Here is a 72,089-nt window from a genome sequence, read left to right on the forward strand (position 1 = left end):
GAAAACATAACTAATAAATATAAAACAAAAACAGAACATGAATCTTACTGGAGGATCACAGGGAACTGGAAACATTAGTCAATGATCCGACAAAGACTGCAAACAAGAGGAGACTTAAGAAGGGAACAAATCAAGAGGGGACAGGTGGAAGAACTCAAACAATAATCAGGTAACGAGGGGGAGGGATCAGACAAAGACAAGAGCACATGGCCCAAAATAACAAAACACCCATGTGCAACACAAGACAGGACAGGCATGTGACAGTAAAAGTATACACCTTGGGTGCTTCTCATTTCTTATTTGTGCATCCTCGTTTCCTTTCCTCGCTTCCTTTCCTAGCGCCTCAGCTCCTCCCCCTGTAGGTTGTGAGGGAAGGACGCAAGGAAAGAAGATGAGGATGGAGGAATCGAATGAAAGCTTTTTTTATACATTGGAATACTTGATCATTCGAGCGTCACTTCACAGCGTCAATCGCAGCGCTCAAAGGATCTGCCCTTATGTTGTTGAAGTTTGTTTATTTAAGAAATTCATAATGAATAATAATAAAGCAAGATACCCTGTTGAAATATGTGAGATGTGTGGTTTATATAAACTGCATAGGTAAACCATAATTTAAAAAGATTGTGAAGGGGGAGGAGAATATATACGTGCGTCACGTTTAGTCAATGGAACAGTTCCGCATAGGATACACCTGTGTATCCTCGCTCATGACTCCTCTGAAAGCCTCCTCACTCCTCGTTCCTCGACTCCTCGCGGTGCAATTAGAGAATTGAGATGTCCTTTAAGATGGCTGTGCTTGATTGGTTTCCGGGTCATAGGATGGAGGACAGAGGAGCGAGGAGACGAGGAGGGATATTGAGAAGCACCCCTTGTGTCCCTGACAGGGAAATACCCTGCTGCGCGATCTGTGACAGTAGGCGCGGCGTCAATTATGTCAAACATACTAGGCTACACATGTAATTGCGCAAAAATATAACTATATTCGAAAAAGCTCATTTATGATCCCAACCCAACTTTGAGAATAGATTAACAGCGATATTTTTTTTTATCGTCCGATAAGATTCTCACGTGTATATATATATATATATATATATATATATAATAAATGAACAGTTTGGGGAAGATTCATCTACGGGAAAGATTCATCTTCTCGAGATACTGAAGCCAAAAAATTATCCTTAATTTTGTATTCCTTGTCAACGCAGTGCAGCAGCTAGCAGACCTAGAGCAGGCCATCTAGCGTGCTCATTGGCTGCCCTGCGGGCAACTGCTGCAGCCTACCAGTGAGCCCGGCGTGACGTCACGCCCAATGAAGGGCGCCCGCGCCTTCATAGCGTCACAGCCCGCCAGAATGGGCGTGGCTTAGCGTATAACACTAGGGGCTGTAGGCTGACTTCCCTGATTTTCGTCTCTTCAGCGAGCTCTTCGCATCGCTGGATCTGAGAGAAGCCACCGCCGCCACCGAACAGCGGACAGCCAGCTTAGGAGAGCGCTGAGGAAGCCGGCCGTCTTCGCCACCTTCAGCCATCCGTGCGAGCTACGCTATCCGGCGACGTATCCTTTACCTTGCTAAAACCTATTCTAAAACCTATTCTAAAAGAGCAGCGAGTGTCTTTTTTAAGACGCCTCGCACTTCCGGCTGTGAAGCGCTTCCGCTGTTGACCCTGCGGGCTCGACTCGAAGCCTTCAACACCCCCCGCCTCTCCTCACCGACGCGCAGCTGCCGCTCACGAGCCTCACTGCCGTCGCATCTGAGAATGAGGCCGAGGGACACGTACGAGCACGCGGCTAGCTCTCTTTACGTTACAAGAGAGCTACCCCGCCCTCGTGTCCCCGTTCGCGCGTCATGCAGAGCCCTCTCGAGCTCTCTGCATGACCCGGACGGGCATCATCTGTGTTACATGTAGGTCCCGTGCCCACTACTCGTGCGCGCGCCCTCGTACAAACACTGTTCCAGTTCTGCTCGACCACCGAGCACGCGGCTAGCTCTCTTTACGTTACAAGAGAGCTACCCCGCCCTCGCGTCCCCGTTCGCGCGTCATGCAGAGCCCTCTCGAGCTCTCTGCATGACCCGGACGGGCTTGCGCGCCGCCGTCGAAATGTCTCGCCATGTCAGTCCCCTTAGATAAGGCTACTGCAGTGGTGTATTTGGTAGCCAACGAGCCGGTAATGCAACCCGCTCGCCTGCACACATCCGCCGTTCTCGCGGCGACCCAGAGAAATCTCAAGTGAGTATAATGTCAGATTAATAATGTAAGTTACGTGCCCGCTCACGAGCGCTCACGCTTACTAACAGACACATCGCCTCCGAAAAGACGTGCGTGTTTAAGTTTATTCCCTGTCAGTCCCCTTCAAACAGGCTACTGCAGTGGTTCAATTAGCAGCCAACGAGCCGGTTTGTTGACCCTCTCGCCTGCACACAAACGCCGTTTTCACGGCGACCCAGAAAAATCTCAAAAAGAGTATTTAATGTCTGGTCCGGCTCATGCCGTCGGTGTTGTAAGTGTAATGAAAGTGCCCACGCCCCAGTGTTCACCACTACACATAAGCACTCCGAACCTCGCAGAGCACACTCTCATGAAGCGCAGAAAAGCCGCTCGAGTGTTGAATGTAAGAAATGTGTCCACAAGTCTGTGCCCACTATCTGCCCGCTCTGTTACACGATCAAGAAAGCAGGTTATGAATGTAAGTCTCGTGCCCGCCAGAGTGCGTTCACGCTTGCTAACACAAACCTCCCCCCGGGCTCCGCCCGCGCGTTTAAGTGTTATCACAAAACGCAAGGCATTAATAAAACGCTCCCCATCCATTATGATCGGGGCGTCAAATACACTTGTAAGTCTAGTGCCCGCGCTCACGCTTACAGGAAGCTTTTCCGCCCGGAGCGCTGCTCGCGCGTCAAAGAGTGAAAAAAAGAATGTTCCCCATCCCTTATGATTGGGACATCTCACATAAATCAGCCGGTCTCGTCTTTCAGCGAGCAGCCATTGCCCAGAACCGTGAGCGCGCGCGCCGCGCTTTCGGCTCCAGGTCAGTTTCACAAAAGAAAGCAGGTTATGGATGTAAGTCTCGTGCCCGCCAGAGTGCGTTCACGCTTGCTAACACAAACCTCCCCCCGGGCTCCGCCCGCGCGTTTTTAAGTGTTCTCACAAAACGCAGGGCATTAATAAAACGCTCCACATCCATTATGATCGGGGCGACAAATACACTTGTAAGTCTCGTGCCCGCGCACACGCCCTCACGCTTACAGGAAGCTTTTCAGCCCGGAGCGCTGCTCGCGCGTCAAAAAGTAAAAAAAAAAAAAAAAAGAATGTTCCCCATCCCTTATGATTGGGACATCTCACATAAATCAGCCGGTCTCGGTTTTCAGCGAGCAGCCATTGCCCAGAACCGAGAGCGCGCGCGCCGCGCTTTCGGCTCCGGGTCAGTTTCACAAAAGAAAGCAGGTTATGAATGTAAGTCTCGTGCCCGCCTGAGTGCGTTCACGCTTGCTAACACTAACCTCCCACCGGGCTCCGCCCGCGCGTTTAAGTGTTATCACAAAACGCAGGGCATTCATAAAACGCTCCCCATCCATTATGATCGGGGCATCAAATACACTTGTAAGTCTCGTGCCCGCGCACACGCGCTCACGCTTACAGGAAGCTTTCTCGCCCGGAGCGCTGCTCGCGCGTCAAAAAAATGACAAAAGACTGTTCCCCATCCCTTATGATTGGGACATCTCACATAAATCAGCCGGTTTCGGCTTTTCAGCGAGCAGCCATTGCCCAGAACCGAGAGCGCGCGCACCCCGCTTTCGGCTCCGGTTCAGTTTCACAAGCCCGCAAATGGCGGCGGTCTGAACCCGGAGGCCATTCGCCCCCTAGCGGCTCACATAGCTGCGTGGGAAACTATCCCAGGGATTTCAGAATGGGTGTTGAGCACAATAAAGCAGGGCTATACACTTCAATTCATTCGCCGTCCCCCGCGCTTTCAAGCCCGGACCGCGACGATAGTTAATGCGGAAGTAGCACACCTACTTCACACAGAAATAGCAAAGCTGCTGTGCAAAGGGGCTATAGAAAAGGTACCGCCTTCTCTGAGCGAGTCAGGCTTTTACAGCCGATATTTTCTCGTACCCAAGAAGGACGGAGCCTTCAGACCTATCCTAGATCTGAGACATTTGAACTAAGTGCTTGCGAAAAGACCGTTCAAAATGCTTACGACCAGGAAAATCCTCGCGCACGTTCGCCCGAGGGACTGGTTTATTTCTCTAGATCTGAAGGATGCCTATTTTCAGATTCAGATAGTACCCCGTCACAGGCAATTTTTGAGATTCGCCTTCGACGGTCAGGTATATCATTACACCGTCCTGCCGTTCGGCCTGTCCCTGGCACCCTGTACATTTACAAAGTGCATGGACGCGGCGCTCGCCCCCCTGAGAAGTCAGGGGCTGCGAATAATGAACTATCTGGACGATTGGCTGATATTGGCACAGTCAGAGACAGAACTGCTATCTCACAGAACAGTGCTTCTCAGTCATCTGGAAAGCTTGGGTCTCACGGTCAACTGGACCAAGAGCTCATTACTGCCCAGCCAGTCAATTTCCTTTTTAGGAATAGCACTGGACTCGGTGACCATGACGGCTCGTTTATCGACACAGCGCGCGCGCCGTGTTCGCCACCTAGCCGCATCTTTCCAGAAGGGCAGCTTTCTCCCTTTGAAAACATTTCAAAGGATGTTGGGCTGTATGGCATCAGCTGCAGCGGTGCTCCAGCTGGGCCTAATGCGCGTGCGCCCGCTCCAACGCTGGTTGAATGCTTGCGTGTCCCGCCGGGTGTCTGGCGGCCAGAAAATCAGAGTGACTCAGGCCTGCATAGCAGCTCTGCAGCCCTGGTTAGTGGCCGACTGGTACCAGCAGGGAGTAATGATGGGAACCATCTCTTATCGTAAAGTCATCTCGACAGACGCGTCCAACTCGGGTTGGGGCGCACTGTTCGAGGGCAGACCGGCCTTTGGCCAGTGGTCAGACCAGGAGAAGGGTTTTCACATAAACTGTCTGGAAATTATAGCGGTCGAGAACGCGCTGAAGTGCTTCCTCCCGTTCATACAGGACCAGCATGTTCTTGTCCGCTCGGACAACATGTCTGTGGTATCCTATGTAAACCGTCAGGGCGGTGTCAGATCCAGAAATCTCTGCAATCTGACGGAACGCCTCCTTATTTGGTCTCAGATGCACCTGCGCTCGCTGAGGGCGGCGCATGTGCCTGGCCATTTGAACGACGGCCCAGACAAACTGTCCAGGGACAATGTTCCCCAGGGGAATGGTCTCTGCACCCCAAACGGTCCAGAAACTGTGGCACCTATTCGGCAGAGCGGAAGTCGACCTATTTGCGTCAAAAGACAACGCTCAATGCCCGACGGTCTGTTCGAAGGACGAGGACGCGCTGGCCCAGGTTTGGCCCAGCCTCCCGCTATATGCTTTCCCTCCGGTCTCTCTGTTGCCACAGGTGATCAAGAGAATCAGGGAAACGCGCCACTCGATGCTCCTCATAGCCCCGCGTTGGGAGAATCAGATTTGGTTCCCGGAACTAGCAGGGCTGTCACATACAGCTCCGTGGCCGAATCCGGTGAGGGCAGATCTCCTCTCTCAGGCTCGTGGCACGATCTGGCATCCCAATCCAGAGCGCTGGTCTCTGCATGCATGGTTGATCAACGGGTACTCGTTGCCCTGCCAGAAGGAGTGATGAACACGATCACGCAGTCTAGAGCCCCTTCCACGAGAAGGCTCTACGCGTATAAATGGTCGGTTTTCTCTGGATGGTGCACCGACAGAGGTCTGGACCCGCGGACATGCGGGGTGGCGCATCTGCTCACCTTCCTACTAGAGCTGTTGGATAAGGGAAGGTCCCCATCCACGCTCAATGTATACGTTCGCAGAATCGACGCACGGCCAGTCATTGGGAAGACACGAGTTGGCCATCCGCTTCCTTAGAGGAGCTAGAAGGATGAATCCGCCGCGCCCCCCGTCGGTTCCCATGTGGATCTTTCATTGGTCCGCGAGGCCCTGAAAGCTTTTCCATTTGAACCACTAGACACCGTGGGGTTGAAATATCTATCACTGAAAACCGTCTTTCTGACTGCACTGTCGTCAGTAAAACGTGTAGGGGACCTGCATGTGCCGTCTGTCAGCGCGTCGGGTCTTGAGTTCGGACCGAATGACTCTAAAGTCATCCTCAGACCTAGACATGGCTATGTCCCTAAAGTGATGGGCACTCCATTCAGAGCGCAAGTTATTTCGTTGTCAGCTCTCCCAGCATCTGACAGCGAAGGTGATGTGAATCTCCTCTGCCCTGTCAGAGCGCTGAGGTTTTACATTACGCGCTCTGCCTCCCTCAGGCGTTCGGAACAGCTTTTTGTTTCGTTTGGTGGGCGCACCAAGGGTCTCGCCTTCTCGAAACAGAGCCTGTCCAGATGGATAGTAGAAGCTATAGCGGCCGCTTACGCGTCAAAAGGTCTGCAATGCCCTCTGGGCATCAGGGCTCATTCCACGAGAGGCGTGGCCTCTTCGTGGGCATGGTCCAGTGGAATTTCTATCCATGACATATGTGTAGCGGCGGGCTGGAGCTCCCCGTCTAACTTTGTCAGGTTTTATAACCTAGAAGTTCCTGCCTTGCAGGCTAAACTGTTGTCAGTCTGAAGGAGAGGTGTATTCTGCCCAGATCTCCTGCTCAGATCACTCTCACATGACTCAGCTCTCCTGGTTGAGCTGCACTAAGTAGGGTATGTGCCATGTGCCTATACAGACCGGCGCGCTGCTCTGTATTCCCTATGTGTGCTTATGTACAAGTGATGGCCCGCGTGGCTGGCCACCTTATTTTTTCCACTTATGGGGTTCCCCTGAAAGCTCGGGGTCTCATGTGGATGCTTGGCGCGCACGGCTCTGACAAAGTGTTCCCGTAGCGTAAGCTAAACTTACGCAATACGAGAGAACCTCTCGTAAGAGAACGATACTCGGTTACTAGCGTAACCTCGGTTCTCTCTAGAGAGGGAACGAGTATTGCGTAACCGGCCGTGCTCGCGCCACGAGCGACTTCGCTTCAGTCGACGAAAACCAGGGAAGTCAGCCTACAGCCCCTAGTGTTATACGCTAAGCCATTCTGGCGGGCTGTGACGCTATGAAGACGCAGGCGCCCTTCATTGGGCGTGACGTCCCGCCAGGCTCACTGGTAGGCTGCAGCAGTTGCCCGCAGGGCAGCCAATGAGCACGCTAGATGGCCTGCTCTAGGTCTGCTAGCTGCTGCACTGCGTTGACAAGGAATACAAAATTAAGGATAATTTTTTGGCTTCAGTATCTCGAGAAGATGAATCTTTCCCGTAGCGTAAGCTAAACTTACGCAATACTCGTTCCCTCTCTAGAGAGAACCGAGGTTACGTTAGTAACAGAGTATCGATTTCTTTTTCTTTTTCTTTTAGCTCTGAGATACTATTTTACTGTTTGGCAAAAAATATCAATTATACATTGCCCAGCCATATTCATTGTCTTCACTTACATTTTATGGTCGTGCTAAAGGGAGAGCACATTATGAGAAGCTGCAGCTGTACCCATGAAGCCGTTTCCTTCACAGTGGGTCCACTATCATCAGCTCGGAGATACTGTGTTAAATGGACGAATGCCCAACTGCAAACATTGCTCAAAGCCTACCGTCCACTCCTGCTGGAAAAGCACTATGGTCTGGCCAAATGAAATGCAGCCATGCCTCCAAGTGCTGGTCCATTAACTTACAGTACCCATCTGCACCCCACAGAAACGGTTTGGTATGACCGAGAAATAAAACAGTCACAACATAGCATACATTTACATTCACATCCCCAATAGGGTTGTATCATGGACCGCATGCTTTGATTCTTCACACACAGTGGTAATATGCTTTCTCCTTATTTACGCACATGAACACATGATCCTGCATGTTTTAAGATGATACAGCCGAGCTCTGCATTGGATATGGATAAAGAGGAGAGGAAAACTGGCTGTTCTTAGGTGTGGCTGCGAAGATGAGTGGGGCCAAAAAGGTTTAATTTTCTTATCGTATTGTACATGTATGTTATTATTGGATAAATGCCTTTTAAAGTTGCACCACTGACTCCAGCCCCCCAGTCTCAGCCCCTCAATGAGAGTCAAGTCACTGTTAATAAACAGACCATGCAACCCCAGCATATCGCAAGCACGGGTGGAGAAAGCTGCATGCGCTGATCCCAGCTGTATGTTCGCCGCCACCCAAATTAATCCCAAGCAATTTTTTCTGCACCACTTGTGCTCCTGATAAAAAAAAGCCCCTGCATTCAAATAGCAGGGTCCCTGATGGCATTAAGTTCTTACAGTATTGGGCCATAGACAGACCTGCATTGGAGAAAACCCTCTCACCCCAGACCTCTCAGCCTACATAGCTCAAGAAAGGCCTTTCGGTTCATTTCAATTCCACGTAAATAGCGTTTCTTGGACGCCCTTGTATGTGGATGTGTTTTGTAAAATAATCTCATTAAGTTTAATTAAGTTTTATTTAAAACATTTGCAATTCATTAGATCAGGGTTTTCACTTACAGAAATGAGGTTTTGACATCTCCGTGTTAGCGAGGCATTGTGGGGAGTCTTTTGTGCCGTCAGCAGCGAGTAGAATGGTCAAGGTGAGGTGCCTCCTTATAATGAATATCACCGCTGCTTTAGATATAATGATTGGTGCTTGGATGGGAAGCTGTAGTGCCCTTTACTGTGAATAAGTCTAAAACCCATGGCCCTATTGTAGAGACTGTGCTGAAGAAAATAGTGTAATGATGCCTGTCTTCCCCCACTTTAAATCTATGAAAGTCACCAATGAATGTCAAAACCATGAAAAGAAATGTTTCATGTTGGGCTGCACAACTGATCGTTAAGCAATTGACACAGTAACACCACTTTACAATTGTGAATTTCACATTTCTATGGAAAAAACGCTTCTGAATTATAGATGTAATTAGAGTGAGCTGCGGGAAAAGTGCACGAACCTACAGTATTTGTACTAAATATGAGAATGCTTTATATTAAGCGCTTCAAACAAACTTGTAAGCACATATTTTAACACCGTGTGTCTTGCCAGGTGCTTTGACAAAAGCGTTTGCTGTTTGAGACATCTTTTCTCAATGCATTACTTGCATTTTATGATTTTATCTGTACATGTTAGAAATTCATTTGAGTTTTTCCATTTTGTATAACTGGTCATCGTGACAGAAAGTGAGTCTCCGTTAAAGTCGTGATAAAACGCAAGTAGTGACAGATCTTTTGTTACAATACATCCAAATGTAATGGATTAGGCCTGTTTAAAAAGAAAAAAACAGGGGACTCGGTTTTACCCATACTTTTCTGATTGGATTTTTAGAAGTGGGTGTTGCACTCCAAATTGGAGACAGATGAATGCGAACTTTAGTTATTTTAACATCTGCTTTAAAGCAGTGGGCAGCACATTGTTTGTGCAAGTTTAAAATAAAATGTCCTTTTCATATAAAATCTAGATTGTCAGGTCAGGTTTTTCCCTTGATCCCATGAGATCAAGTGTACTGCTTGTTTTCTTGAATGCAAATTTGCTTCTACCTGGACCGGACTTTGCTTTTCATATATTGGTGACATTCACTGCATAGGCTTTCATGATTCAGATTGAATAGTGCTGAGTTAATATTTGCTTAGTAAACAGTGATTCAGATTAGCTGAGACAAAACTCTACTTCCTATTCTGTTGTGGAGGCCATGAATCATAGGAGGTTACAGGATCTGATACTCAAGGAGCCTCATGTAGTTAATGAACCACATCACCAAACAGCACTCCTTGCCCTGTTCCTCAATAAAAACCTTTTGGGAAGCGCTTCTTGAAAGCCTTGCAATTGCTCATCCATTGTGTAAACATCCGCTCTGTGCAACGTGTCAGTCCTTGAAGCTTTGACTGTATCCTCAAAACCTCTGCATCATAGGTGGTAAGTGTCTGTCTAAAGCATGTAGTGTCCTGGAGAAACCTGTAAGGCTGCAACAAGCTATGGCCTTGAAATTAATTCAGACTTCGGCCAGGCCTCCAAATGTATGGGTTAGAGGCAACATTGATAGCCCACTTGAGGAAAATGAGGCGGCTCTTTTAAAGGATAATAGTGATAGTGCATCGATTGGGTCTGGAATGCTCTCTTGTGATTATTTAGATTGGAGCAACATATTCTACAGCCAGGCTCTGGTCATTTCACAGGCACCTAATCATATAGCCAGTGTCTGACCTCATGTCGTTTCTATCAACTGGCTACTGAGGCCAAACACTCGAAGAACGATTACACAGTACTGAATGTTTTGTCATAGCAATGCATTTTTTTGTCTCGGTCCATGCAATGGGCCTTATTTTGTTCTCCAAACAACAATTCCATTGGACGAAATATTTATATTATGTTTATGTACGATACTGTCGCTGCTTAATCAGAACCAGGGTCAAACGAAAATTCTACATTCTGTTTTCATTTGAATGAATTTAGATTTTTGTAACATGTTCCTCTGACTTATAGTTTATAGAAAATAGTTTAACTAGAAAATAGAGCAACATTTTTATATTAATCTTGTTTTTATGTTGCAATAATGGAAACTTTGTATTTCGCATTACAGCAATGATGATTGAGGGTAAAAATGATTGTCCTGAAAATAGATTTCACAATGCAAACAGTCTTAAAGGGGTCATGTTAAAAGATCAAGGCAAATTGAATTTCTCATATCATGTAAGAGATCTTTGTGCCATTAAAACATCCTGCAAGTTTCAGAGCTTAAAATGTCCTCATTCATTATAAACAAAGCATTTATTTAACCCTCTGGGGTCGGCGGTATCGCCGGCGATACCAGCTCACTTTTTTCCTTATCAGTGCAAAAGAGACTCAAATTAATCTGTTGATTTTGATCTTACATATAAGTGCTGTACATCATTACATCCTGTTAAGTGTCTATTTTTTTGTGGGTACTCACAATAAAAACAAAGTGTTGTGCTTTTCGTCAAATAAAGAAAAATAAACATGATGCGCGTTTTACCTTCTCTCATCAGTGAGGTCCATTCTGAAACACGTCCGAAAAATGAACTGTAACTCTGTCAGTACTTGTCACAGAGATACGAGAGATTTCTCTTTATGAAGCTGAAATTCTCTTCTTTTAAATGAAGTAATTTATATAAAAAAACAAATATTCTCAGTTTATGTAATCTGTATGAAAATAGAGAGATGTCAGTATTTTTCTTTCCAGCTCATTATACCTCATTACGCGTTAATGTGCCACGCCCACGGAGAGCGCGCGGTATTCAAACGCAAATGATCTAAGGCAAGCCATGCAAACATGCCAACGCCCACCAGCTGGATTATAAAATCATGTTTAGTAAGTTTCTTACTACCGCTGTGAACACAGCGTATCCCTACCCTGTGAGGAATAATACTATCTAATAACCCTGGAAAATGTACCAGAAGTGCTGGTAGTTTCATTTCGAGGAGCAACGGATCCAGCTGATGTAGTAAGTAATTTATTCTTAAGTGCTTTGTTCTAATAACGATATTTAATAGTGTCTATAAACCGCAAAAAGACTAAATATGAATTGCGTGTCTGTGTGTAGGCTAAATGATGAATGAACGGCACAGGCCCGCGCGCTTTGTTTACTACAGTTATACAGCCCGTGTATGTGCCGTTCATTCACTCTCGTATCTACATTAGTAAACGTGTTATTAAATTTACATGAACACATTCAAACTATATTGCTATAGCCTACTAAGATGAGTAAAAATAGACTGAAATATGTTGAAATAAAATGTCTGTATAAGCAACAAACTGCAAATTAACATGTATATGATAATATATCATACACAATATGTTACAGACTAAATATGAATGTTTAGAGAAGATTTTGTGATTAGTTTTGGATAGATTATAAAGTTTTGTCTGTAAAAAAAGACATTAAATATCACATTACTGTCACATTAAATAGGTAAGCTTTTGTTCACCAATTTCTGCTCATGTTAAATATACTATATGATGTTTTGTCAAAAATAAAGTAGGTATATTGAATTATCAACTAAGATGTTATTATAGTGTTTGTTCCAATATTCAAAATAATGAATCCTTACCTTTTTTAATACGTATGATAAAATGTATACTTTTTACAAAGAAAGAATACACTTGAAATATTGTTAAAATTGTAATTGTTGTTGTAATTGTAACCTATTTGTAATTGGTTACAATTTCTAATTGTAAAATATGTATATATAGATAATTTCTTTTGTCCTTGCGTTCTCTTGTTGTAACAAGGTAAGCAGAATATTTTTCATTACGCAATGAGCGTTTTTGTTTAAAACACTTTTTTGCTGATTATTCAGGCAACACTAGATAATACTGCCAAGGAGGTCAGCAGAATTAAGCAGCATTGGCAGCACTGGTTCTAAATCTGCATGAGAAAGCCTGCTGTGGATACTGGGCTTTGACGGAGGAGCCCACCTGAATGACATTTACAAATTACCCCGTGGAAAGTGCTCTGTCCCCTGACCCCTGCTCCTGTGTTCAGCACCCTGTGAGATTTGCAGCATTTTGTCATATAATTATGGTAACTCCCCTGAAAATACCCCCCCTCTCCCTCCCAACACCCCCTCTCTCTGACACACACACACACACACACACACACACACACACACACACACACACACACACACACACACACACACACACACACACACACACACACACACACACACACACACACACACACACACACACACACAGCTGCACTGAATTGTAATGCTTGATGCGGTGCTGTCCGCACAGCCAGTTCTCTTGACAAGCTGGAGGGATTCAAAACCACAGCAGGGGCAGAAAATAAGTGCAGAGAGAGAAAAAGTGGGAGAGCTACGAGAGATGGGCTGTGTGTGGGTGGGGGGGAATCAAACAGTGAGGTTGGCAGAGTAGGGACTTCTCTTCATCTACTCTTATAAAATGTACCAGGTACTCCAAGTTACCATAATATAACTACTGGTACAAAGAAAAAACGTGGTATTATATTGGTATTATGTCCAAACAAGGTAATACCATAGAATTTTTTTGCACGAGGTACTATGATGAAGCGTGTGAGACAGAATATTTATTGAGAAAATACGTTTGAACCTGATGTTATCCAATATATTGGATCATTAAAAGTGGCTGTTACATGTTAGACTGAAATCAGGTGGTCGGAAAGGATATTAAAATAAATGGCTGATATCAGTCAAAAAGGATATATGTGTATGTATATATATGTATGTGTATATCTATTTTATTATAGTATTATTACTATTTTATTATTGTTTTTGAGGTTTTGTTTATATATCTCAGCCTCTTCAGTCTCAGTATGTTTAATCATTTTAGCTCACATTTGAAACTTTGGACACTAAATCTGTTTTCCATATTTGCAGAATCAGTTTCTTAGCTATTATTGTGCCTATAGTGTTATATTTTGTCTTTCATGCATGCCAGTCATCCACAAATTGATATATCAAGAATAAGTTATCACATTTTATAATTTTTTTTTAGAGTATGCATAATGAGAGCCTGTATAATAAGACTATGTATTAAGAAAGCGGGGAAAAAATAACTGTGAAGCAAGCAGGTGTTCTTAGTCTCTCAATCCAGGGTTGAATTAAGTCACAGAATCAAGGCTGCAGATCACATTCGCTGGGCTTACTTGTCATCCTTATTTCTTTCTCACACTCTTTTTCTCTTTTACCTATCTCTTCCCTAACTCTGTCGTTAATATATGTGTGTTCTTTCACATGTGTATTAAGGCTGTGTGTACATTTTTGTTGCTGCATGTATGCGTCTTGAATGCGCACAAGAAATGAAAAGGATAATCTAATTGAAGGACTTTAAAGCGCCGTGGCCGTTTCATGTAGTCCTTTGAAATGGACGTAATTTGAACGCCATTACCCGCCCAAGCATATCTGCAGTGAAGGTCAGCTGTCTGCCACCAGGAGCATGCAGAAAATGTAAAATGAGTCTTTCTCTCTTCTCCTTCTCTTCCTCCCGTTTTCCGCACTCTGTTAGCAAATAAGCCAGAGCCACTCTCACAAATAAACATTTACAGCCATAAGTAACCATTGGTTATGAAAAATCCAGATCATTCAAATTATTTTTTGTTTAAGCCACAAAACTGTGAGAATATATTGACGTGTTGACCCCTGTCAGTTTACATGAGTTTTATTGTGGAATAGTTATATGATAATTGCAGGTTACTGGATATTTGTTACACAAAACAATTGTTACATTGTTGTTTAGAGGTACTTTTTTTTACATGGAAAAATGCAAAAGAACATATTTTGAAGAGTGTTCATGTATCTTTATTTTTTCCCCCCTTGCAGTATTTATAATAGGAAAAGCATTCATAAATAATTATTTAAATTAAAATAATAATAGTAATAATACCAGTAATTATAAAAACATTATTATTATTATTATTAGTTGTAGTAAATGTGTAATTTCATATAAAATAAATGGCTGTCCAATAATAATTATGATCATCAAATATTTTGAATATAGCACATTAGTCTTTTTGGCTCTTTTTGGATCTTGACCACGCATGGTCAATCTATAATTTAACTCCATGAAAAGAGCAGGTGAACATTCTTTATTTTTTTTTGTTTATTTGTTTTTTGCCATTGAAAGACGAGTAAATTGTGAATTAGAATTTTTGGGTGAACTATTCCTTGACAAAAATTGTGCACTTATTGTAAAATATGGGTAGCTAAGAAAAACATTGCGTTTTATCCATGAACTTTTATTAGCCTATCAACAGCTAGTTCATCATGTGCTGCGTTAGTTCCACCGACGACTGACCTGTTTGGCCGCTGTCAGCTGTTGACACACTGGTGACTCCTTTCTGTTGGTAGATTGGTTTAGTTTTTCTGTCTGCTTGTCGAAGGCCAAGGAAAGTGATGAGAATGCATAGGTGTGCAGCTCCCTGCCTTTAATATGCAGGACAAGTCATTGGTGTTTATGTGTGCAATGCATCACTGTACCACTGTGGCCCTTTAAGTCCATTGAGTGCCACTTTGAATGAGGCCCCTGCACTCACACAATAAACACGATCTGCCTGAGAGACAGAAGCTTTTAAAACTGCAATGCAATAATGCAACTAGCCCTACTGTATTAAATCCCAGTCAATTTTAAAGCGGTGTCCTGCATGTGGGTCACCTCCGAAGTTCTCTGTTGGTCTGCCTCATGCCTCACCACGGTTCTCCTAACTCACACGTTTGTGCTTTTCATGAGAAACATACAATACTTTCTTGTTCTTTTTAGAGCGTCAGCGTTTCTGAGTTTGATTTTCAAGGGCGAGAACATCTAATCGTGTCTAGCCTGCTCTGAACGGTATCTCTGATTCACAGCCCAAAACCACAGAAGAACAAGAACACTCGAGGAGCGAGCGCGAACCTCCTTTTATCTAGCAGTCGTTTAATTTTTTTCCACGATATTGTTTGAATGCTTCTCGTATTCCTCGCATGGATTTATTAGTAACTCTTTGATCTATTTCAGTCAGTCTAAAACAGTCGCCTTTTTTTCTCTCTAGATGAAATACTTGAAAGCCGCTCCGCAGACGAGCTCCATTATTTGTTTTTACATCAAAAGTTTCATTAGTTATTCCATTAATCATAGCCATGTAAAGTGGCTAGAGAGTGACGGAGTGACAGGCTTTAGCCCGCATGGCCCTGCTCTGGGGAGATCTGGGAAGGGTAGGTGTGTGGACAGGCTAGTTAAACCCCAGGAGGGGGAAAGGAGGAAAAATCTAATATGAAAATGAAAATGTAAATGCGGGGGAAGCAGCGAGCGGTTTCTCCAGCTGGCCTAATCTTGCGTCCGCGGGGCTCAGATAGCGATCGCTAACAGGAGGGCTCGCGCTGGGCTTCTTTGAAATGCAGAATGGCTCTGTGTGTAAATTGGAGCCACCGCGATGGTGCCACAAGATGACATGTGGAGCTGCGACCCTCTCGCCTGAGCAGGGCCAAATGCGGCAAAGGTAAATCTTGCACATCAGACAATTTCATTTTCAGCGCAGAGGGGATGAGCAAGTACAATGACTGGATCTTTTCAGATGATACTACCCCCCTTAGAGGCGTATCATCATTTTTTTTCCCCCCTACTTAGGTAAACTTCCTCTTGTTGGAAAGAAAGATGTTAGTTAGTCTTTTTTTCCGCTCTGGTTAACTCTACCACTTATCGTATCTGCGTCCCAGAGCTCTTTGCATTTCTGATCATGTTACAAGCTTGTGCGGCTCCCTAAGTTTCCTGCTCCTCAACAAGTCCATGAACACTCTCTGTAATCCATTTATCCAGTTTCTGTTGTGGCTTGTGTGATGTTTTTTTTTGCATATGCCACTTTGTAGCAGATCCCCTCTGAGCGACTCTATTTCATGGCTGCTCTTGCCATAACATGTGTAGCCTGTGAGCATGGCACATATTGTATTTCACACCAGCTTACATACATCCACACACATTGGCACGTCTTTTAGCAACAGTGGTGGAACTTGCTGATATTAAGCAGGCGCTGCGGTTCATCCGTATGGTTCTCCCACTCCTCCTTCTGCTCAGACAAACATAATCGACTGCTTCAGCATTTCAGAGTGCATTGATGAAGTCTCTAAACTTTTAGCTGCCAGTGGACATTTCTAGAACCAGGGCCATGAATTGTCAAAGGGTTGTGCGACCTCTCAGACGAGAGGACAATTCTGTTCTTGACAAAGAAAGGATTAAAATGCTGAGTAATTCCACAATATATTAACAGTTTAAAATATATTCAAGTGCCATGCCCCAAATTCCCACAGTCTTTTCTTGGGAAGAGACAGGAATATCACAATCAATGCGCTGAGGTCGAATAAAACTAAAATCACAGAACTAGCTGAATCAATTGAATCAAATAGTCATTTAAAACTTTCAACTGGGCAGTTTCTGTAATGTGATTTCAGTGATTTAAACACTGACTGAAAATGTTAAAATGTTATTTTGTTATATATAGATATGTTATATCTATATCTATATCTACCTGTGTATATATATATATATATATATATATATATATATATTATTACTATGGTAATTACAAGTAACATATGTAACAAGAACACTGTAAAATAAAGTGTTACCCATTATTATTATTAGTATAATAGTACATACACACATACATACATATATATATATATATATATATATATATATATATATATATATATATATATATATATATAAATAATGTGTGTGTGTGTGTACATGTATATATATACACATATATATACACACATATACATTATATATATATATATATATATATATATATATATATATATATATATAATGTATATGTGTATGTGTCTATATATGTATTTACACACACACATACACATTATTTATATATATATATATATGTATGTGTGTATGTACTATTATACTAATAATAATAATGGGTAACACTTTATTTTACAGTGTTCTTGTTACATATGTTACATGTAATTACCATAGTAATTACAGTAAATGATGCATAATTACATGCAATTAACCCTCAACCAAATCCTAATCCTACCCTAACCCTATAGTAAGTACATGTAGTGAATTAATATTACACTGTACTTAAATATTTAATTACACTGTAACAATGACACCTTAAAATAAAGTGTAACCTAATAATGTATTACTTTAATAATTTTTTGATTATGTAAAAATGTTATTTTTATTTATGTTTAATTTATAGACCGTGCATAATGAATGAAATATACATGCATTAAATGTTCTGTATATAGGCTTGTCCCTGGTTTGTCTTAGTCATACAAACAACAACAACAGCCAGTGTTTTATTTGTTTGATATAATTGTTTGATATACAATTTACTTGTTTGAGCAATTGTTTTTGCATGTAACCCTACAAAAAGAGTTTCACGTTCCCTTTGCTGTTTGCCTCACTCATAGCCAAGTCTATTAGCACTTGACACACAAAGTGTAAGGATCATTCCAACTATGTTATCGCATTTTGATGACAAGCCGGCGGTCTAGCCTGCGCTAATGATGCTTTTCTCATTGGCCACTCCGCCATTGCATTAATAAGAGCCAGTGTGGAGGGAGACGGCCGTGGCGTCCGGGCCAACCCCTCCTCTCTACCCAACCCGCTCGGTGCTGTGATGGAAAGTGACACTGTGATTGTGTGTGGGGCTCCGCCATGCTTAGATGAGGGTGTCACTTCTGCCTAGTCTGATTGCCACTTTCGCGGTGCTACACGGAGGAGTTAAATTGAGGCAGAAAAGGTCAGAAGCCAGTGGTCATCTGCTCTCTTCTTTCCCAAATTACTTGTCCTCTTGGAGGGGAATGAAAACAGACAGGGCCGGCTTGGCTGCCAAGTGGAGATGATCCAGGAGCGGGCAGAGAGGAATGCAAACGAGTGGAGAGGGGGGTTGAGAAGGGGTGTTTGGAGAGAGGTGCAAACTGAGAGAGATAGAATGACAGGCTCAGAGAAAGAGAGAGAGAGAGAAAGAGAGATAGGTGGCTGCATTGCAACAGAGCAGGAAAGGGCACCTGTGAAGGTCAGGCTGAACTGAGGTGTGGATGGTTGTGACTGAGACTGAAGAGAATCTGTCATAACCTCTTCTTGAAATGACTGTATGCAGCATGATAGTGATTAGCAACTCTTTTCAGCACCATGGACAGAGGTTTACAAACCCAAGAACATAGATTCTGCTCCTGATTACCTCTGTTTTTCTGTCTTGCATGTATTTTACGTGTAAAACACATTTTGCATATCCATTATTGGTTGAGTACTTTTTGTAAATCTGTCTATTTTAACAGTTGTAAATGATTGCTCCTATCACATATATTGCTACTGTACTCCTACCATACAGACTAGCACCTGTCCACTAAAGCAGTGTTTCTCAACCTTTTTGACTCAACCCTTTGATTTAACGGCCCCTTATGTAGTCCAAGATTTTTCTGTTATTCTGCTGTAATTATGTCAAAATTGCTTGTTTTCAAAGATTTTTTTAAATTAAAACAAAATCTAGCAGTGTCAATTGATTACAAATAATTAACCATGATTAATATCATTATTTCAGAAGTTTTAAGAACTTCAATAAAACAATAGTTTATATGCTATGCCTTTAAATAATTCCAATGTGAAATATTATTACAAATTAAAATATCTGTTTTCTACTTTAATACGTTTTAATGTAATTTATTCCTGTGATGAAAAACTTGAATTCAGTGTCACATGATCCTTCAGAAATCATTATAATACAATATGTTGATTTGGTGCTCAAGAAATATTTCTTCTTATTATTTTTACTATAATTTTTTCCAGGATTCTCTGATGAAGATATAAATGAAATGGTAAATATGTTTATAATGTTGCAAAAGATTTGTCACTTTTGATCAATGGAATGCATCATTGCTGGATAAAGAATTTAAACTCACCCAAACTTTTAAACGATACTATTTAAAAAAAATACATTTTATTTTTAGTAGAAGACTGAAAAAAAGAAATACAACTTAATATTGTACATATTTCATGTTTTTAGTTAAGTGAAATCAATTTTAAGTCATTTTGCAGCCCCCTAGTGGGCCCCGGCCAATGCTTTAAAGCCATCCGTTCTTTGAGGTTAGCGGTCAGGACGGTGCACAATTAAACTGGAGGCGACCCTCCTGTGATCCAACACATGGCAATTAACCTACTAATACACTGCACTGTCTCCACATCAAGCCCTGGGACAAGGAAAAGCCAGTGGATTTGACAAAAAGACAATTTCACATAATGTGCTAAAGCAATGTCTGATAGTTTAAGTTAGTGGATTTGTGTTTGTTTCCCAGAAAAAGACCTAAATAACCTTTTTTTGGAATGTTTTATTAAAATGCACACAATTGGATCCCACAAACCTCAAGCAATTCAGTTCTGGTCGCTGAGTTGTGATCAAGATAGCAGATAGACCAGCATGCCTCCGTGGTCTCTGCAGACCAGCCTGAATCTCCTGGAATCTCTTGGAGAAATAAAACACAGCGCAGAGTGAATTTGCTCCAAATCTCTCAGGACAATATGCAACGTGTCTTTAGATCTTTAAATCAAAACATTAAATTGCATTCGAGGACGATGCAAACATGACATGCCCGTAAAATAGCCTCTATGCACCTTAAAAACAGACTAACTACAGTCTCTAGCAGTGAATAGTAAAGGTTTAATTACTGTCACCGTATATAATATTAGGCAGAACTGACCTTTCAGTCTGACCTTGTATTCTTCACATAGAACTTAAAGTGGCACAGATCTGTTTGTGAATGTATGTTCATGTTGTGTGTGTAGATGTGACAGACAAACCCTGCCGCATTCGTGTGTGTGTGTGTGTGTGTGTGTGTGTGTGTGTGTGTGTGTGTGTGTGTGTGCGTGTGTGAGAGTATGCCGTCTTTGTACACGACTATGTTTGTGTGGTCTCTAAAGCGACGAGATGGAGAATAAATATTTACCATCTGTGTTACTCCCCCCTCCTTCGCAGATTCCAGCGTGTTTTATCGGCTCTGGAGTTCAGCCATGGGCTTTTTTAATTTTCTGCTTTTGTGTTTTTAGCCGAGATTGACAGGCCGCTCGCTCCCTGGAGCATTGTTCTATTAATCTGTTTAATATGCTACAGAAACACTTGAGCGCTGGAACAGGCAGCCTGGTAATGGAATCGCAGCAGGTAAAGCAGACTTGCCCATCCGATGGCGGTGCAGGGCACCGTCCGTATTACAGCACGGCTCTGTGCAGGCGTGGCACTGTTCCGGGCATCGAAGGGGGTGTGCCACCCACCCCCTGCAGTGACCCTCTGCAGAGACAGACAGACAGACAGATGGAGGAACTGAGGGGGCCCTTCCCGAAAAACCGCCACCTTCTGCGTGCTCTTGCGTACTGAAAAGACCCCTTTTAATGTTGCCTCTCAGCTCTGGGACGAGGAGTCTTTTTCTCTTTGTTCAGCAGTATACCTAATGACCCACTTTTAGCTATGAGGAATACTGTGTGTGTGGAATGGCATCAACTTCTTTCCGGGGCTGTTGAGCTGTTGGGCGTATTGCATATTAACCAAACTGCAAATTGGATTTGGGGATGTTGATGAGTCCACAAGTGCTGGATTGCCCAACAAAAATTCCCAACCTTATAGTACTTATAGGCCATTATGTAATGTGGCCTCGGGATATGAACTTGCCTGAAATGAAGCTTTTGCCAACAAATTGGCAGTTTTATTGGAATAACCAATTTAAAAAGTTCTACACAATTTGCACCCTTTTGTTTGTTTGTTAAATATTCTGGCTTAGTTTTATGTTTTTTTTCAGCAACCAATTATAATAAACCAATATATTCTGTAATAATGATAATATCATTATTAATACAACCAATATATTCTGAAATAATAATTATTATTATGATCATTATAATTATGATATCAGAAAAGCATGTGTTTTGGAAAGGTGCTATATAAATAAACCTTATAAAAAATGTATTATATGAAATATTATATGCTCATTTGCTTATTTAGTTTTGTCATTCCTGAACTGAATTGAATTTAAGGCTTTTAATAGTTGCAGTACTTATTTCTTCAGTAATGTTGATTGTGAAGTGTGAACATCAAATCAAAGCGTTTAGTTGTAATATATTTTACCGTCTGAAAAGTTCCGCTGATTTTCTCCTAAAATTAGAGCTGAAAATGTGGAAAAATGTCTGCCAATTCTGTCTGGGCCTTTCTTAGCACCAAAACAAGCTAGGCTAGTCAAGTCTATTGGGGGCCAAGTATTGTAATGAGCTTTGTATTTTCATGTCAAAATGTATCGCAACAACGAAACCCTGACATCGAAAACTATTACAGGACTTGATACGTCCCTCAAATCATTAACAGGAGGCCCCTGATATCAGAAAACCTCCTTTCAGTGCCAAGCTCAGATTAAAACCATTCATACCTCGCACGGCACCTGCGAGCCCGGGCGCTATGATTGATACAGAGCTGATGAAATTAATTTAATACTGCCGTCTTTAACCCAGCCTCCAAATTTTAATCAGGTAATCAGAACTCGGACTCATCTTTAATCCCGTCTTCCATCTCCTTAAATGCAGCGGACTTTGTTTTTGAGCCCCGTCTCCGGAGAGCAGACGGAAGCGCCGCTGTGTATTTTGACAGTTTTTGTCAGTGCGCTCCGTTAATATGTCAAGCCGTATCTCCCCCCTAACTGAATGTGTATCTGCGGAATAAGGAGTGAGCCAAAACGAAATGAACCTCTAATGAAATGAGATCCCGGGGAAGCCGGAGCAGTGTGAAGTGCGAGTCTCAGATCAAAGAGAGCCACTGGTAATTAGAATACATGCTGAAGAGGAAGCTGGTGAGGAAAATCAGCATTTTGCTGGAAAATTACCTGTTGAGCTGTTAAATAAATTAGAACTGTCTGGGGAGTGTCGGCCCCGGCTGTACTAAGCCAGACATTGGGAGCCACTCTCATCTCCCTGAGGCGATGCTCTATTCGTAAATATCTATTGCTCTCGCTGGATCTAATCTGAAGTTTTGTCATTTCGCCTCGAGCTGACGTTTTGTACTTTTCTTCTTGGAAGCTTTTTAAGTTGCAGTGCTTATTTCTTCAGTAATGTTGAATAAGAGTGTCAATTACACATCTGGTCATCGAATCCGATTGACCGAACGACGTTCAAAGGGTTTACAGTTCAACAGATTTCTTCTAAAACATTGATTCATTCAGGAATGAAACAAGTCTCACTGTTATTATGAACAAGTCATTGAATCATTAATTGAGCCTTTATTTGTTCAAACATGATTCATTCAGTCACTGCCTGCATCCGAAAGCTGAAAAATCCTTCTGCCTCAGGCAGGATACAGAGGAAGGAAGGCAACAAGACACGTCCAGTTTTGACAAACATTTTCTAATGCTGATGTAATTTTTAGCGGGAATTTAGTATTGTAGTAATTAAATTTTCTCTCGGTTATCACCAAAGCTCTCTTTATTTAGTTGTAGATCATTAGACCGTTCTGCTTCCTCAGAAGCCTGTCCAAAATCAGATTCGTGAGGTACCTTCATGTGCAAATGTTATCTTCAAAGTCATTGCCTAATAGGACAAGTCAGCTGCCTAAGCTTTCGAACGTAGCCACTGTTATTACGACTGAGTGATTGAACCATTCATTCAACCGATTCCTTTAAACACAATGATTCATTCAGAAACTAGAAAAGAAAAAAAGCAATTTTGGTGCTCATCAAACACCACCATCAGTTGTCTTCAGGCTGTCCTCGCCAAATCTCTTCGCAATCTATTCACTTTTCTAAAGCATGCAGGTTGTAAAATGTTTACACCAACAAACTTTTGTATTAAAATCAATGGTCAAATTAAAAGAAACAATGAGTTTTGGGTGCTCATCCAGTGATTTTTTTATTTATAAAAAGGTATGTTTGATTGAACATTTTACAACCTGAACGTGTTTTTGAAAAATGAATTTACATAGATTTCTAAGTATTAAGGTCTTGCTTATTGGACTCCTGTTTAAAAAACAATAGCACACTCTCAATTGCGTGTTTTTGCCATCCAATTGGTTGGGCGAATTATTCAATAACTCCCTCACGAAGATAGTAAATGACTGCGAGTGTGACATTGCTCAATATTTATGAAGAAAATAATGTATTAAAAATGAAATCATCATATATTTGCACTCCCAATTCTAGTCTACATAATCCTATGTTTTCCCAAGTCTTAAGATGTTGCAGTATTGGCAGAAAACGGCTGCTGGTGTGAATTGACTTGTGCTTGCCTCCTGGGCTCTTTGCTGTCTGCTGTAGTGGGCTGGGCGACACGGTAAATGTCACTGATCGTCAAGCGCTTGTGCAATGGTTGCCCTTGCCAGAGAAAGTGCCGAGGTGGCAGATCCCGCCTTTGATTTAGACACTAAAGGCAGCAGAACAGCAAAAGCACTGAAGCATGAAGGTAAATTCTCATAATTCACTGCTGAAAGGTTAGCCAGTGGCTGCCTCCTTCTTGGTGTGGGTAACTAACAAATGTCACCTGATTGAAATAAGTACACCTGCCTATAGGGCTTTGGTGCCTTTACTTTGAAACTGATATTTATTTACAGCATTTTTTATCATGGGGTGGATTAAATTTAGACTTAAGCCAGAGGGATGCTTACTGAGAGAGTTGAGCCGGAGTCCTTTATCTTTTTAGTGCACAAGCTAAAGGGTTTTGTCATTGGACACACTTAGGCCATGTTAATACAATGCTTTGAATATAATGTTTTTTTTTTTATTCATCACAGTTAGTGGTGTTATGATGCCATTTTTTAATTTTTATTCTGCTGCTTAGAGCTTGGGTAGTCAGTGGTATGTGATGGTCTCTTTAGTCTTGTTAATTCTGTTCACTTGATATTCACACAGTTTTAAAGTTGGCATGAAACGGAAGTTGAGACCAACTATTCTTCCCTATTGTGATGAGCGGAATCGTTTGCTAATTGGTGTGATATCATGTCAGTGACAGATTGCTTGAGGGGAAGAATTATTGTCCCGATCCCTGTGCCAGTGCACACGTCATCAAAGAAGAGATGTTGTTGCAGGGGGAGGGGAAGTTATTTAATTTTTTTTTATATTAAAACGATAAGGGCATATGAATAATAATAATAAAAAAAGATCTGCATGGATAAATCAGTTATAAAAACACTACAATATTTCATACAACCATAACAATTGTCAATGTTTAATAAAATACTCAGTTTATGGCTTTTTGCTTCAGATATAATATTTTTAAGTTATCTCTACATGGCATGAGCTGATAGGTCCAAGTCATGTAATTTGTCAACCAGTCAACTCACATACTCCATGTACCTCTTAACGTTTTTAATAGTTGTACCGTATTTTACTGTCATTTCAGTTCAAATATCATCAAAATTAAAAGGGTGGTAATGTAACCATTCAGGCAGATTTGTAGACCTGTTATGAACATGATAGGCATGTACTCTTTTACATAGACAGAGTAATCAGCCAATAGCACGATAGAGGATGTTATTTTGTGAAAATATCTTTGTTGTATTATGTTAAAGATTTTACTTTAGACAAATGACAAATGAGTGGTTTACACAGCATTTAATGTAATATTATGTAATGTTTGTTTTGATTTATTTTATACTGTTGATTATTTTTTCATCTTAGGACCTGTAACTGGATGACTTTTGTTTAATTATTACCTTTTGTGCCTTGACTATATCATTTTCAAAAGTCCTGCAGTGTGACATGATTTTTTTATTTTTTATTTAAAATATTTTATGTAGTCAATTAATATGTCATCAGAAAAGCTGCAAGCATGAATTAACAAAGCATTACTGAAATTTTGTTTAAATATTTTAGATTGCATGTCGTATTGCAGGATGTCAACATCCCAAAAGTATTTAATGCCAACTAGCCATACGTCATTACTTCTCCAGCCTGTAATTCAATAAATAAAACACCACTGAAAAACTCAATTCATTTTACAAAGCTGTTTTATCTTTATAAAGTTCATCTGATCATTTATTTCAATGTGTACATTTGAATGAGCTGAGGTGTTATGAGCTAAGTACTGGTTTTGTTTGATGCTGATGGTGAGGTAGGAGGTTATTTTTAGTTATTGAGGGAAATATGTCTGCAGTTATCTCTCATTAGTACTCATTTGTTTGAAATTGTCTTATTTCCCTGTGCTGCATGACTTCTCTGATGTTATTGTTCAGTTTTCTCTGAAGCAGGAAGTGTGTGTGCATGCTTTGAGTCTGTAGTGCTCTAACTGGAGCTTTGGAGAAGCCAGCTGTCAGCGGTGGGTGTTGGACTGCTGTTCTGACATGGCTTTTGGTATATTTACAGCAGCACTGGGGCCAAGGCTTCATCAATCTCAGGGCGAAATGAAGGGGGCTCTTTTCCCCACTAACTGCTCTCCATCTCAGCTGCTGACCTGCAAATGCGCCTCCGAAAATGCAACCCCCACAGACTCCAGGGAGAGCTGGCCTGGACTGTCTGAAAGGGGAGCGTTTGAAGTATCATACTGACCAGCCTCTTCCAAAGTGGCGTGATGCTTGATGTGCTGTTTTCTGTCTCACTTTAAATTAAGCACAAATTGGCACTTGTTGAACAACTGTGCGGTGCCTGTCTAGTAATGAATTTTCCATTGCAACATATTAGTCACAACAATAATGTGGGCAATGCATAGCGTATAGTATGAAGTACTATTCATATTTTCTTCTTTTAAAGCTAACAATGATGTTGTATTAGTTCAGGCTAGCGTTGAAGAGTTACGTGTTCACTGGTGTAGAAGAAATACATAACCTATAACTCAAAATGCCCAAAGAATACAAACGGTCAATTTAAAAATCAGTAAAATTTTTAGTTAAATTTATTATTATTATTATTATTATTATCACTATTATTATTATTATTATTATTATTATTATTATTATTGTCTATGAAATTTATTGGTATATGATAATCTAAGTATGATTTAACAATTTATTATAAATATATATATATATAGCCTATAAAAATATATATGCCAAATATACAATTATATGATACACTGTATATTTGTGTATCATATACACAATTCAATTTCAATTGGGCTTTCACATTTCAATTGGGCAATCACATATCAATTTGGCTTTTATTTTGCCTCTCACTTGTTTTTTCTCAACTTTTCTTAAAAACTGGTTTTGCTCTGATTTCAACCCTGCAACCCCCCCTAAATGCCTGTTGCTCAGCTCCCATAGAGAATGAATTAAAAACGCCCAGTTACACGGCACCATTGGACATGTATGTACCATTAAACATTTATAAAATGCAACCTCTAAATGTTAGATTGTCAACAAGATGGATTAATTATTTGGGTGATGCACATAATATTTCTCTTACATTGTCGTCACACACTCGATCATGCGCACGCTCACAAACACATACGCATTAAAGATGGGAGGCAGTGTTGTGCACACGCAGGGCCAGTGAGGTGAGAGGTTCAATCCTTGATTGGTGGCATGCTCCACAGCCAGCCGCTGTTGCCCCAGGCGAGGTAAATCCTGCCAGGCTGACAGAAAATTACAGCAGGGACCTGGAACAGCCATGACTCCCCACAGGCCTCAGTGTGCTAGCCAGGGTGAACCAGTGCACATGTGCACACACACATACCCGCTGCATAAATGTGAGATACCCACGGCTTCATGCCTCATGGTATACAAACAAACAACGGAAGGCAAGAGCAGTCTCCCACACCATAAACCTACACGAACATCTGTGATAACTGAGAGACTCTCTCACTCTCCTCTCAGGAGGCCCCCACTATATTAAGAAAGATACTTGCACATTATTTTTTTATTTGTATTTTTATTATTTTATTTGTACTTGAACGTAATTTTCCTAGAATTATGGTGACCGGATTTTTGATTTAAACAGGAAGTCAGTTGTTGTGAGACATCCTCTTTATCTCCCTTTTTAAAGTTTAGTTTACGGTATAGCTCAGCAAAGCTGCCCTTGACAGCTTGTATCAGTTCTAATAGATAATATGCAGATCTTATTATGCAACTTCCAGATTTATAAATATTTGGTTTTCACACACAAAGGCCCATTAATTTTTATTTATATCTAATATATTTTTTTAACTTATAAATTCGTACATTTATTGAATTACTTTTAATAAAAATTATTTTATTGCACTATTATGGTGTTTTTCTTGGGACTAATGAGGAGCTTGTCAGATGTGGTCACTAATGAACTATCATTGCATAAAAAGGACTGTGTAAAAAATTCTATTTCTTATTTTATACATAGAAAATAGCAGCATATGAGGTTGGAAGTCTCGAAAAAATTTATTTTAACTTTTATTTATCCCAGAATATTATTTTATTTCTTATTTAAAAAGGACTTGCAGTTAATGGGATGAAAATTATCTCAACATATTTTCACCCTCATGTCATTCCAAACCTGAATGACTTTTCTTCTGAGCATGTCTTATTATTTTTGTCCATATTATAAAAGTGTATGGGGTTCATTGTCGTTTTGGACCCAAATGGGTTTCATTTTAAGGACAAAAAATATCTTCACAAAATATCATCTTTTGTGTAGGCCAGTAGAAAGTCAGTCATACAGGTTTGGCATGACATGAGGGGGAGTAAATAATGACAGAAAATAAATTTTTGTGTGAACTGTCCCTTATGTGAGCATCGTACAAGTAACGTCAGAGGAAGAAAATATAGAAAAAGACTCCGGTCCTGTTAGCCTGTTCATTCCCCCTTTTCCTCTTTCCTCTTTCCATCCATTCCTCCCTCACTTCATTTTCCCTGTCCTCCGTCCTACACGCTGGGGACATTAATCCAGGAATCTGCATATGTGCTGCGCGCCTCGGGAGCCGGGACTGTCCAGACACGCCGGCGTGTGATTTCACATTGTTTTGAGCAAATTGCAGCTTCTGATGATGGGAATCTAATTCCCACCGTTCTCGTGGAGGGAGGGGTAGGAAGAGGAGGGACCGTTACCGAGGCAGCAGCCGTCCTGTGGCATGGCAGCGCTGGTGCCTGCGTGGTGCCACTCATGCAGACACACTTCCACAAGCGCCCGCACACGTCCAGGGAGGGGGCATCCTAATACACCAAATTGCTGATACACATGTAAGCAAATATCCTCTCAAATTACTTTCCCTCTCTTCAGGCCCAAGCTCGAGATGAGGCTTGTTATTTAAGAAAGCAAGGGCGGTGATTTTGTTTTTCCTCTAAGAAGGGCTCTAATTTGCATTGCATGCTGAATTACATGAACAGGAGGCCCTCCCCTGGCAGGGTTTGCACCGTCTCCATATGCCTTTATTTTTGTCACGTTTAAATTGAGTTGATTTAAGGACAGATGTGCTGTGCAATCAGTGGCACCCTCAGTTTATTTCTCATGAAATTGGACTTTGTGCTAAGAATGTTTGCATTTGCGCTAAATTGCCGCATTTATTGGGGTCTTGAGTGTGCCATCGACTTCCATTTGCAGCGGGGCATGCATGCATATGGGACCGGCACAAAAGATGGCTGATTTGCTTTAAATGGCAACTATCTTTAGAAAATGATGTCTGTTTGAGTGTATAGTTTCTGCACAGTATGTAGGCAATCCATCTAGACAATTAGCAGAGTGATTCAGACTGCGGCAGCATGGAAAAAGCCACCAGCTGTGTGCATCATACCAATCACACGCCGTACACATTGGAGAAACAAGTTCGTCCCTCATTATACACGTCCCTGCATGATATACATTACTTTTCTATCGGTGTCCCTAATCTACTTTTAGTGCAAGTAGATTATTAGCAACATATGACCAATAAAACCATGCAGTAGTTCTCCAATTGCCTTTATGCTAATGTTATGAGTCATAATTAGCCCCTTTGGAATATTTATTGGTTATATAAAGAAAGAAAGTGGCCGTTAAACTACTGCAGAATAGTTGTCATTATTATTATGGCTTTTAATATGTTTTTTGTAAATATACATGCAAACAAAAGAATTAAGTACATTTTATTTATTAGATAGCTTGTGTGATATATATAGTTATAGTGAGGTGGTGTTTAAAGCAAAAACGTCATAAATTACTCACCTTTATGTTATTCCAAACCTGCAAAAGAAGTTATTTTGAGAAATGTCCCTTGTTTTTTTGTCCATACAATGGAAGTCAATCGGCTCCAATGTGTTTTTTATTTTTATTTTTATTTTTTTTAATTTTTTTTTACATGAGGTTGAGTAAAAAATGACAATGTAAATTTCTAAGTGGACTCTCTCTTTAACATCGGTAAGACTAGGGTAATTTACACTTTTGAATGTTTTCTCCCAGAAATACAGGCCGAAACAAAGAGATATAATGCATTATTTTAAGATACTGTAGTAAAGCCTTGACCATAGGCTGATAAAAGGAAGAAATAAAATGGAGGTAGCCAGAAAGAAAGAAAGAGAGAGAGGGTGGGCGAAGTTGTCAGGCGGAGTGTGTGAGCTAGCCAGATGATAATGTGGCATGACACTTCTGAAATGAGACACTGGTTGCCATGGCAAAGAGGCAGGAGGGACAGTCTCTCAAGAGGCCCAAATAAAACAAGCTGTAAATGATGTTTGATTAGAATTTAGATCATGTAATCGTTCGGGACAGGCCTTTTGTCAGCTGCTTTAAAGCCCAGGCTTTTGCAATTCTTCACAGAGTAGCTTCTGCCATGGCAAAAACACTCTCTCCCTAGCTCTTTCCATCTGTATCTTCTCCTCTCTTCCCATCTCTTATGCGTCCCTGCTTCTCATTATCTCACCTGTTTAACACATCGTAATGATCCTCTTCAGTAAGACTTTTGTAACGGAGTCAGGTGCTAGCACATATTTAATTTCAAAGTGAAATGTATGTCGAAATAATCTAGCAAGCACGTTTACAGCCTGACAGGATGAGGATTGTAAAATTGTCTCATTCTCAAGCTCTCTAGTGCATTTCAAAGACAAAGGGTCTAATTCATTCATTCATGTGTACAAGTGTTCTTATTTCTGAATGCAGAAAATGTTCACACAAAATGTGTGCCTCATTCACAACAGATGTACACCCTTGTTCTAATGTTGATGAATCCAGATTATTCTAAATGATGGTGGGCGTGTCCACAGTTAGTAATTAGCATAATACACACCCAGGCCATCTCCATATAAGGGCTTTCCTCATAACCTCTTCTGTACAGCCGTTCATCTCTCTCTGCAAACACTCACAAATGATCAGCTACATTTTTATGCAGAACATGTCCCAGATCGAGCTATAGTCCTCTGAAATAAGACTTATTGTAGGCTCAGTTAGTTAAGTTTCTAATAATATGTGTGACAATTTCAGTTTAACCAATTACCAACGTGGTTGTTGTGATTTTAGATGGTTCAAAAGTTTATCCTGAAATTACACACAATTAGTGAACGAGACCTAAATAGAGATTATTTGTTGCCATATTTTCATGTCACACACATTAAAGAAGCAATCAAAAACACCAAGTCTGAAATTGTGTTTCTTTTTACTTGAAGTGGTATTAATTTCTTCTTTGAGTTATTGAAAATACTGTACTGTACAAGCATATTCTTGTACTTTATGTTAGAAAGCATTACGTTCAAAGACTAATGAATCATAATGAAAGTAAACCACCATTCAATTCATCGCTGATGCGGTGTATGCAATAGCTGAACCCTTATATCAAGGTCACTCAGAATAGCATAGCATGATGTGCAGTAGAATGAAATTCACAAATGAATTGTGCATAAAAACACGTCTTAATACCATGGAAGCCCTGTAACCTTGTGTACATGAGACGTATCAGTAATAAAAAGGCCTCGCCATTTAGTCTGATTGCTGTATTATGCACTGAACATATTAACATCTAAATAGCCCATGGCTTCTTTTAAACCCATTAAATAAATATTAATCAATTAACAATGTATGAATGTTATTGCACTATATAACAAAATATCTAAATAAGTGTAATTTATTTAATAGCAAGAGCACACTTTTCAAGCAAAATCTTCCACCAAAGACATTTTGTTAGACTTTATAGGGTAAAAAGCAGGAGATATACACTGTTCCAAATTAAAGACCCCGTGTGTGTTCTAACAAATATGTTGTTACCAATCATGTCAACGTGCGGGTGGACTTTAGCATATTTAACTACGCTGCGAATCAGGGAGGTCTCCAGAGAAGCAGGTTATCCTGGTTTATTTTTCTGTTTATATGAAAAATGGGTACATTTAGCAATATAGCGGGTGAATTATGTATTGTTATGTTATGTATATGATCTATATTACAATTTTATGATGAACTGTATGCCTTTCTCCACTTGTTCAGAGCATTTATGCTGATTTTTAGAAGGCAGCTGTCTGACTATGAGATGGTGAACGGGAACATGGTTTGTGTAACATTACCAACACATTATTAGCTGTTTGATAAATGTAGTCAGCAAAAGACTAATCATATTAATTACTGTTTTCTGTCCAACGTTGTAGAGAGCGATACATAAAACTCATTACCATTCTGATTCATCGACTTGTAGACGAGCCTGTATAATTTACTCTTCCAGTTTTTCTGAATTAGTTTCTGGTTCAAACATATATGGGTGTATTAAACCGGTATTTTCACCTGCCATTGAGTACCATTTACTACAGTTAAGTTAACCATGTGGATCTCTGAGCTGGTGGGATTGAGTGGAGGTGGGGCTAATTTGCATATTCAAAGGTATAACATTATCGACTACAGGGGGACTTTAAGATAAACATAACTAAGACACTTTCTTGTTGTCTAATGTTAGTGAAACTTGTTCATAGTTAAAAGTGATTAATTACACTTGAATACTCTTGTGAATTTTATGGGCAGTGACTTACATCCACTAAAAACTATTGTGACCAATTGGGTAAAGGTCATTATAAAATGTCTAGAAAAAGGAGTTCTCAGAGTTCTAGTTGTGAGCAAAGGTCTAACATCATTTATTTTCAGAGGTCACTTGTTTTGATGTTTTGTAACTATGCAGTTGGATTCCTATTAAAGGCACAGCAAGTCTCGCCGCTAGAGATCGTTTATTCAAAACGTTAACAACATGTTTCTGTTTGAGCATAAAAAAGATCTGCAAGGTTACAAAGCTCAAAGTCCACTCCAAAGGGAGATATTTTATTTAACAGAATCCCCTTTTCAAGAACTAAAACGAACGGCAGGTTTGGACTACAATGCGATTTTTCCGGATCTTATGAAGTTATAATGTTACAAATTTACATAAGCTCCACCCACGGAATACGCAAAAAAGGTGTGAGGCCTGAATGAGCTGCATTAGAGAAGACAGGGTTGCCGCTGTCAAAGCAACACTGTTTTTTCCACAACATTTCCAAAACTCATTTGTTTCACATCCCTAAGGCTGATGGTTAACATTTATTTTAAACACTGTTCCTGAACATTATGTTAATGTATGCTGCACATTGTATGGAGAACAGCTTGTTTTTTGTAGCTTTTGTAAGCTCTCGCTTTTGTAAGACGGTTCACCGCTCCTTTGGAAAATTAGCCAAGATTTTGTGATCGATTACTGTTTGTATTACCTTAGTTTTCCGACAAATATCATGATTAAATATCAAGGGTAAGAATTTTGGGTAAAATAGCAGATTTCTCTGGATTTAAACATTGTTTGAAACTTTTGGTATAATGCAAGTACACATCTGAACAAATTATATAACTTTGTTCTAGTGTTTTTTGTTTTAATTAAACAAAATTACATCGTGTGCCTTTAAGTATGACTTAAAGGGAAAGTTTATCCAAAATAATAATCATTTGTAATAAATAAAAATATAATAATAATAAAAAAATGTTTTACTCACCCTCATGTCTTTCCAAACTTACTCGAAGAATGGGACCCCATTAGAATTGGACTTTTCTATTTTAATAGACTACATTTTAACATCTTTGTTAAAAACTATTGTGCTGCTTAATATTTTTGTGGAAACCGTGATACTTTTGTTTGCAGGATGCTTTGAATAGAAAGTTCCAAATAACGGAATAATATTCAAAATATTAAAATTTATATTTATTTGAAATATAAATCTTTCATAACATTATGTATTTACTGTCAAAAATAACCTTACTGACACCTGCAAAAAGTGTATATTATTTAATGTTGTACAGAAGAAAAATTCATTCAGGTTTGAAACTACATGAGAGTGAGTAAACGATGACTCAGTTTTCATGTTTGGTAACCTGTTTCTTTAAATGTCTAAATACTTTGGTGGCCACTGTACAGTATGTAGCACAAATTAGCTGTGTAAAAAAAAAAGAAAAGAAAAAAGGATTCTATCTGTGATCTTAATCTAATCCTCAAAATTATGCAACAAACAAAAATAGGACCCAGTCCATGAAATTTCTGCTCTTGTCTTCGAAGGATTCAACTACTACAACCCCAACCCCACCCCCCTACCAGCCCGCGGAGTAATGAACTGCTTACCAAGCCTGAACTAATCAAGTCTGACTGCTCTCTGTCATTGTCAATTACACAGCAGCCTAGCCTGCGAGAGGGCTAACGGAGACTTATGCTATAGCTACAAATTGAAAAGTAATGTGTGGAAAGGATGCGATCAGATACAAACTCCTAGTGCAAGGCTGCCTTTTGTTTTGCACTGTATTTAACGGCTGTCCTTACATTTACCACCAACTGTACAGGCAGGATGAAGGACTCTTCATCTTGGAGGAATATGTTTCCTTTGCTTCATAAACTTGTCTGTTGATTTGAGCAGGTGGGATATTGATGCGCTAGTAAATGTAATGCTAGCTGTGACTTGTTTACATTAGCAGTATGTACTGAAGCATTGAACGGTTTGTAGTGGACTCTGATGTGTAAATATATAAACTCATGAAGACCCATGTTGGTCCCAGCTGTGTGTCTACCTTTCCCACTGTGTTTGGCTAATCAATGCCAGACATCATCAGTAATCACAGCAGCACAGCTTCGTGACACTGCTTGCCAGGCTCTTGTCTTGACACACACAGAAACGCACACTTTTCTGTGTTGGGGTGTGACCTTTGTGACTTGTGCAAGCAGAAATTATATCATGTGGCTTTCAAAACATTTAGCAGAGAGCTAATCGGAATCAATTTAAGATTAGTAAAATGGGATAGCAACCTACAGTAAGTTTATGAGTAATTGGAGTGTACCAACACTGATACTATGTTATTAGATTAAGGCCCTGTTTACACGAGAACGCTCGCGGGTGAAAACGTAAAAATATTTTATCAGATGTGCCTTTCGTTTACACGGCGACGGTGTTTTTGGGGCTTAAAAACGTAAAAAAGTGAAACCACCCTCCAGAGTGGAAATCTTAAAAACGCTCCACCGTCGCGTTCCTGTCTAAAGGGTAAAAACGCAAATCTGCTCGTGGTGGCTCTCGCGCGTACGCGTTTACGTCACAGGAATGCGCCAGTACAGGAAAATAACAACCAATATGTTGGACCTTTAAGTTGGGAGAGAAGTAGAAGGAAGGTTGTAACAAAGCCCGTCTACGGAAAGCCTGGCCACTCCCTATTAAGCCCTATTGTACCGATATCCGAATATTGTACCGAAAACAGTGGATGTCAAGAAAAGAGTGGCACTGGCAAGCGCTCAGTTCAAAAGGCTATCAAACATATGGCAAGCCAGCGATATCAGCAGGAAGACCAAAACCTCCCTTTTCAAGAGCTTAGTACTTTCGGTTCTGCTTTATGGATGCGAGGCCTGGAAACTAACCAAAGGAGAGGAGAAGAAGCTAGACATATTCCAGACAAAATGCTTACGGAAGCTTTTTAAGATTCGATGGCAGCAACACGTCTCCAACAAGTCCGTTCTAGAGATGGCAGAAACAAAGAAAATCAGTGAGGAGGTGAGGAGACGGAGATGGAACTGGATCGGCCATGTGCTGAGGAAGGACAGAACGGACGACTGTGCTGTGGCCCTCGGGTGGACACCTGAAGGAAGAAGGAAAAGAGGCCGCCCAAAAACAACTTGGCGGCGAATGGTGGAACTGGAACGAAACGGTGCAGGCTGGAACACGTGGAACACGACACGACGTGCAGCTGCAAACCGAACCCAATGGAGGAGTGATGTCCAAGCCTTGTGTGCCTCCTGGCACGGAGAGAATTAAGCTAAGCTAAGTACCGAATTTTGGTTGTAGTTCCACCAGAGTTCCACTGGGGGGCGATCGTCCGAGTGCAAAATGAATGGGAGTCTATGGGGCTAGACGGCTAAATTTGTTTCTTTCACCCGATTGCCGTTGAGAAATCTCAGATTTGAATGTAGGTTTTGCAAGTTTAACATGGGTTATAGGTCGAAAGTTGAATGAACGAGTACTTATGTCCTTTTGATTTCTTACAGGTTGAGTTGTTGTTGCCCATAACACGCTAGAATTCTGCTAATGGACGCTGATTGGTCAGTGAAGGACTGATTATGACCAGAGATACCACTTGATGGCATCGTGGCATCCGAAGCGGGACCAGAATGTTAAGGCGGACTTAACTCTTCTAGCACCTGTATTTACCTGTGTCAGCTGTGTTGTCAATGCCTCAAGAGAAAAGAAAGTGGATATCGCGAAAGCACCAAAGTGCCTGAAGGATTGCCGTAAAGCTGTTCTCTGGTCGTACGATGTGCATGACGTCATTGACATTCTAAAAGACTTTTTAAAGCAAATGAGTGACTCTAAAAATTCTAACACACAGTAATCTGTAATTTCTTTGCATCTCCTTTCGAAAACAACATTCAAATTACTAGACAAAAAATTATATTCTGAGAAAAGTGGATTTTTAGGGGTATATCTCCATAGACCTCCATTCATTCTGCACTCGTCCTGTGAGCGCCCTCATATGGAACCAGAGTGGAACTGCAACCAGTTCAGAACCCGGAAGTTTACTGAGAGTGAAACTTCTCCCCATATTAGACATTCTCTGGTTGTACGCATGCGCGCGGACTTGGTGTTGTTGTGTGGCAGTGCTTCACATTGCCACCTAGCCGCCTGGAGTGCATACTACATCAAATTTCCCACACTTTTGCGTCACCATATGCACGCAGATTTCCCCCCCATAACTCTTGTCTAAACGCAGAATAAAAAGTGATAACGCAACGCCACTTTTGCGTTTTCTCTTCAGATCGTTTCCGTGTAAACATACCCTAAATGGATGATAAAAGTAAAATTCTATCAACATTTACTCAGCCTCATGTTGTTTCAAACCTGTATGACTATTTTTCTTCTGTAAGTTGTCCGGATGGTGCCTGAACGAATAGTTTTTCAATAAGTTCATGTAGTTCATCTACAGTAGTTCATGTAACTGATCTAAATGATTTGTTAATGATTTATTTGATTCAGTTGCAGCAATTGACTGCGCACTGGAGAGAAATATTATCAGAGAATAGAGTTTTCAAATTCAGCCTCTTCCTCATACAAATCTATTGTATGATTTAAAAAAAAATGTGGATCTATAGTTGGATACTCTGTGTAAACATTATTGTGAGACCAATTGAGTAAAAGTCATTAAATATAGCTAGAAAAGTGTTTAGAAAAGTTTTAAGAATTGTGAGAAAAAGTCTGAAATTATAATTTTTTTCTTTTCAGATTTGATGTTTTGTAACAACGCTGTTTTATCCCTACAGTTCACAAAACTGATCTAATTGATGCATTCACTATATGATTCTCATCTCGATTCGGTTATGGCAGCTCATTGGAGAGGAAGATTATCTGAAATATCATCTTAAATTTGGCCTGTTCCATTCTCTAAAAATTATTTTTATGGGACAAATTGGGTATAAATCATTATAAAATAGTTATACATTCCCAAAATTCTAGTTTCAAGAAAAGGTTTAACATTTATTAAAGATTTCGCAAGCTTGGTTTGTAATAATGTGGTTTAATTCCTACAATTGACTTATGGCTAAGCCAAGCCCCCTCCACTCACTCGGACAAACAGTCAACATTCGGTGACAAGCGCTATGGCAGCTGTCACACTAGGAGACATTTCACAGAAGGCAATTGATGATTTTTGGAGACAGAAAGATTACATAGATTATATTTTGGTAGAAATTTGTCTAAAATGTTGTGCTTCAATATGTAATTAATGGTTCATGATCAAAAATAAATATGTACAGGTCTAAGTTGCATACGTTTCCAGGACAAGCATTTTTACCATCTTTACCAAGAGTACCTCTCCGTTAGTTTGGTGCTACAGTATTTACATGAATCATTCAGCACAACATTGCTAACATTTGTTATTTAAAGATACCTTAATTAAGCAAAGTGACATGATGCACAATGCAGCTTGAAGCTAACGTTAACCTTTTCTAATGTTAGGCTAACGTTACGTTAGAGATGTTAAAGATAATGTTCAAATACGTTGTTGACTTACCTTAGAATAGATGTAGACATCCTTGTTTAATTTATCCATGTTTAGTTGGTGTTGTGGTCTACCGCATAACTTAATCCAGACACTTATCTCGGTTGAGATGTGGCTTGGGAAAGGGTAAAAAATACAGTGATAAAACTTTTTATCAAAAAAACTAGTGTTGGAGTTGCATGTACCCCATGCACACCGTTTGACCATTTTAACAAGAAAAAACATATAAAAACGAATGAAAACTGACTAACTGCAATGCATTTCAATGGACGAGGAAGCAGAGAATTTCCGAGTGTATTGGGGTATCTATGCGCACTGTGATTGGCTCATCGCGTTTGGGGGCGTGGCTTAGCCATAGGTAAATTCACAAAACTGATCTGATTGAATCATTCGCAATCTGGTTTTTGACTCACTGAATCTTTTGCAGCAATTAACAGCTCGCATACTGTTGTTTGGCGAATTTTCACCGGTGAAATCCAGTAATTTCAATAGGAATCCACTCAATTTGGCATGAGGGCAAGACATTTCCCTTTGCGGATTTCACAACGGGTTCAAGTTGGTCACACGCCATTGACCAACAGAAAGCTTCTTGGTTTGAAAGTGAGAACTGTGCTTCATACATCGCTACACTATTGACAATAAAAAATGTACCCTTTTTTTGCCTGTGAAATTTGGGTATTGTGACGAAACCTTAATGCCTCATAAAGACTTTTCCTCACACAAAATTATGTTTTCAGAAAATTTTGATCACTTTTATTATAATTTAATGGTGCTTAATTTCTTATTCAACAGAACTGCATGGAATAAGGAGATCAGTACAGTTTGGAATGAGATGACATGACAGAAATGTCATTTTTAGGTGCACAATCCCTTTAAAATGAGCACTGAAACATCACAATGCTGCATTAGATTATACTACACTGAGATATCCAGAGGAGTGAGGCTATTGTGGCCTCCTCCTTTATCTTGTTCTAGCCAATGGCGCTGTCACTCACTCCCATGTGTTCTGGGATTACTGAACAGGGAGGTCAATGATCAGACACCTCGGCTAATAAAACGTGCTGCTGGATTGTTTGCACTGGAGCTCATAACTCCATATTCATTTACAGGGTGTGTGTATGTATGTGTCCTTGGCATAAGTTAGAGTGATTTCATGCGTATCTGGTGGGTGCCCGTCCATGAAATCCGGCGGATACCTGTGCTATCCATTAGAACTGTCCTGAGAATAAAGCACACTCATTTTTAGTCTGCTTCCAGCCACGTTATTTAAAGTAATTAACCTTAATTTGCCGAAAAGACAGAAATCTTTATTAGACCGTTGCCACTTAACCAGACCCAAGCCCACCGAAGTCCATCTCCCTCAGCTCCAAATGGGGTGTGCATTTAATCAAAATTCATCCATCAGATTTTAGTGTTGAATCATCTTTTAATTGGAAGTTACAATTCTGGTTAATAGTCTAATAGTTCTCAGGCTCTAATAGCGGCACCGCTGGGAGCCGCTCTATTTTCACTGACTCTACACTTTCAGGTGGAGCCTGGGAGATCTTTTTTTTCCCTGACACTGTCTGCCTGCACACCATCCTCTTGCCCATCTACCAGCCCACAGAGGTATAAAAAACATCACTAAAGGTTGACAAAGTGGGTCATTTTTGAACTGCATACTTTCATATGTGATGGTAACCCATACACAGACCATAGCTGGGCAAGTTGTTTGAATGTCTGCTTGCATATAGAGGAGTGAGATCCATCTTTGGTAACAACATTGGGTTTTGTAGTTAACAGAGATCATGTATTTTTGTTCTTACCAAAAACATCATGTGGATACCATAGATAATCTACAAAATTTTACTTTAGTGGTGTGCAGCATCAGTTTTCAGTATAGGGACAAAACATTTGGGGATAACTATCCTTTTAAGGGAGGATTTGTTATTTATTTGTCCTTGTAACTGTAGGTCAAATGTTGTTCTGATTCTCAACACCTACTCCATTTCCTTTCACAGTTATTGCAGTGTGGTTTGTGCTACAACACAAAATGTTCAAGCCGTAAGGGAAGTTTGACAGTAGAAAGGACAAGCGAGTCCGTATTTTCCATACGTGTAAATTGACCTAGGACCTTTAGAGAGGACCTGTGTGTTGTTGAATTGCAACATAGAGCAAGTCAGACTTAAAGAATGCAGCAGCTCCACAAAGGACCGTGAAGTCAAGACCAAGTTCAGTGTCTAGGGGTCAGAACAGGGTATTTCTGCATTGAAAGCTCAAGTCATGGGGTCTCTGTGGAGGCTCTTCACGATGGAGGGGTGAAGAGAGGGCTCTGTCACAGACCAGAGAAAAAGACTGCGAGAACAACTTGTCAGAAGAGTAACAACATCCTCCTTTTGTCTCTGTCTTGCCTCTTCGTCTGCTCCTTGTGTCTTCCTGATTCAATATTGATTGGTTGGGATTCGGCTGGCCACGATATGGAATTTCAGAGGTCAAGCATTCAAGGCTGGCACTAGCATTCTGTCTATTCGTAATTTCGCTCCTCGGCTGTTATTTACATTGTTGCACAGTGTTTGAAGGCCAGAGAGTGAGGAGGCAGGCGCGCAATTCAACCTCTGCATTGTTCTCAGCTGTGGCTGGAGAAAAGGCCCTGCCAGTGCTGTTTGCTGCTGCGCTCTCTGCTAAAACGAGAATTGATTCATGCATGGGGTGTATAAACTAAGGGGGGAGGGAGTTTATGTTCCAACTTTTAGACTTGCATGTTTTAGGCCAGTGGTTATTGACTTATTTTGGTTCAGTACATGGATTTTCCATTGGACTATTTATTTAATGTAGTCTAGGCTGCATTCTTCTGGCAGGATCATTTTATTAAGCAAAATATCTCACCATTCTCTTATGCGTCCAGGTTGCACTCAGCCACCATTATATGTTTGGTCTAAAGCGGAGCTGCTCTCATGTTTTGCCGCTAGACAGCACTTGCGAGTTAATTTTATGTTTGCAGGACTGTGATCTGAAGAGTGTACAAATTAATATATCTTTAGCAGCAGTGTAAAGTAAATGGCACACAACAGTCACAATACCAACATAGATATCTATTGATTCAATATGCGTCACATGACTATGCGTCATCGCTTTCAAATACCTCTTTGGAGAGCGTTTTCAAAAAGCTCAGTTTTCGCGGACAAAAACATGGAGAGAAAAAGAAGCATTTTCAAACGAAAACGTATTAGTGTGGACAAGGCCTTAGAATACGGAAGTTTGTTGCGCATAATCCCCATTATTTATGGTATGGCTGATAACTGATAAATTGACATTAATAAATAATTAACATTTTACTGTATATATCAGTGTTACTTGAGTATAATTTTTTTATACTATTATTGTATTTATTAATATTTTGAATGAGCATTTATTTTTATAATTTCAGATTTCATGTCCAATTTAATTTATGGTTTAGTAATTTTGTAATGCTTTTGTATTTGTATTTTTTTAAATAAAAAATTCTATTTAGCTTTATTTTTGTTTTCAGTTTTGACGCATCCATGTATTAGTTTTAGTACTTCTACCTAAATTGTTTATTTTAGGTTATTTGAGGCAACATTTCTCTTTTTCATTTTCAAGTTTTGTCATCTATGTCATCTAACATATACTGTATATTTTAATTTATTCCAGCTATATTGCAAAAATGACCAAAAGCCTAATGTGTGTGTATAGTCTACATAAAGTGAAATATATTTAAAGTTTTACAATTATTTTTGTTTAGCATTTGTATTTCTCCTGTTCTTATAAGAACAACCCTCCAATGGAAAACGAATTTCTTCTCCTTGCATTCTGACATGTTGACTGCAGCAGGTCCCATGTTGCTTGGATGTCTTGACAAAAGTGTTTGCAGGCAGATGCGCGAGTGTGAGCCTATAGAAACCAATGACGGAGTGTTTCACCCCAAGCTAGTCAGAATGTGTATGTGCACATATGTGTGTGCAAGTGTGTTTTCCTCCGCATCTATGCCCCCCTTCTCGGTGTGTAGAGCTCCTCTATACTCTGCTGCTGTAGGGTAATCTTTTACACTAGGCAGAAGAAGGCAGTGGAGGGTGGAAATGAGCTTTTCAGTCTCCCTCCCTCCCGTATTCCCCCCTCAACCTCGCTTTTGTACCCAGTGCCCTCCTTGCCTTCCACCTCTATTCTTTCAGATCTCTCACCTACATTGTTTTGCTCTCTTTCTCCCCCGGTGTACGTTCAGGGCACTATCTGTGACTCTGAAATCAGACCGTGTGCCGTCACCTTTTAAAATGACGCTGTTTGAAGCAAATTGCAGCTTGATCATTTGCTTTTCTGTCATTTGTCTTTACTTTAGTAAAAAAAAAAAAAAAGTTTTTCTTTCTCCTTTCTTTTTCAGGTCTCCTTTCTCCAGTGACCTAGGCTTGCCCTCTAGGGGCTGAGGCAAATCACTGCAGTGGCACCGGTGCCCTCGTAGAAAGTGTGCTGAGGCGTAAGCTCCGTGAGCGAGGGCACAATGGGCTGCCTCTTACTCCCTCCTCAGCAGCCTCATTCAGCTCCCCACATATTAGAATAGTTCACAGGGTGCCCCTGCTTTCCAGGTGATAATGAAAGGCGTTCCAAAGAATGGTTTCAACACGGCGGTTCCTCTTCAGTGCCCCTCACAAAGTAGCGCACATTCGGGGTATGAATATACCTCAGTGTGAGTAGTGCCTCTTGTTGAAATTCAATTTTCTTGGTATATTTCTTTAAGTGGACCAAAGGTCTATCAGGAAAACTATCAATGCTTTTACGTCTCTGTTCCGCAAGTGTCACTGTTTTTGTGCTTTTAAAATGGGGGACTATTCAATTATTCAAACAGGATCTAATGAGAGAAAAACAGATTATGAATTGATGACAGATATGATGGGGAAAGTCATACAGCACTTAGTTACTTTTTTTTTAGTCTTGGTTTAGGTTCCCTATTGTTTGGCTTCAATCTAAAAAATGACTTTACAGTCTGTATCTCATATGTCGGCACAGACTTTCCAGCACTCACAACTTGTGATAATGCATTAACATAACACACAACACACAACACAACACGCATTTGGCAGACACCAATTTTTATTTTATTTTATTTTTTAATTTAATTTATTTTTTAAATAATTATTTTTATGTATTTAATTGATTTGTGAAAAACAAAATTAATTTTGGTGATGTATCCCTTTAATTGACAAACTGTTGACTGCAACATGCTTTTTTATTTTAATGTTAATATAAATGTAATAGTAATATGTCTTATAATTATTCAAGTAAACAAAATGATGCATTTTGAGCTATTTGCAGCAAATTAAGAGCAATGCTATAATCAAAATAATGGGTTCAAAATTTTGGAATCAAAATTTGTGAAGATTAATGAAATTTCAATGGCATTGGAATCAGTGTCTAAATTTGTTATTGTGACGCAACCCTATTATAAAATATTCATATGTAGTTAAAGTATTGTAGTCAATACTTTTAAATGTCCTGCTTATATTTTAAGTTATGTAGGATTTCTAAAATGTCTCTACTTTCAGCACACAAGTAATTCTTGACTGCTGAAAACCATTGTTTTACTTATGACACTGTGGGCTGCCTTTTATACTCTGAGCAGCTTCATTTCTCTTTCTGTCTCCTGTCACCAGGCCCTCTTCCATCTTTTCATTTGCTTTCATCAGTCGCTCTCTTGCTCTGTCCATCTCTCTCTCGGTCCATCCCTCTTGCACTCCGTCTCCGGTCTGAGAACGCTGACAGGGCTGGCATAGACAAAGTGCGGACGTCCAGCTTAAAAAGTGACCGCCCTGTCCTGCAGCTGCACAGCTGGGGAGCTGCAAATCTATCATGGCCAACTGCAGCCTGCTAGCCAAACAGACCTTCTGCTAGGAGAGTGAAAGAGAGAGAGACACATGAGGACAGAAAGAGAGAGAGGCAGAATAAGGTGATATCAAAAGCTAGGCTGCTGCTTTGGTGAAGGAAGCCCAGTTTTGAGGAGTATGCAAAAGCAAGTGGGATGGTGGTGGGAGAGGGGACGTGGCTGCCTTGCGCCGGGGACAGAGGGGGGGCATTAATCATTATTGGCGCACACCTCCGTCCGTGCCGCACCCTGACGGCCCTTCCACCCCTGACATAAATCATAATTCCTCCACAATAGATCCCCTCTCCTGCATGCTGCGGAAAAGTCTGGTACTCTTATTGATTTTTCCTTTTCTCCCTCTGCCTTCCCTATCAGCACCTGCACCCCCTCCCCCTTGTCCACCGTCACCTCTGCCAAGTCATTAGGAAACATAACTGATATGATATTCATAGAATACTAAATAAACTTTACGAGGACGCGTCTTTGTACGCCCCCCCCCCACCCCCATCCCACCTTTTTGATGAATGAAAAGCAAGTGTAAAAAAAAACAAAAAACTAATGATATAAAAATTACAAAGCATGCTCTGTGCTATTACACCTCTATTGATTTGTTTTTGAGGTGCACCTAGGCTTATAAAAGTTGCTGGAGGAGATTAGAGAGAGAGAGAGAGAGAGAGAGGAGAGAGAGAGAGAGAGGAGAGAGAGAGAGAGAGAGAGAGAGAGAGAGAGCTAGAGCTAGAGCTAGAGAAAGAAAGAATATGGAGTTGAATACGCTTTGTTCGCAGACCTTGGGTCAGAATGACTGTAAATGTCTGTTTTTTTGTTTTTGAGTGACGCTAGAATAGCCTGTAGTGATTTGACTCAGAAAATAGCTCATTGATTTGCGAACCTTGACCTAAAAGTGACCCATGTAGTGCAGTACATTATTGTGAAGATTTTACAAGTATTCGTATATCTCAAATATTGTATGTTTTAATGTTTTTGTATTGTTTTTTTACTTTTTTATATTTTGTTTTTTTGCTACATATTTTACTAATTATAGTATAATACATAATTTACTATATACACTATCATTCAAAATTAAACTTTTAAAAAATTTAAAAGTGACATTAACTACATTTTTTAAGGTTACAAAAAATATATTTTTCAAATAAAAACTCTTCTTTTGAACTTTTTACTCTCAAAGAATCCTGAACAAAAGGTCACTCCCCCCCCCCAATTGTTTTCAATATGAACAATAATAAAAAATTATTTTTGAGCTCCAAATCAGCATATTAGAATGATTTCTGAAGGATCATGTGGCACTGAAGACACTCTATTTAAGATCTTACCTACCCCATGCTTTTGAACAATATTGTATAAAGTAGAAACTTTACAGGAAACAATGCAGGCATATGAGTTCAGATTCGAAACCACATCTATTATATGTGCATTGTAGCCCATTTCAGAGCATGACCGCAACTTCTATAATAATTAGACTTTTATAATGTCTAGAAAAGCTGTGTTAGCATTCCCATTTATCGTAGCTGCTTAGCTAGTTCAGGCCCCCCATAAGTAAGTACACAATTTGAAACCTGCCATCTTTGCTCATGACTGCTCACTTTTGGACAGTTGTTTTTATATCCAAGAAAATCTTCCATTGGTAAAATATGTATTAAAATACAATGAAATTCTTGTGATGGGAATGTTGGTTACAAAAATATTGAAAAATGGACCACAGAATGATGTAGTTATACATACATTTACCAACAGGTGCTAACTGCTAACCAGCCAAACCTGCATTGCTTCTGCTCTCCTCCTTAGATTTGAACTTTGGCGCAGCCAGCATTTTTATGTTTTGAATCAAAAGAACATTTCAAAATAACCATTTTGCAGACATGATGTGACACCTATGGATAAATCTGCAGATTTTTCGGCATGTCTTAATCGGGTCCTTCTGCATCCCTCAATCCCTGCTTTCCTTGGCATTTTCCTTTTTTGAACCTAGGTGGGCTTTTTTTCTTAATTTTTCTGCAGTTTGGATGTGGATGTTGTATGCACTTGACATGGGAGCAATTCAGGGCGGTGCTGGCTGAGACCTGGCCGGGATTAAAGCTTGGGTGGAGGGATATTAATGTGAAGCGGAGGGGACAAGGGCGCTCCTGTCCAATTACTCTGTACCTAGTCACCGCCATCCGGCCGCAAAACAACAGAGGAGGAAAGGATTAATTGCCTTGGACTCTGCCCCCACTACAGGCCCAATTATGGAAACATATTGGCTCCCAGCGTTGCCACAGACACTGCTGTGCTGGGATATTGTGTGAAATTTCTAACCGTTTCCAGAGGTCAGGACGAGTGGACTGAAGCAGAGGCTGAGAAAAGAGTAGTTGTGTGTGTGAGCGCTGCTGTGTTATCTCGGTTAGCACGTTGTTTATGTGGCCAGTTATGGGTGTAGAGGATGAGACTTTGTGGTTGGAAGCAAAACAAACAAACAAAATCGGAATTGTTTTTTGTTTTTTAAGGATTTATATACATTGTTTTTCCTTCTCTCTGATTTGAGTAAGTATAGTATAGTAAGTATATACTAGAGTAAGTTAGAGTTTTGAACCTTTTGGGTGATGAAGACATTGTTTTTAGAATCAAGTTTCGGTTGCTTCATCACTGATTCATCACTGAGCTTCATCACTGATTTTGCTCTGTACTATTTTTTCCTTGTTGCAGGCATGGGTCAAATTTAAAATGGAAGAGTTGGCTCCCTTCAATTTCATGAGTGTAAAAATGTCCTCATTTGGCCACACCCCACAGGAAGTTGAATTTGAGTCGGAATGACAGGGGAAGAAGAATTTACTGAATTGCAGTTTAAAGAAATTTAGTACAGGTAATGCTTTCTGGGAAATTAAGCGTTCTTCCTATCGGCCCTTAAAAGTGAATGAATATATTGTTCGGTCGTTTGTCTTTTTCTATCGTTCTTTTTAATGTTCTCTCAAAAACCTATTTATTTGTTTGTTTTTTTCTTCAGAAAATGTAAAAAAGTAATTGCAACATGATTTGACAATCATTTTTTAATTGGTTTGTTCATTTGTTATTAATACTCCATTCATTTATTCATCAGTTTATTGATTCATTCAGTGATTTTACTCCACAACAGCATCTCAAACAATACATTTTTTACTCTAAATCCTAAGCACTTGCTTCCTTAGATTTCCTTTTGTCTTATTGATGGGAAAAGATGAGATTTCTTATTTCTACCTCAAATCGAAGTAAAGGAAACCATTATTGTATTTTCTAATCATGGAATGCTATACTTTGTCTCTGAATGTGTCGACACCATTGCCCCACAAATGGAGACTGCATTAAGCGCAGTTTACCTGGCATATTGACTGATGTGGACTCCATGAATCCTGAATTAAATTGGCTCTTGATGAATCTCAAATGTCCTTTCCTGTTCAGAGCAATACAAATCCAATGAAATCCAGTCACAGCTCAAATAAAGCCATACATTCCACTCGGAACCACTGGATGGGGAGCTGGGTGAGGGAAAAAAATTACTGCAGCATGAGAAAGCTGTAGCCGAGGTGTGGGAGGCCAGCAGATGAAGAAGAGAAAGCATTGTCCGGGCTGTGCTGCATTAGGCCTGTCCTTTAGCTTGCAGAGGGAAATATTACAGGAATGAGATCCTTGTCGCCTCTACGCCTTCAGCACATCGAGTAGACGGGTCAAGCCAAGAGTAAATCAGGCTGTGCTCCCGAGGCCCAATTTCCCCCGAGAGCTCCATCCTAGACCCACTCAAATCAAGTAGGCTGCACGACTTTCAAACAGAAAATCAAGGAGAATCCGCAACCGTGGACAGCACGCCTCATGACAGAGTAAAATGGAATTTAGAGAACTTTTCTGCGTATCTGCCCTACAAAATGCACATTGTTTTCCCCTAGTCCTCTCTCTTTCTTTCTTTCTTTTTTTAAAGAACCCAGTCCAATTGAGTTGCCTCATATCTTAGCGCATGGAAGGGACTGAAAACGTTATCATTGGGGTCTGGGGAATTGATGTTCGTGCCCCTGCAGACCTATGAGGTGTGTGGATGATGGCTGGTGTTCAGGCACGCTCCCGGCATTCCGCAGCTGCAGTGACTAAGCACCCTCTCCTCGCACCCTCGCCCTCTTCCGTGCATACCCTAATGTGAATAATGTTTCTCCTCAAACTCCTCTGTTATAAATGGAGTGCCACTCTGCACAATGGCAAAGTCAGGGCTCGTATTGATTAACTCTCGTCATCGACTCCCACTCCCACTTCCATGATTTATGATTGTCTGTTATTTTTGCATTAGCAATCAAATTCATCTTGTCTTTCCTGACTAGGGTCTGGCTGAGCAAACAGTAAACATATTTAGCTTGCACGTTGCTGCTCCCAGCGCTGGCCCATTAAACATTGTGGGGGGGGGGGGGGGGGGGGGGGGGGCACACGCTCCCGGAGGCCTCTCAAGGGCCCCCAAAGTCCAAAATAGAAAAGTTAGGAGTGTTCTTATTCCTGTAAAGCCCTAATGTTTCATACTTTGTACAAATACCATTATTGTGCTATCGTGTTTCTATTTGAAGTATATTGACGTATACAATTTCCAGAATGATAATGAAAGGGTAAATAATTCTCTTGTTGGTGTTTTGTAATTCTGATGCATTGTTTGCTGTGCATAGTTTAATCCTTTTGAGATTTATGGCTGTTTTCACATGAGCTGTGCTTTTCATTTATGCTTTTCAGAAAAATTGTTTTGCTCTCATGAGCCATCCTCTCAGATGTCAGTTAGTCCCCATTTATTTATTTACTATTTATTTATTAAGAAGACTACTTATGAATAGACAAATAGTACTGGTAGCATATTTGACTTTAAAATATGAAATTAAATTACATCTATAAACTACAAGCTGCACCAAATTGACGAAATCTCGACGATATTGGACATCTGCAAAATTTCCATAATTTTTTTGAGTTGAGTTATACAGAATGGACAAAATGAAAAAGAAAAGGGGGTTGTTTCTCTGTCTGAAGACGAAAAAAATGACAGTTGAGAAGATGCCTTTGGTCCAGATATCAATGATTTGTCTGTCTATTTATGATTCAGGCATTGAAAATAAAATAGGAGATGACTGCAAGGCTACGATCAGCTATCAGTTTAAACACAGTGTCCACTGCTGTCAATTTGGAAAACTGCCTATTTCCCTCCAAACCAGATCTAGAAAATGTCAAGGTACACAGCGATAAGTAATAGTAACCTTTTTTCTTTCTTCTTTTCTTCTCTTTTTTCCTCCTTGCCGCCCGGCTCTTTAGCCTGTGGCTTGAAGTGATAATAACAGCCGTGAGTGAGAGGTGTCCTGGTGAAGGAGGATCCCTTCTCGTAATGGCGAGGGCTGTCTGCTCCCGTGGACCCTCGGCTTCAGCTTCATTGAGATTCCATTAGGAACGTGGTAGTGCGCTACATCCCAATCACCCCCCCCCCCCCCCCCCCCTCCCAGGTTCGGCTGACACTTGTGCAGGATCGTGACAAATTGGCTCTGTCATAGTGGACAATTTTGAGATGAGAAGTAAATTAAACATGTAATCACACAAGGAGGTTCTTGGTGAAGTTCGGGGCCTTCTGTGTCATAGCCTTGTGTTGTGGAACTCGCACAGTTTCTCTTCATTCCTTTCAAACTCTTCATAGCAGCTAGTGTCACTACCAGAGCCAGAAAGATTAGTGCACTTGAACCCTAGTAATGGCTTTGGATTGCGTTAAAAACACTCCAGAAGTCTCTTTGCTGACATTTGATTTCTTTGTGGAGAGCGGGATAAAGGCACTCTTAACTTGCGGCGATTGAACAGGTACAAGATCCCAACAAAAAAGAAACTCCATATAAAATGTTATTGCAGCATTGCCCTGTGCTTACAAGTTATCCGTCATTGCAGCACTGAAGCTACTTGTCTGCAGTATAGTTCTTGTGTTTTGTCCTTGTGATCTCATGGCCAGATCCCATAATCAAAGCTTGAGCGGTGGCTTTGGCGCTGAGCGTGTTTGCGGTGAGTGGAGGAAGCAGCAGGAAGTGTTCAGGGCTGCTGAAAAATTAAGTCCCGTCGGTGTAATTCAGCAGTACACTGATAGCATCAGGTTTCAGTTGGCTGTATCAGGCAGGTATTACCACCCACCAACTGTAATCACTAATGAAGCCGGCAGCGAGTTTATAACGCGCTAAATGATGCGGTCCACTCCAGATAAACACGTCCTAAATAAACGATTTGGGTGGTAATTGCACTCTGCCTGGGCCCCGTTAATAGAGTCAACTCCTCTGATGAGAGGGTTAACTTCTTTTCCGAAGGAGCCTCTCACTGGCTCATTGCACTCTCATTTCTACCGAGATCTTGGCATTCCCCTGGTTATCAGTGTACTTAAAAAGAAAACCTAATTAGACCAAAAAAGCCCTCTTTTTTTCTTTTTCTCTAATTAGGTCCTTAACATAATTAGCAGGTAATGTTAATAACCCTCTTTTAAACTCTATTAAAAGGCTGTTTGAGAGTAAGTGGTTGAGGAGGATGTCCTGCGTGGAGCCATGGGTCCCTCGGTGGGTGGAAGCAGGAGACCGGAGAGGCATGCTGGGACGTCAGTTCATCAGGGTTGGAGTGCCATTGCATTATAGCTCGGGCCCCGCAGGAGTCCCCTCATCATCAGACTGTATGCCCAGTGCATTAATATCAGCACCCACCCCTCCCTTCCCTCGCTTCATCCCGTGGGCAACACCAGGTCTTCATCGGGGCGGTCTGCAAAACAATGGCTGATTTAAAGTGGAGCCGGTGTTTGACCGACATTAACCATGTGGCCGTTGCTGAAGTAAGGCTGGAATTATAATCCACCAGGGGGCATTGTGTCTTCAGTAATGTTCTCGCAAATTACCATTGAGAGGACTGGGACCATTGTCATTAATGTAACTCCAGTGAAATATTTATATGGGTTTTGGGAAGTGCTCTAGGTTCCAGTGAGTGGTCTGTTGGCTTCGCCGAGGAGGAGGAGGATGAGGAAGAAGCCGCCGTCGACCAGAAGAGCCCAGTCCTCGTCTTTAATTAAGTATCTGAAACATCAATTTAAATGTAAATATCGGTGGTGCAGCTCCACTCATGCGTAAATTAGAGCGTTGGCCCGGCACATTGCTCTCTCTCTCTCCCAAGTCCCCGCTCACTTACTCTGACATCTGCTCACATCTGCTGGGCCCCGGGCTTTCCCCAACACACACACACACACACACACACACACACACACACACACACACACACACACACACACACACACACACACACACACACACACACACACACACACACACACACACACACACACACACACACACACACACACACAAACACAAACAATTAAAATGGGAGTCATTCTTGTGCAAGCAGATTTGCATCCATCTATCTATTCTATACAAACTAATGAAGAATCATATACGTTGTTATATAGGCTAAGGCTATCACATACATTATTAGACTAGCAAAGTTTTGGAAGTGACAGTCACATTTGTTTGTCCGTGTGAATCATTCTGTGAGTCATTCAAAAAGTTGCTCCTCCTACTTCCCCAAACTCACGATTAGTGAAAGCTTCATGTGGAAGACAACTATGTTTGATGTTAACTATATTGCTTAAACTATTATATGCTTAAACTATAGCCTTATCTCAAATATTGTCCTATCATAAAATGGCTTACATTTATGCATTTGGCAGATGCTTTTATCCGAAGCAACGTAAATTACATTCAAGGTATTCATTGTATAGTCATTGTATCAGTTCTTGCTTTCCCTGGGAATCGAATCCATGGCCTTGCCGTTGCTAGCGTCATGCTCTACTGTTTGAGCTACAGGACGGCATGATGAGATGGTTTCTTTGCTGTGTTGATATTTTTCCTATTAAAATGGTCATATCCATCACTTTTTAAAAAATATAAATAGCCAATAGACTTTTGTTCACAGCATGAACATGTTTTGTTTCTTGCTAGTGCTAGTCAGCAATAGGTAATATTGGAGCATTGGTTGGAGAAAATTAGCATGTGCAGTATGAGTAAAAATAAAAGTATGCTAAAAGCCTCAAAGCTACCAGACACAAAAAATGTAATGCTTATTAAACTGATGCTCTTTAGTAGTTTGCTCTCACAGCGCATGTATAAGTTATCACATCGCTAATCAAACTTTGAAAGAGAGGGGAAGAAAACAAACAAATATTTAATACACATTTTTATATTAATTTAAAAAGCTTTTAACAAATAAAAATGCATATTATTCAAAAAAATATATAACTTTGTACACATTTTAATGAAAATTTATCTGTCGCTTTGTGAATGGCCAGAGTGTGAATTTAGATATAGAATGTTGTTGTCACTCCTCTAAATAACTCAACTTACAGCACTCAGAAGAGGAACATCAACTGTATTTAGCTGCAGTGTGTACATGGCCTTAGAGAGACTTACCTGACTTCCTGTTATGATGATGAAGACACCTGAGTAAGTGCGCTCTCCCCTATAGTCCAGTTCATTACCATTATAGCCAAATCATAGTATATGTCTTTTTATCTTACTGCTATTTTCTTTCTGGCACATAGACACATGTCCCGTTCCTCAAGACCCTGTTCTCTGACATGCATCATAGCCTATCAGTGTAGTTGCACTGGCATATGGTCCTGTTTCCAGGCTGAATGTTTTGCTAACACATTTTGTGAGATGATATAATTTTGGCTTTGCAGATCTATTAAAATGCCCCCATGTACATTGAGAAACTGAAAGTCACTAAAGGGTTTGTCCGTCTAGCTTTCCTAGCTAGCTTGCCAGAGCCTCTTAGAACCAGTGCCATGACATTTTGGCTCGAGGCGTGAAGGCTGGAACAGTGAGACAGAAACAAATCCCCCCACACCGCGGAATCCCCTGAACCGTGTTGCGAACCCGGCGCGAGGTGGAAAGGTACCTGTGCTTGCTTGCTCTGCTAGGCAGTTGCGGTGGCGGGCCATCTCGCCCTATCTGTTAGGCCATTAGGACACAGCTCATAAAGGCTGGGCAGGGAAGGAAATTAATGATTTAATGGGGCTACGGGGGACGGGCGCTTCTGCTTACGACCCCCCGAGGACCTCCTTCTCCTGCCCACGTCCTAATAGCAGAACAGCGGCCGAGCGGGCGCAGGGGAGGCTGTTCCACCGCTTAGTTCCCCTAACCTGCGGCTGAGCTGATTAAACAGCTAATATTCAATCGTCTGAAAGGAGCCTGCAGTGGAGAAAAATGGAAACTTTGAGTAAAAGTGGGGAGGGGGTTCATAATGATATCTTTTGTGCTCCTTCTCTCGATCGCCGTAATCTCCGTCATCTCATTAACTGGTGACACTCTCGTAATGACTTAAGAAAATCTTTACAGGGCTCACGGAGGCTTGACATTAAGTCAGTGCAGCACTACACTGTATTGAAAGGGTCTGTGTATGACACTGAGCTGCTAGTCTAGTCTAGAGTTAAGGGTATTAGAGTGACACATACACTCTGAGGAACAATGAAGAGCTGTCTCTCAGAGAGGAAATGTCATATCAGCTACAGCTTTCTCATAATGTTGTGCTAATTCTGTGATTGAGGTTCAACAGCTTCTCCGGCCTTTTCATTATTGTGCTTTGGTGCCACCTGACAGCAAATGAAAAAGGGAGCGGCGCACGCTGGCACGAACTTCTGCCAAAATACCAGGGCGAAAATGTCCGGTAATGCCCTCCGTGGCCTCGTCATAAGAGGATAAGGTGGTTTGCTAGGCCGGAGGAGAGATAAAACAAACAAAAAAAGACACAGTTAATTTGCAACTCTATTCTAATGTAGTAATTTGAGAAAATCCCTCAATTCCAAGTCCTAGCTGGGAAATTGGCCTTGGCGGGCACTGGGCGAGCAGGGGGGAGGAAGGAGAGGTTGTCGATGTGGGCGTGCCAGCCTAACGCTGGTGCCCGTTGGCAGCAGGAGATGCTCAATGAGGACCACCCTGGCATGGTGAGTAATTCCCTTGTGTACTCGGCAGACTGAGCTCTTTGCATCCTGGCATGGCTCCCTGTGCCCATTCTTAGTCAACAGGATTAGGTCTGCTTATTGCTGGCTCTCCAGGATCACCTATACTCTGCATTGTACACACACAATATTAGCTTACCAGTTTGGCTGCGACACGAACGTTGCTGTTCGTTTTTTGCTTTCTGTTTTTTCCCCTCCTCTATGTCAGGGTGTTGATGAGGCTGGAATGGTGATGGAGCGAATCCGTCCCTGCCTGAAATGACATTAGGCTTGAGTACATTAGCCATGCCATTTAAAGCATAAACAGAAACAAAATAAATACTCCCCTTTAGTTCTGATTAAAAGCCCATTTTAATTATAGGGTTATTATGTGCTGCTAGCCAAGCACATATAAGTTGAGTTTGCCATTTGATTTTCACTATTGTTACACTCCCAGCAGGAGATGAAAGAGGCAGCCAAATATTTTGGAGAGCTGATAATGCAAAGCAAAAAAGCCTATATATCTTTAAATTTGATTGGTATGATGTGATTTATGTTCTTGAAATAAACTGATATTACATATTTGAAAAAATATAGCTAATATACATAAATAAAGATGTTATGTTTTAAGTAACCAAAAAAAAAAAAAAATTATAATATATCTTTAAGTCCCCATGAAATAAAAATTGAAGTTTTTTGGTCTTTTAGTATGAATATGTTAGCGTTACTGTTTATATATATATATATATATATATATATATATATATATATAAATAGTAAGTTTGTGAACAATTGATCGATTTTAGCTGCAGCTTAAGCATCCATTTATAATGTAGGGAGTGGGACGCTTTAGATTCTAGAAAGCATTTGATTGGACAGAAAATCTGATGAGAAGCTGAAGTGCAGAGTGATGTCATCAAAACCATTGATCCATATTGCCGTGAAGTGAGAGACGAAGTTTTGCATGCTTGTGTCTTCTAAATTAATTTTGTCATTGTTTTGGAACACACTAGCTTATGTATGTATGTATATATATATATATATATATATATATATATATATATATATATATATATATCAATTGTTCACAAACTTACTATTTTCTACATGTATGCTTTACTTTGGGGCGAATGAAGTCTGGTTTCACGTTAGTGTCACGCTTCCCACCAGTACACATGCAGTCTGCTCTGGTCCAGAGACATGACAGCACAGAGCGGATCATATGCGGCACATACCAGAAAACATATCAGACCCATTTGAATTCTACACAGAATGCTATCTTTTAAAGCGATATGGGGAGGTTAGGAGGAGAAACGGTTGGAGCTTTACCGAACACAAGGGCTCTGGCCGAGCTGGGATATAAACTAAACATTCATTGGCTATTTAAAAAAAGGGGAGGAGCTGTTTGATAGGTCCCGCCTTGTCTTCCTGTTTAAGTGGAAATTACGTCAACATTGAATAATGCTCTGCGTTTCAAGGCACTTCAGTGGGCTTTTAAAATATTATTTATTCCTGTGATGGCAAACCAAATTTTTAGCAGCCATTACTACAGTCTTCAGTGTCACATAATCCTTCAGAAATCAATCATCACATTCTAATATGCTAATTCCCTTCAATTCTTCAATTTTGAAAACAGTTGTGCTATAATAATATTAATTTATGTGTGCTGGAAGTGAATTAGTTTGAAATTAATGTTATAACAGGTAAACCATATTCATGGAGAATAGCGGTGGCACAGGACTGACTTTAGTTTTGGTGGGCACTCCACACACAGCTACACCTCCACCACACACCAGGGCCTCTCAGTGCATCTAGGTTACATTGTGTTGAGTGCCTTTTGTGTCACATTTGAAATGTTAACGGTACAGAATGTCATTTGCCAAATCGGGACGTTTGCTCCAGAAAAATAATTCAGCTTACCCCCGGATCTGGGCTCCTGTCTCCAGGCCAGTATTATGCTACCCTTTTCACAAAGAGTAATATTTAATGAATAAGACTATTAATAACGGCAGGGTCTCGGGGGGATGTTTCTTGGTAACGGATAGGCGCAGACAAGATTACGTATGGGAGAGGGTATTGTTAAGGTTTGGATTCTTTCATGCATCCTCAGAGGGAGGATGTGCTGTTTTTGTTGAGTGAGCGGCACAATGCAGTCCTGCAGCTCCATGTTTTTATGTTCTCTCATAACAAATATATTTTTTGGTCCAATATTGTTGCTCTCAGTGTTTTTTAAATCACTGCGTTATGGCAGGTGCTCTGCAAAATGTAATACCATCTCTCATCTTAGTGCGCAGTCGTTTGTCTTATAGGTTTGTGTGTTTGAAAGAGAGAGAGACAACGTGAGAGGGAAAGGGATAATAGAGAGAGGAGGAAAAAGCGAGCAAGAGAAAGATTATGAGAGTGTTTGTATTGTACACCCTAGTCTTTTATTATGTCTATGAGCACATGTCTGCCAGCATGCATTTCCATGTGTTTGTTCATCTGTATCTGGATGACGATAATAATGATCACGTGACTCAACTTAATGTCCCATGAAAATAGCAGAGAGCAGTTTAATTATAGACTACAGGAGAAATGAAGCCAGTAAACTTGTTTTTTTTTCTCCTCGTCTATATATTATTATTTATTTTCCCTCCACTTTATTTATTTATTTATTTATTTGTTTGCAGGCAGAGAATCTGTATCATAGTTCAGATACTTCAAAAAGTGCATCCTGTTTTCTCAAACAAACCAATTGTTGTTGTTAAATATTTAATCAAGGATTTAAAAACATTTAGTATACGTAAATTAAACATAGCATAACATAGTTGACAATACGTCAATCAAAAATATACGAAATCTAACGAAACAAAAAACAAAAAGCAAACAACAATCTAACATACAAATACAAACCAACAAAAAGCAACAAAAAAATCTAAACAAACAAATACATAACAAAACTAAGCGCAAAACAAAACACAACTATCTAACAAACAAATAGGTCAATAAATGCCAAACAAAAGAAAAACTACCAAATAAATTGGTGAATGGAAATTCATCTCAAATTGCCAATTTTTTTGTTGTTGTTGTAAAAAATAAGTTTATAAATTGGTCTGTATACTGTGTTTTAAAGAATTACTTATCTCGGGATGTTTAGCTCAGACAATGGAAACACTGATGCAGTGTGATTGTGTCATGCTGGAGTCGTGAGCTAAACAAATTTCAGGGTGGCGAATTTCAGCAGTTACTTTAAGCAGGTACAAATCCCAGTATTCTCTCTTGCTCTACTGTAGATGTCTCTCTCTCTCTCTCTCCCTCTCTCTCTTTCTCTTTCTCTCTTTCTCTCTGGGTTGAGATCATTTTCTCCATTCTAATTTTCTGCTCTGCAATTGATTTTGATAACATCTGATTGTAAGCAGCGACAGCAATGAGCAACATTAGAACGTCCGTGTCCTAAACCAGAATACTCTCATTTGGCCATCACAAGCATTCGAAACACCATCGGCTGTCTAGAAGTACATGAAAATAGTGGAAAGGGAAACCAGTGGCTCGCCGTTGCCTCTGTATTTTTAGCTTGAGTTGGAGTGTCCTGTTTAGTCATGGTGCCGGTTGCTGACCCCTGCTTGTCCTTCACACAAAAGTGAAGACCACCTTATAATTGCAGCGGGCGGCAGCTTAAAACTGCCAAATCATAAAAGCCAGAAGAGATCCAGTGAGTTACGAGGAAATATGGCCTTCCTTTACTGCGAGGGCTGTGAATGAATCCATTAAATTATGAGCAGTTTTTATGATGGGCCATTCAATGGGCCATCTTGTGCTAGGGAAGAGCTGACTAGAGGCCCCTGTGTAACTATTTTTCATGCATTTAATATATTAATTATCCGGTAAATGTTCCCCAGGCAGTGCTTGGGATACTGGAGAGTGACAGCTTTTCGATGAAGCTCCCCCACCAGCCCATCATGCAGCAGTGTATTACGTGGGAAAGGTCGGCTTGGGGTTAATGTAACTTTTTATTTGCTGATTTTTCATAGGCTGGGAGGGGAGTGAGGAGCAAGGCTAGTTTAGTAAAAGGAGAGAGATTGAAATGCGCTGTGTATGGTCTGAGATATCAGCTTTGCATCGTGTTTTTTTTTTTAATATATATATAAAAAAAAGTCTGGACATCTTTTGCAGAACAAAAGACAAATGCACACCTAATGGGTGAAACTGAAATAAATAAATTAGTCATATAGTAAAGTGATAGCTCAGCCCCGAAAAAATAAATACAAATTCTGTCATTTACTCACATGCATGTCATTCCAAAACAAAGTTTTGGACCCCATTTAACTGATTGTATGGAAAAAGAAAAACACTTTTTCCCCCTTCTTCAAAATATCTTCTTTTGTATTTCACAGATAAAACTAAGTCATATTTCAAATAATGTGAGGTTAAGTACATTTTATTTTGGTGTGAACTATCTCATATTGTCAGCTTGCAAAAATGTCCCTTTAATTTATTTATTTAGTTGTCAGACATGCTTGGTCAAACAAAGCAATTATTGTTAAATATCTAATCAAGGATTTAAAAACATACTGTAGTATACATAAACTAAACATAGTGTAACAGCTGATAATGTACAAATACATAATCAAACGAAATGAAAAAATAAAACAAACAATCTAACAAACAAATAAGCATCAAACAAAACTAAACAGCAGACAAAAGTAAATTGGTACATTTCCCCCAAAAAAGGCTCCCGTTGTTTAAAGACTTATAGAGTAAAAGGTTTTTCACAGGCTTGCCATATCGTAACTAGAGTTTTGTTTTTGTTTCTGGACGCTCTGAATATCCACTAAACCACCCCAGTGATGCAGCATATAATACAACCATTAGTGCAGACCTCTTCCATTTTCTGACAATTAGGACGCTGTGCTTTTTGATGGGAGAAACAGCTTTTTAATCACCATATGTAGCTCTGCTAATTCAGCTGCTCTGAAGTGCTGTCAAGAAACAATTGAGTGAAGAGGGTCTGAAGTGATCAATTGTCTGCGGTCTCTAGGTGAACTTCTCATTTTCTGCACATTCCGCCGTCTGTTTGAGTTAATTAGGCTGCCCTACATTCTACTGATTGGATGTAAACATTAATATGCCAGAAAATGACTTCGTCGATGTTTACCGTTAGGTTCGGAGGTACGCTAAATTGATCAGCTATAGAGAGGCAGTAGCTTCTGATTTGATTCTGGTCCGAGATAGCGAGCGAGAGTGTCGTTTTCGAGAAAATTGCTTTTTTTTCTTGCTTTTTTTCTAAATAGCATTTACCATTTCGATTGTTATTATTTTCTTAATAAGTCCAGTGGATTTGATTTGCTGCAGTTGGGAATGCATTTAATTTGAGCATTAAAAGTGGGTCTCAGGAAATATTTTGATGCATTTTTCCTCTGTCTGTCAGTGAAATACGGGGCCTGTGGATCTGGTGGTCTCAAAGAAGAGGATCCTATAAATCACAGTGCGACGGACTTCACGGTTCAATATCTCATCGCTGCGCTGTGAACTCGGGGCTCCGCGCATTGAGGCAAATCTGAGAGCTGGCGTAAATACAGCACATCTCTGAGCAAAACACAGACGTCGTCCATCCTATTTACATCAGCCTGCAGTAAGGGGCGAATTTCACCCCCTTGACTGATGGAAAATGCGCTAACGTTATTTTGGCTGTAGTAGCGTATTTATGTTTGTAGTGGTATTGAGAGGCTGTGGGTGGGGGTCTCAACTGGGTTGTTCAGTGCTTTATAGCTCTGTCCTGTTTTAAACCCTATGCCCTCCCTCCCCTTGCCCCTTCCCTGGCACCCCAGCACAGACAAGCCCCATTAACCCCAGGATGCCTCTCGCTGGGGCCAGTGTGTGCTTAAACGTCGACGTTAGCGTAAACGATGTCCTCAAGCCTGGAATGAGCTTTGCACAGTTTAATAGAGGTCTGCAGGTCCACATTAATACAGTGGTGCTGGAGAGGGCAGAGGGTTGCTCCCTGTGATGGTCTTCTGTCATATCTCTGTGCTGGCGACACATTCAGGCCAGTGCTGTATTCCAAAGGCTCGGAGCTCTGACACTGTGACTCCTCTGCTAAGCCGCACGGCTTTGTTCTGTCTGAAAAGGCTAAATCAGAACCAAACACAAGCCTGCGGTTTCAGAAAATATGAGAGATGTACTTGCACTAGCAGTTTGTGGACATTTTTACATATAGTCACTTCCTTTGCACTTAAAATTAAAATTAAAATCGTTCATGTAAAATGACAGTTCATAGAGACCATGTCTGTGGAAAAAAAAAAGTAGTAGGTTGTTGTTTACTAAAAATCTTTCCATGTTCCTTAAAGACTTGCACAGATTGTATGGACTACTTTAAAATTTTTAAATTATTATTTTGGTATTTTGGTCATATCTTTAAATTTTTTATTTATTTATTTAATTTGTCCTTTATTAAAGGGTTCTGTTGTATTATGGAAAAGAGTCTTAAATTCCCCTTTTGTGTTCTACTGGAAAAAAAATGAGGGTGAGTAAATAATGACTTTTGCTTTTTATTTTTTGTGTGAACTATTACTTTAAAGATGCCTGGGAACACTACAGGTTTCCTGGGATTTCGTCATTGTCAGTGTATAAATCAGTGTAAGACTTTTTAGCTGCAGGGCAACAGTTTGATTCTTTACGGACCCTTTTGTTTTTATGTTTGCATTTGTTTACTTTCGCCTTCCGGTTTACATCACAAACTACCAGCTGTGCTTCTCCGCATTGTCTATATAGCTCTCCTGCAGCTTCTCAACTTCCACAGCTTATCTTCTCCTCAGACTGCCTTTTCACTATTCCTCTTACTCCATCCTTCTCTCTCTCTCTCTCTCTCTCTCTCTCTCTCTGCTTCCTGTTTCAGGGCCTGCACAGCCGTCACTCTGAATTATTTTCAATGAGCTCCTTTATAGCATGCGCCAGATCTCAGCTCCAACCCATCACCGAGCGCCATGCCACAGACGCGGTCTGCATTTCTATCAGCCCTGAGCCTTCTGCGTGCTATTAACCTCTCTCTCTCTCTCTCTCTCTCGCGCGCGCGCTCTCTCCTTCTTTTTTTTCTCCCCAGCACCTCTATTTCTCTTTCTCAATCTTTTTTCTCCCCCTCTCCTCCTACCCCATTCCGTCTCTCCTTCCACCCCTTTTTTTCTCTCCATTCTAGCACGCCCTCCTTTTACCCTGCATGCTTTCTCCCTGACCCTTTTCCTCTCTCGCTCTCACTCTCCTCTCCTTCAGTCCTGCTGCACCTGTTCTGACTGTCGCTCTTCATCAAGCACAGAGACTTTCTATTATATTGTCTATTTCATTCATTCATTCATTCATTCATTCATTCATTCATTCATTCATTTATTAATTAATTAATTAATTAATTCATTCATTCATTCATTGTCAGTCAACTAAAATACAAAGTTAATTATCTAATGCCAATAATATGACACCTGTGCTGCTAAAAGGGAGAACAGGGTTGTCACTTTTTTTATTCCAGTGAATAGGTTTTTCACAGTCAAATTCTGTAAAGGCAGAGCTTAAATTCTTAGGGAAAAAACATGATTTAAAATTTCCACTGTTGCTGCTCAGGGTGGAAAAAAACAATTATAAAAATTCTAATAATTAGTGAAACAGCAAAATCGTAAAATATAACTCACAACAATGTCACACCATTGTTTTTTGGTTGAATTGTGTTCCATTGTATTTCACAAGATACTATATACTATATTTACATTATGACATTTGAATTTTAGTTTGGAAGACAAAATATTAATTTAAATAGCATTTATCTTAAACCTTAAGTGAGATATATTTCTTGTCTATAACATCCCTGTGTGACAACTAGCCCCGGTCTCCCCTACTTATAAAATATATATAATCAGCAACAAATTTGCATTTATCTACAAAATGTTGCCTTACTTAAACTTTACTTTTTTCATCAAGCAAACAGATGAAACTTAGCTTCACTCGTCATCCGGACTGAATGCAGTGATTAGACAAACATTGTTTGGTCCTGAGACTTCCACTTAAGATATACGTATGTACATTTTTAAATATTTAGACCACTTCTATTATTGATTGCTATCAGGATGTGAAGAGAGTTTCAACCAGAATAACAAAAAAGTGTTTAAAAAGAAAATGGCCTCCACTACCTTTAAAACTGAACAGATTAAAGTGCTGATGACAGTTATGCTAACTGTGCTATTACCCCAAGGCAGGATTGCACTTTGTAGGGTAAAGTTTGAACATCCAAAACAAGCAAAAATGAGAAGTTCACTCTTCCTTTATTGTCTGAAAAGCTCCTGGGCTCATTGTCTTCTTATCAAAGCATTTTTAAATGAACAGAGACAGGGTGCCACACAACACAATTAGCCTCCATTACAGATGTACATTACTCTCCCCCTGTTGCAGGCATATTGTTGGTAATCTAGGACACAGTCACTGTTATCTGCTTAATGTGAAAATACATCTCCTTACGGAACATGTCATGCTGCCCCAGGACCATTCAATTTCATCTCATCAGCGTGCAAAGCGGTAATCCCATTCTGCATGCTATCCCCTTTCCACAGTGAAGAATTGAGATTTTACCTGATCTTAAGAAGTTAATTAGTTTGACAATATTTGATATTCCTGTCATCGCATATTTCCCCAATCACTGTCTCCCCTAGAGGCCCCCACAGCTGCCCGTTGACTGCCGAACACATGATTTCCAAGACAAGCTCAGCTGATTGTCCATGCTCATGCGGGCTTGGTGCTTTGATAAGAGTGTTTAAATACAAGTTCAATTATTTTGTATTTATTTTATTTTTATTTTATTTTATGTGAACGACCAGGGTTTTCAATTAATTGATAGCTTTATTTTGAATGTATGTTCTTATATTCCTTCAATCAGATGACGTCTCATATGGACCAAACCAAATATACAAAAATTTTGTTAATCAATTTATGATCAGATGACACCCCAAATGGACCAAATATTTTTTCATAGTTTTGCACTACAAAATATTTGATTTATTTATTTATTTTATGATCAATATATGATCAATCAGATGAGGACCAAATATAATAAGATACATTTTAATTGTTTTGCACTACAAATTAAACATTTCTTTTTTTTATTATTATATCGTATTTTATTATAGATTTGTTTTTTGATATTGAACCTTCACATGGTTCACATCGATCTATCTATCTATCTATCTATCTATCTATCTATCTATCTATCTATCTATCTATCTATCTATCGTTCAATCTATCGTTCTATCTATCGTTCTATCTATCATTCTATTGTTTTATCTATCGTTCTACAGTTCTATCGTTCTATCTATCATTCTATCTATCGTTCTCTCATTCTATCTATCTATCGTTCTATCTATCTATCGTTCTATCTATCTATCTACTGTTCTATCTATCGTTCTTTCGTTTTATCTATTGTTATATCTATCGTGTATATAAATATGTATATACACATATATTAATATAGTTTTGCACTACTGAAGAACCCTATTTTTTTGTGTTTTATTTCTAGACTTAAAATATGCTTTGTTTGCTTTGTTTTGTTTTATTTTGTTTTATAAATTTTTTAATTTAAAATTTAATATTTTATTTATATAAAAAATATATTTAGTATTTTATTCCTCATTTTTCTAGCTGTCATGTTTTGCAGTGTGGACCCTTGGTACATGGTTCCTAGAGGAGCAGTTCCTTGGCTTTTCCTGTTCTGAATTTTCTTGATAAGGATGTTGGGATTGAATGGCCACAGAGACACAGAGTACAATCTCTACATGGTTAAGTACTAAGGTCCTTTCACACTGGACGTGTAACGAAAAAACGAAACGAAAAAGCGAATAGTTCGCGTGCGAATAGTTCGCTTCAAAACCATTCACATCAGCCGCGACGCGAATTTGCGACGTTTAGAGCTTAAACATTCCAAAACTTTCGCGCCGACAGCTGAGAAAAAAAGAAAAAAAGCTTATAAATCTGAATAACCGAACAGGCTACAGGCTACCTTCTGAAAGAAGTAGAAGCCTCAAGGAAGCTCATGCACTCCATATACTTCCACCTCTTCCTCTGTTTTCCAGCCTGTCCACTTTTAGTTTCCTTTTCCTCTCTCCTTTTTCTCACATAGGTGTCCCTGAGGTTTTTCAACAGTTTTTTTGCGTCTTCAACTAAACAGTACGTTTTGTAATGTCAATACACATTACATGTAAACACGAAGTAACAAGTTGAAATCATTCGAATAGAAAAAACTGTAGATATCACACAGTATAGTATACTAAAAGCAGCCCTAAATAGTCTCACTACATTTTGTTACATTTTCAAAGTAAACACGGTCTCGGTCTCAATCTTTGACGATAATAGTGTTAGCCTTCTATCCCAAATATAGTTTAGCCTGCTAGCCTACACAGCACAGGACTATAACAACGACTAAAACTATCACACAACATACTCACAGTCGTGATAACCGAGTTGGTTGGCAATGCTACGCCACACATTATCTTTCAGTTCGTTGTCCTATAGTTTTTATTCATTTTGTCAAACAAACCGGGGTTTGTTGACACAAACGCAATCAGCAGATCCGTCATTGTTGCTGTGACGTCACCTTTGTTTCCCATATGTGATTGGCTGAAGCCTTTTCTGTCGCCGCAAAAGTAAAAAAAATCGACATCGAAGCGAAAAAATAAAAGTCGTTTTTTCGCCGCAGCAGATTCGCGTTCGGTGTGGAAGCACTCATTACACAAACAGCTGATCAAAAAATAAAACCATCGCGTGAATTATTCGCGCGTCAAAATCGCGTCCAGTGTGAAAGGACCTCTATATTTGTCTTTTGTCTTAAACCAGTCTTTGCTCACCGCCATATTTCTGGATCATTTCATCTTTCTGAGAGATGGTAAAAGGGGATTGTCGCCCCATCATTTCCTAATGAGTTATTATTTGTTTATCCGTTTGTAGCTTTGACACTGCCATTGTCATATATGAAGTCAAAGGCACATATTTATCTGTCTAAGCAGCTGACAAGGGTTACCACTTCAGTACATTAGGGTCTGTCAGGCTCACAGAGCAATTTGTCTGTCGAAGACATATAAATGTAGTGGGAAAGGATCCCCTCTTTCAACCAGTTTTGTTCAAAATCAGTCAATACTCAGAAACATAGCATCGAATGTGTAGAGTTGAGGTTAACAACTGCCTCTTGTTACGTTATATCCATAAAAAACAACAGAAACGAGCAATCCATGTTTTGAGATTGGTTGAGGGGCAGGAAATTATAGAGTACACAAAAGATGAGAATGAAATCGCAGTCAATAAAGCCAGTGACAATTATAGCAGATAGTGGTAACTATCACATGTAACACTCCCCCTACTGAATCCCAACATTAAAAAAGTCTGTAATAACAGTTTACAGAGAGATAGCACACTGATACATAATAGTGGTGTTATAATTTGCTCTAACAACTCCAATTATGCTTCTTATTGATTCAGCTTTACGTTTAATAAGAATAGCCACACCTTTTGCATTATGAGTCATTAAGGGTGTTCAACAGTGAAAATCTTAAATTGTGCCATCCGAGCTGGATGTGTCCCTGACAGCATCATTTTGTCTGCTATTTGGCCACCGTAAACATCGCACAACAATCATTTCTCTCTAACCTTTTCACTCTCTCACAAAAGCAAGACAGACTGCATGGGACAAAGCAAAACAACACAAAGGTAGTGAAGCTAGTTTTTTTTTTACTGTATTTAAGTGGGTCAAATTTTCTTCTCCCCCATTCCTTTTGGAACATCGTTTATAATTGCACATGAGTCTGGGCTGTTCACTAGAGTAGAGTAGTTTTACCTTCTGAATCTCACCCTCTTATTATGCCTCTTTAAAATCATAAATCCCCCCCCCCCCCCCTCTCTCTCTCACTCTCACTCACACACACACACACACACACACACACACACACACACACACACACACACACACACACACACACACACACACACACACACACACACACACACACACACACACACACACACACACACACTGGTTGTAAGTATATGTTTGGAAGAAATTTGACTGCTTGAATTTTTTTTCTCTGCTTTTAGCTTTAGCTGTCAATTGTTTTTAATGGTTATTGTGGCCATTTAGACGTTGCTACCTGTGAGACAGCACTGTGTTTTTTTGTTGGGTCTTTCTGCCTCTCCTACTTCCCGCAGGTTTGTTTGTTTAGGGCTGTCCTCGCTCTGCTGGTCCTCTAAAAAAAAAAATAAAAAAAAAAAAAGATTCTTCACACACCCTGCATGCTCTACTAGCCATACTTCAGTTGTACTACACCAACTGTAAAAGAGAAAGATAAAATATAAAAGGTTCTCAGCACAGTTAATTTTTCATTGTCATTTAATGACTAACTTAAGACTGTGGACTTTCATGTGAATGCAAAACTCCACTGTATTTGTTGACTTGCACTGTAAAATGTGAATACTGTATTTGCAGTGATCTCAAGGAGAATTTCTGCATGATGTTACCCTTAAAAAAACTTTTGTTGATGTACAGTAATCAAATATATTCAGGTTAAAAGCTTAAATATTTTTCACTTACACAAAATAAAAATAACTGTTATTATTTATAATACAATTTAACTTTCACTGTAATAATCATCATATCCGATTATACTTTTGAATTATCGAAGCGAGAACAAACATTATTAACGCATTTACTGTCGGTATTCCAGAATGTTAAGAAGTCATGCATCGATTCAGTCTTCAACACATTCTGTAGCTTATAAACAAATAAATTTAAAGCATAAAAGGCCTGGCACCGCAAGGCAAACTGCACCTTTTCTCGGCGTTTGGCAGCGCGTTTTGTGAATTAGAGTTCCTTGAAGTCCTTCAAACTAACGTCCTCCATTACCTAGCGAATGCTGAGTTTGGTCGATCACGATCAGTTAAAGTCATAAAGATTTATATTTTGTTAAATTTTAGTCGGATTTCCCTAACCACCACCAAGAGAAAACTCGATAGATCTGCACCTAGTTGATAGATAGTCTTGCTAGTACTTATCTGTGTTTAAATCCCAGAGACATAAAACAAACATTATATATGGTTGGAAGAACTGAACTGCTGTCTCTGGCTCAGCGCCAGCCAAAGTGCAAACATATATTTGAATTTAGCAGTTGATAATGTGACACACTGAACATTTCAATCACACTGGTGTGAACGTACACTTCAATGTTAGTTATCTATGTAAAAATATTAACTTTTGTCTTTTGGAAGATGCATTCAAATTTATTTGGCTCAAAAATCTGAGGGGGCATGACACCTCTGATGCTATTGTACTGCAGCGGTATGTCTTACTTGCTCATGGCAGCATGTATCAAGTTCAATACTTGCTCTGCAGCAGCCACAATAATCAATAGCAGCGTAGCAGATCTATCCTGCCAAGACCAAACATATTAACATTGTAATATTTCCATTTCCATGCCAAAACAGTTTGGCATACCTGAGAACTGGTTCTAGAATGTGCTTCTTCCTTTGAACTGTCCATTCAAGTGATCAAATTCGTCCGTTTCTCTCACAAGCTCCAGAAAAAACCACCTCAGCTACTCTCCAGGATAAACATATGTTTTATGTTTTCCTACTTTCTGTGGCACAGATGTTGTTTATATTCCTTTTCCTTTGATATTGTGAGATTCTTCTCAATAAACAGAATGGAATAATGGTGTGAAGTGTGTCTTGAAGCTTGGCGAGCTGTAATCAGCTCCCCTCACAAATGTGCCTCCTGTAGTCTGTTTACCCCATCAGCTACTTGCCATGAACAAGCATTGTGTTGGTGCATTCTTGTCATGTTGCTGGGAATTTCATTGTCCAACCTAGAAGTCCCTGTAACTTGTCAATCGTGGCGAGGCTCTGTGAAGCACTGGGCTGTTGGGACGGTTGTGCGTCTGGACGCGAGGGCCTCTGAGCAGGTGTGTGAGGACAGGAGAGTTGGACTGCATTTGGTCCAGCTGGTGGGGCGATGTTGAAGGTATGACGATTGGGTGTGAGAAGGTTGTTTGCACACAAAGGCACACAGAGACCTCACAAACAGGCCAGCTTCAGATGGGAAGGGAGGCTCGGTTTAATTTTCAGCCAAGCCGTGAAGTTAAACAGCATTGCCAGGGGTCAGTGACACTGAGGTATCACTAGTGAACAAGCGCTCACTTTTCTTTTTTTCAACTCTGTCACAGACCACATGCAGAGGGAGGGGGAGGGGGAGGGGGGGGGGGGTCAGGATCAAAGGACAGGAGTGCTCATGTTAAAGGAATATTTCGGGTTCAGTGCAAGGTAAGCTGAATCGACTCCATTTGTGGCATAATGTTTATCATCACAAAAAAAAAAAATTATGTCCTCTTGTTCCTCGTCTAAAACAAGTCCAAACTAATGAATCAATACATATTTGAGAGTCCTGACATTTTTGTAAATGTTAAAATACTCACCGTTTCAAAAATAGAACCACAACATATAAACAATATACATGTTAAAAGGATTTTAGTGGGGAAAAATCACTTGCTAACCTTTTCTGTGTAAATTATATAAAACTTTACTAATTTGGTGCCATGGCATCTCATAAACCCTAAAATTACTTATTTAAACAACTTTTCAGCTGAAACGATAAACATTTTAACAAAAGAAGGTAACACTTTATTTTACAGTGTCCTTGTTACATATGTTACATGTAATTACCATAGAAATAACAGTAAATAATGCCTAATTACATGCAATTAACCCTCAACCAAATCCTAATCCTACCCTAACCCTATAGTAAGTACTTAAATATTTAATTACACTGTAACAATGAAACCTTAAAATAAAGTGTAACCCAATAGAATTAATATAAGTTCTTTGTAAAATTATAAGCTTTGCATTTCTGCTTCTCCAAAAATTGCCCCCATTGTAAGAGCCTTACTGTAACCCAGATTATAATTTTTTTTTTATAAACCAAATTAAATTAACCAAAGCAACCTGTGGTAATCATCGTTATGCCATGCTGCATTATGTCAATCTTAGTTTTGAACACACAATATTCCTTTAAGAAGCCAGGAAGCTTTGAGGTTAGCGATTGTTGAGTGTGACTAAAAACAGGACAGCAAAATGGGTTAGAAATCAGAGACTACAGCATATTAGAGCAGAAGAGGCCTATATAACCATCAAAACGTTTACAAAATCAGACGCAGAGCCCTTTATGATAGCCACTGGTCTGTGGAGTCCCAGTAGCGGCCCAACCCAAGGTCAGTGGGCCAGACAGTGCAGTAAGAGGCCTGGGTTCGCTGTGGATAAATGTCTTCCCCGTGCCACTGCACCCAACAACCCTCTATCTTTAATCCCTGCTGCTCCGAGTCAACTATATAAACTATTAACTGCACATCCAGTAAATCCCGCCACAGAAAAGGCTGTAAAATTGCACCCCCCTAGCAAACATCACAGTAAACTGCCCTCGCTGTATAACATGATGGGGGCCAAAAACAGTCATTTCCCTCTACAGGCTTCTCAAATTGAGTCTTATCCACTGTGGCGACGAGGTGCCCCCACCTCACCCACCACCCTCGTCCTCTCTTTTCCTTAAATCGTGCTTTCATCAGCAACCAGTGAGATTGGGTGGAAAGGGCTGACCTTGGAGATGGGATCTTAGCAGGTTTAACGCCACCTGTCCCGACAGTCAGTCAGCCTGGTCGGCCAGCTTCATTATCCCAGTGATGAGCCGCCGGTCCGCTGCCATGGTTAACCTCTCACCTCCAGAGCACCAGGGCGGCACACGAGAAGGGCTCTCTGATTTGGCCTCATTTTGTAACACACTTTGACTCTTCTCGGGGCTTTTGTTTTGAGACACTCACATCTACCTGACTTAAGACATTTGTGGGTGAGCTTGAAATGACCGGTCAATAATTGTTTAAGGCATAGCTCACTCAATTTAAAATTGTCATCATTTACTATCCCTCATGTTGTTCTAAATCTGTATGACTTTCTTTTTAGAAGGTCACAAAAGACAAACAACATTGGACCCCATTGACATTCATTGTTGGCACAAAAAATGCTGAAACGTTTTATAAAATATCATATTTTGTGCCCCACAGAAGTCAGATTTGGAATGGCATGAGTGTGAGTACATTTTCTTTCTTTTATGAATGCCAGTAAGTGACCTAAATCATTACAAAAACATTAATTACTTAAAAACTTTATCCTTTCATTATTTAATGTGCTGAGGAAACTGTAAATAATCCATTTGTTGGTTGATTTTCCCCAAAAGTGTAAACAGTGTTGTTCTGTAGTGGTATCTAACTGTTTACGAAAATCTGACTAGCCTAAGAGGGCAACACTGGCTCGACCAATGGTGTGAGTTTGGGGGCGGGGTTGTCTGTTTTTGTGACCAATGAAAGATGAAAGAAACCTGGAAACCTGTTTGAAAACATTTCTGTTCAAACAATTTTGTTTGGTGATGATAGTGGTTCAGAAATTACATTACTCTAACTTGAGGATAAATGTGCTTGTTTTTCACAATGTTACTCTCTATTAAAACTCATTATGTTTCTTTCTGCTCCTCTCATTCCCACACCATCTCCTCCTTCCCCTCCCAGATTGTCATCCACTACATGTCCAGCCAGCGGGGGAGGTAAAATCGCATTCTATGCGGTTTCCATCACTGACCTGAATACTCCTTCTCACTCCAATAACAGCTTTAGGAGTGCACAAATAGAGATGAAAAAGGAAAAATGAAGCAGGAAAACAGACAAAGAAGGAAACATTACTGATTTGCCTAGGGGTCAGGAGGTGGTGTGATTGTGGAACAGAGTGTGATGATATAAGTTGGACAATGGTGTGGAAGCTCTGCCAGCTTTAGTGCTGTTCTTCCCCTCAATCTGCCACTTTATCCTGCCCTCATGCCCCCATGACCATGTCTAGTTCAGAGCCTGCTGGGAGAGTCTGACCTCCCCTGACTCACCTCTGTAAGACCATATAGTGCTTTCAGTGGTCCTGCCTGGTCTTTTGTCCTGTAGCCTGTTGTGTGGAAGGATCTAAAGATGCTGTTTTTTTTCATCACCTAACCAAGATGGTTTTATCATGGTTATGGAAATGACATGAGGTAATGGATCCTTTAGATTATAAATGAGTTTGGGACATGCTAAATGGGCTTTGGATCAATTTAATCTTCTTCCACTTAGGTGACCATTCATTCAGCTCAAATTGTCATATACCTCTATACATATGTCTTCATTCATTTATATATGTTTTTCTTTTGTACAGTTAATTGGTTGACTCTGATCATCTTTTTTTCATATAAGATGAAAATGTGTGGATGGACACGGACATTGTCATACCCAATAGGACACTGATTTCTATGATTTCATTAAATATTATGTTGCAAGGTTTAAGATATATTCTAGTGATTCCCAACCAAGGGGACGTGACCGTGTATCACAGCGGGTATACTTGGAAAGTTTCTTTCAAATTTGAATAAGTTTATTTGCTCATTAGTGATTTTTCATACTTGAACTTTGGATGTATTTAAATTTGACCATACAATGAGAGCAAATGGCGTTTTTGTTAAACTTCTGGACCACATTTATTAATTTCTTGAAAAAAAAATTCCAGGGTAGTAGCCTTAATACAGGGTAGTAGTGTCTTTCCATAGATATATACACTAGATGTCGCCTTGGCTACGGCAGTTCATTGGAACGAATGCGTCAATAGAGCCGCCATCATGGGACAGGGGAGCCCCTCCTCTTTAATGCCTCAGCGTCAATGTAGGAAAAGGTCTAACGGAATTAAAATCTCCATAAATCGTCACGAATGCGATTTTCTAGTTGTTTTGGTTCTTTCCAACGGTCAGACATGTATTTATGATTGAGTCCAGAGAAATTTTAAAAAAATGTACAAAATTTCACATTCTTGTGAAATGTAATCCCTTGCTGTCTGGTTTTTAGATTTCGTTCATGTGAACATCCATACACGGCACAAAAGTCCGGCATCATCCATGAATTCAGCGTTACCTAGCTACTTCCTATGACAAGACCCCTGTTCCAAGATGGCGGCGGTTTTGACGCATGCTTAGAACCCCAAGGCGACATCTAGTGTATCTATTGTGTCTTTCTAGGAATCGGAAGTGGTTGTTGTTATGGTGTCGCCAAAAATTCCTCACCTGTTGGGGCCCACGTCAACTACCACATATTTACCTCGTACATTACAGCTTTAAAGTGAGAAAATGACACCATCAGGTGACCTGAATGGACTACAGAAGTTTGGCATTTCATAGATAGTTATTATGGTTTGAGATATATAGGAGCCTGTGCTCTTATTGCAGCGAAACTTGCACTGAGGGAGCCGC

The sequence above is a fragment of the Siphateles boraxobius genome, unplaced genomic scaffold (assembly GCF_051911475.1).
Source record: "Siphateles boraxobius isolate OS27281-9 unplaced genomic scaffold, OSU_SipBor_1 6, whole genome shotgun sequence".
NCBI classification, from domain to species: Eukaryota; Metazoa; Chordata; class Actinopteri; order Cypriniformes; family Leuciscidae; genus Siphateles; species Siphateles boraxobius.